This window comes from Lytechinus variegatus, chromosome 3 (assembly GCF_018143015.1).
Source record: "Lytechinus variegatus isolate NC3 chromosome 3, Lvar_3.0, whole genome shotgun sequence".
NCBI lineage: Eukaryota > Metazoa > Echinodermata > Echinoidea > Temnopleuroida > Toxopneustidae > Lytechinus > Lytechinus variegatus.
The window spans coordinates 51,121,225-51,193,313 of record NC_054742.1 but is presented as its reverse complement, the minus strand read 5'-3'; the positions used below and the strand labels follow the sequence as shown (position 1 = coordinate 51,193,313).

The following is a 72,089-nucleotide window of genomic DNA, read 5'->3' as shown; positions in this document are numbered from 1 at the left end:
TGTCCCCTCATTCGACCTTGTCATGATTAGTGTCCAATCACTTAGAGTTCCTTGGTTGACTGAGGCAATGAACCCCAGAGACTGTGATGGTTCTAATTCTTAATCTTAGAGGTGATTTCATTGAACTTCAATTACTTATGGAAAAATGAATTATTATTCATTATTATGAAAAATAATTTGCTAATTTAACTTAATATGGAATCAAAGAAATCAATAACTTTTGCAAATCTATATTTATGGTGCTTTAAACAAAAGAAAGTTCGGAACAAACTTTCAATAAAGTTTGCTTAAGTTTGCCAACAACAATCAAAATCTGATACCGGTTATTGGGAAGATGTTGGCGTATGTATACATCTGTCCGAAGTAATCAAAAGAATGTACGTGTATGTGTGTATGGGGGCCCGGGGGGGGGGGGGGTCAGTGGCTCCATTATAGAGCATTTCATCTCAAGGGCGGATCCAGGATTTTCCAAGGAACACTTGTGTTAGAACGGCAAATTTACATTACGAAATTTTATTATGCCTCTCAAAAGGGGGACACGGGCTGGATGTGCCCCCCCCCCTTGCTGGATCCGCCGGTTTCATCTGTAACACAAAAATAGTGGCGTTTGGAGTGGACATGAGGTTCAGGTGCTTAGAAGTAGGCAAAAAATAGAATGACAACCCAACTTCATTACGATATCAATAATCTCTAATCATTCATTGGCAACCAAGACGACCAAAAAACGTAGCCAAAAATAAAAGGAAATTCACCAGTTTAGAAGACAGTTCCAATATTAGCATCGTCATGACCACAGACCATCATCATGCTCATTGGCGGCATTTCAACGAATGTATCTTTGGAACATGATTCAGAATACATGATAAAAGTTGGCACTATTCATCATAATCGTGATACTTTCAATATAAAGAGTATAATCAACTGAAGAAATTGATTAAAAGCGAGCGAGTGAGAGAGAGAGAGGGGGGGGGTGAGGGGGAGAGAGAGAAAATGCATGATTAGCAAGAGAAGGAAATAAGAGCACAAATCGTATGAGAAAAACTTGCTTGAAGTCATAGGCATTTGGAAAATTGACAAATTGCCTGAAAACATATGATTAAACTTGTTAAATAATAATCACCTGGTTTTTATCATTATGTTTATTTATTATTTTACTCCGTCAATGAGATATGGGTTTTCATTCTCCAGCTGGCATTATACCAGAATCCACAGAAGTTATTCTATGAGTAGAAAACACACAAAAGACCTGAAATGTAATGTAATTTCCCGTCTTTAAATTAGACAATTTCTGTTATCAGCATGTTTATAGTCCTTTTTATACAATATAAAGCATATAATGATAATAGTCCTTAAGCAATTAGCGTACTGTGATTAAAATGAACATCTATTTTAATAGTATATCCTTGCAAGTTGTATCAAATTAAACAAATAGGGGAATGCCCTTAACCAAGGACAGCGATCGATATTTAGATTCAAGGAAACTGCTCCCTTCCGCTTATCATCAGCTTGATGATGTTCCAATTGGTATGAGTGAGTTGCAGAGTTCCATCTCCAAAAAATATGTGAAACGAAATGCTCGTTTTTTGCCGTTATTTGGTTCGTTTTCTCCTCCAAAAACATCGAAAGAAAACTCGTATCAGTTTCCAGGTATTGCATGGCCTTTTACCTTGTCACGTTTTTGTCAACAAAGAAATGGTGAAACAGTATTTGAGAAACGCCCGAGCTAAACAAATTCACTTTTCTTTTGTATTTTATTGTATGAAATATCATGAATATATATCTGAAATAATTCTCTAATTTGAAAATAAGTCTGCTTCATCTCTGAACGTATGAAATTGCTGTTGTTGTAACCTACACTGATTAATCAAGAATGTTCTTATCAATTTCAAATATTATATTAATTCATGCCATAAAATATATATGAAATAATGAAGCTGTGGCATTATTGACTGCATATCATTTTGTTTTACACATCACTGTTTGTGAAAAAAATCTTATTTCACAATGTAATTATACTTTGGGCATATTATGCTTGTTTGATTTTTTCTATTTTTTTTTTAAATCAATCCGCATTCCCCCTTAAACAAAGAAAGAAAATGATGAAGAAAGGGTCGGTGGGAAAAATAGATAGACAGTGAGACCAAGCAATGCAGAGAGAGAGAGAAACATAGGAAAATGGTAAATAAAAAAACAGAGACATGAAGGAGAGCGAGAGACAGATAGGGGGAGACACACTAGCGTACTGTGGTGGGGGCAGACTGCCCCTTGAAGAGTCACAACTGACGCAGGGGATGTGCCCCCCCTTTTGAGAAGCAAAATTAATAATTTGTAATGTAAAAAGGCAATGAAAACAGACGTGTGCCCCTCTTGAAGACTTTTTTTTTGCTTGCTTGTAAATTTTTTCTGGTAAAAAATCTCCTTTATTTGCCGTTGAAAACTTTTTTTGTCAAATTTTTCGCGGACGAAATATCCTTCAAAAAATTTGCCCCCCTTTTGTAAAATCATGTGTGGGGAGACATGCCATGAGAGGGAAAGAGGGGATTGATACAGATGTGAAAAAGGTGATTCAGGTCTTAGTAGGAGTAAAGTGTAAAAGATGTAAGTGGTGTATATTCTAATCACCCACATCCTTAACATGATGTCCTGTTCTCTCTATCTTCAGGCAGGCAGGGTGGATCCCACATGGATCGCAAGCTTCCGTCTCTGTCTGAGACGTTCTAGGGTCCGTGCCAAGAGAAAAACAAAATCAGATGCTTGTAAAGCAAGAAAGGCATTAACTCAGTCTCAACATGTGGGAACTATGTACAGTCCTTCTGGCTCTTAGCAAAGATTATGTCCCTGTAGTCATGGTGATAGATCTTCTCAAATAGACCAATGATGTCAGATATCCTGAAGAATATCCATATTTAATTTGTCAAGAAAATAATACAAATCTCTGTCCATGATCATCTAGGTGACCCTTAACAATAACGATGGCTTCATTGAAAAAGTTGGAACAATGCCACATATAATTATGCACGAACAAATCTTACGTCATCCAGTTTACCCCTCAATCATAGCTCTATGCCTCAATCATCGCTGTGTGAATATTCTTTAATTTCGAATAGGCCTATATTAACCTCCCCTACCCATCTCTTTAATGTGCACATCTTTCTGATCAAATTTGTTGAAAGCAATGTGGGTTTAGTTGAATCTACTTATAGAGATAAAACTAATTTTTCAATTCCTTTAATACTTAGTGTGTAATTAGTTCATTATGCCGTTTCAGAATTTACAGGGTTTTTTCCTTCAAAAATATATAAAAAAATGAACTACAGTTGGAACAGGGGAAATGAGATGGATATTCATATTTTGGCCGAATGACCATAGCAACCGTTTAGATAGGCCTACATTCTCTAAGATTTCAAGTTGTTTATTTCAAAGATCATTTGGCATATAGGCCCTAATTAGGCCTATAACAATTTTTTATTGATATCCCGGGCTTGATAAATATCAACCTGTAATTTATTTGAATTGATTTGTGAAGCTTTTTAGAGAATTATTGCTAGAACTCGAAAAACTATCTTTTTTTAATTGTATCATCCCAGACCCTTCATAATTTACGTTTAGAATTGGTGATAAATAAGTACCAATAGTCATGATCTAATACTATAAAGTCCTTTAAATTTCAATGGAACGTGGACATGGACGTTTTTAGTTGAAAGGGGAAACTCGCATGGGACAATTTGTTAGTAAGGCTATTTCTCTTTTGTTTTTGGTGATATTCTATTTTGAAAATAGAAAAGGATTTTAAAACATATTTTCAGGGGTTTTTATCCTTTCCGTAATAAGATGGTTACTAAAAGTCATGATTGTATTTTCTTGAAATTTCCATGCTGCCCTCTCTCAGTGACTTGTGAATATAGTGTAATCGGGACGATTTTCAAAATGAAGTTGTTACGGGACTAGTTACTAACTCAAGTTCAAGTTTGTTTATTTAAAACCAAAAAACATCACATCATAATCAAAATAGATACAATGTAAATGAGTACATAAACATACATCAATTAGACTATAGCATATACAAATTGGTTTTAGGACCCTTTTAAAAGCAAAACTTGTAAGTAGGGCCCTGGAATACTTATGATTATTAAAATCATTTTGGCATAATTTACACAATATGAAAGCCACAGGCAGTGGTGTACAGATGAAAGAAAAAAAATAGAGAAAGGTGAAATATGAGGGCATTTTCTGAATATTATGTCATAATCTATCACAAAACTGGATTTTTGTAATAAAAATGTTACAGTTTTTGCTTCCTGGCTTTGCTCAATCGCTCACAACTTTTTATAAATTTTGGTTTTGACATTAAAATTTCAACCTCATCTTGCTCATTAATAACAAAGTTTCCATTGTAGACTAAAACAAAGCAAAAGCGATTTTGTGTCTCGCCCACTTATGAAAATAACCAGAAATATCGTGATCTGCGAGGGCATGCAACAGAATTGTATCAAAACTTCATTGTGAAATGACTGGGATGGAATAACACTTGTCATAAAAGTCTTGCACGTAAACTTTAATGTTGACCTGAAGATGACCTTCGACCTTACCATGTGACCTCTGACTGCAGCATATCATGCAGGTCGCCTAAGTACATCTGCCATCCAAGTTTGGTTGAAAAGTGACTTACGGTTGCCGAGTTAGGTGTCATGAGAGAGTCTTGCATGTAAACTTTAACGTTGACCTGAAAATGACCTTTGACCTTACCATGTGACCTCCGACTGCAGCATAACATGCATGTTCCCCAAGTCCATCTACCATCCAAGTTTGGTTGAAAAGTGACTTATGGTTGCGGAGTTAGGTGTCAAATGAGAGTCTTGCATGTAAACTTTAATGTTGACCTGAAAATGACCTTTGACCTTACCATGTGACCTCCAACTGCAGCATAACATGCAGGTCCCCCAAGTCCATCTACCATCCAAGTTTGGTTGAAAAGTGGCTTACGGTTGCGGAGTTATGTGTCATAAGAGAGTCTTGCATGTAAACTTTAATGTTGACCTGAAATGACCTTTGACCTTACCATGTGACCTCTGACTGCAGCATAACATGCACATTCCCAAAGTCTATCTAACATCCAAGTTTGGTTGAAAAGTGACTTACGGTTGCGGAGTTAGGTGTCATAAGAGAGTCTTGCATGTAAATTTTAACGTTGACATGAAAATGACCTTTGACCTTACCATGTGACCTCAGACTGCAGCATAACATGCAGGTCTCCCAAGTCCATCCACCATCCAAGTTTGGTTGAAAAGTGACTTATGGTTGTGGAGTTATGTGTCATTACAGGTTTGTGACGGACGGACGACAGAGGGACGACGGACGGACGGACGACATTTGGATCCCTAAGTCTCGCCTTCACCTCTGGTGGGCAAGACAAAAATGATTCAATTCTTTCAAAGTTTTAACATGATGACCTAATTTCAAAGGGGTACTCTGGGCTGAAAACAATTCTGAATATTACAATAGAATATAATTCACAGAGCAAAGCACTAAAAATGTCATCAAAATCTGATAACAAATATCTAAACAAAGTTAAAAAACTTTAAAGTTTAGCAACATTTTGTGAAAATAGTTATATGTGCACTGTCATGAATATTCATTAGGTGGGCTGATGATGTCATGTCCCACTTTCCTTTTTCTTGTGTCGTTACATGAAATCATAATTATTTCATATTTTCATATTTGTGTGTATCATGTCTCCCTTCATAACAGAATAATATACAGCAATGATTATCTCACATGTTAAATTAGTTTTTCATATATGAAAATATAAATATAATTTCATAAAATAACCCCCCCAAAATTAATGTGACATCACCAGCTTGCTCATTGCATATTCATGAAGACAGGCATAGAACTGTTCACTGCATTAATGCAAAGTTTAAAATGCCTTCACTTTGTTGTTCCTTTCCCAATTTTGATTAAATTTTCAATATTTGTTTTGTTTATTTGATTTTACTTTATCTGTTCAAATCATATCGTTTGCAGACTGAAGTACCCATTTAAAGAGATTCATTCATTTCTGGAATATATATAGCTTTCTCTATCATGTTGTCACAGTACAGGGTTTTCTTTCATCCAATTAACAAGGCATGAATGTTCATTACTATTGTCTCTCTCTCTCCATCTCAATCTCTCTCACACACAATTTTCAACATGTTTTTCACAAAAATTTTATTTTTTGCTGTATACATCTTCTCCGTCTGAGCATTTCTATCCCACTGACTCGGTAAATCTTTTAATACACAGGTTTTACAAGTCATTAAAAATCAGATATAATCCTTTAGACTTTTGATATATAAATACTTTCAATTTTATTTAAACAATTTATTCCCGGTACATCTCTCTTCAAATATGAGTTTTCATCTTTATATGCATGCTTTACAATTGACAATAATATGAGAGTAATGTGCAATCTTTGAAAGAGTCAACACTTGAAAAACAGATTACATATCTTTGCTTATAAACAATAAAAAACAATCACAATTTGAAGAGATTGTCTTCAATATTGTAAAGATTATTACTCCAGAATAAAATATCACAAAATGAAAAAAAACTTAAATGAAAATCCCGTCATTTTATTTTCATTCAGATGGGATGATTGAATATAATTATACTTGATGGGTCCTCTTTCCAAATCCAAAACCAGCTGATACAGATGCACCATCATTTGTATTAAAGTTCCAAAACCCATAACAGATTTTGAGGGTACATTAGTAATCTTATTTTTCTTCTTAGTCTCATTCTCACTTAATGATTATTTATCCTGTTTACAACAATGATCATAATCTTAAGCAAGGTTTCCACTTTGGCGAGTCAACATCGCGAGTTATAGCGAGTTGCCAAAATGAGGCACTCGCGATAACTCGCATAAAGCTCACCATGAAACTCGGGATAACTTGCGACAACTCGGCATGGCTCGGCGGAGCTCGTACAAGCTCGGGACAACTCTCCTTGAAGTCGTGAGCAGTTTCAAAATTTTTGAACATGTTCAAAAATTTTGCTAACTCGCTGTAACTCGTGCTGAACTCACCTAAACTCGTTATATACTCGCAGTACTCGCAATAACTCGTAAGAAGCTCGAGATAAACTTGCAATAACTTGCCACATCTGAGTATACACGAGTGCGTTCCGAGTTTTCAAGAGCGAGATACGAGCATTGCGATCGTTTTACGAGTCAAGTGGAGGTGCCCACGAGATTAGCGCGACTTTAGATCGAGCACCCCGAGTTACAGCGAGTTTCGTATGAGTTTATTCCGAGTGCGTTGCAAGTGCTCAGAGGCATGCCAGCTGAATGATAAATGTCCAGTGATCTATATTTTCCCCACATATAAACCCCTCAAAAAAAGTTTGGAAATCTGAGTTTGGCCATTAATTTCTCCCAACTCCCAAATTTACACATTGCATATTTGACATTATTTAAAAGGTCATTCAATTCTCTTTACAGTGATACCATGCTTGTTATGATCATGCCATCATGAAAAGAGCAGGATTCAAAAGTGTTGGATGAAGTCTGAAGTGAAAAGCTGCAAAACGAGCAAAAGTTTGGAAATCTGAGTTTGGCCATTAATTTCTCCCGACTCCAAATTTTACACAATGCATATTTGATATCTTTCAAAAGATCATTTGATTCTCTTTAAAATGATCCCATGCTTGTTATGATCATGCCATCAAAAAAGAGCAAAATTGAAAAGTGTTGGATGAGGTCTGAAGTGAAATAGTCATGAAGGGTCAATACAGAACATGATTATTTTGTCTGTGACAATAAAGATGAAAATCCATTCAAATCAAACCCCTGCTTCTTCATTTTATAATGTTTTGTTGTGGTTTATGTTTGTTGTGTGTTTGCTTGTGCAGAGGTGTGTTTGATTCCATTTGAATGTTGATGTTAAGGTGCATGAAAACAATTAAAAGAAACTGCTGAGAATCTCAATCATCAACATAGAAGAAAAGAACAGTGACTTTCAATATTGTGTCATTTTGCAACTTTTGAATTTTGACCTTGCCCCACATTTCAAGGCACTGCACCTCCATGTGAGCCAAAATAAACATTTAACGTTTAAGTTCAAATAAAATTAAACGATCTATTCATTGATATTAATAACAATTGATATTTACTGAAACCGAGGAGGGATTGATCAAAGTCAGATTTCCAAACTTTTTTGAGTTATTTTAGAGTGAGAGCACATTTTAACTGACCCAATGTACATGTTCTTATAAAAAGGCTGTTGCCACTGCATTATTACAATTTTCAACAAATAAGGAGAGAAATATGCCTCGATCCAAAAGATCCAAGAGTTGTGGCCATTCAGGTAGGGAAACAGCGAAATAAGATGTCATTCAAACAAGGGTATAAGTAGAAAAGGTGCAGGAAGAGACAACTGAATCGAAAGACAATACACCAGACAGTGGAAAGTACTGTTTCCAGAAGAAGAGGAGGTCAATGACGAGCAGAGCCAAGGTAAAAGAACTAGACATCATACTAGACAAGGTCCAAGTGGAGTGCCTCTGGCAGTCTCACCTGCATCACGCTATCCAATATAGCAGAGGTGCTGGCTTTGAAAACTACTATGAAATAATTATTCACAAAAACACAATTGATAGAATGATACAATACTAAGTTCATTGACAATAAATGACATTTGACCTTGATAATGTGACCTAAGACTTGTCAGTGATACTTGATTACCCCTATATATCTACATTTTATAAACTGTATCTAAACTTTGAAAGTTATGACAGCAACATAGTATTAATCTCCAATATGGCCAAAGTTCAATAACCTTAAATGACCTATGACTTTGGTCATGTGACCTGAAACTGGCACGAGATGTTCGGTGATACTTGACTACTCTAATATGTCCAAGTTATATGAACTAGATCCATACACTTTCAGAGTTATGATGGTTATTCAACAAATACCCCCAACATGGCCAAAGTTCATTGACCTTAAATGACCTTTGACCTTGGCCATGTGACTTGAAACTCGCACAGGATGTTCAGTGGCACTTTATTACTCTTATATCCAAGTTGATGAATCATATCCATAAGCTTTCAAAGATATGATGGTAATTCAACAAATACCCCCAACATGGCCAACGTTCATTGACCTTAAATGACCTTTGACCATGGTCATGTGACCTAGGTCATGTGACCTAAAACTCGCACAGGATGTTCAGTAATACTTGATTACTCTTATATCCAAGTTTCATGAATCAGATCTATAAACTTTCAAAGTTATGATGGTAATTCAACAGATCACCTGAACATCACTAAAGTTCATTGACCTTTGACCTTGGGACATGTGACCTGAAAATTGCACAGGATGTTTAGTGATACCTGATTGCTCTTATGTTCAAGTTTCATGAATCAGATTCATAAACTTTTAAAGTTATAATGTTAATTTAACAAATACCCCAACTGGCCAAAGTCCATTGACCCTAATTGACCTTTGACCTTAGTCATGTGACTTGAAACTCAAGCAGGATGTTTATATACTTTAATAACCTTATGTCCACGTTTCATGAACTAGGTTCATATATTTTCTAGGTTATGATGACATTTCAAAAACTTAACCTTCGGTTAAGATTTGGTGTTGACGCCGCCGCCACCGGCATCCATCTTTGAGTGCCAAAAATGTGCATATCCCGCCCCTTGGTCGTATGAAACTCTTATCACTCGTAACAAAATCTTGATAACTCGTTCATAGCTCGCTTTAAGTCGTATAAATGTCACCGCAACTCATACTAAGCTCGACCTGACTCGTTTCGCGCTCGGTTCACTCGTTCAGCGAGCGTAGTGAACTCGATGTTGAGTCTTTTGTCACTGAAGCAAATTCCAGGAAAAAATGTAAATTTCAAGCGAGCTTGTGCGAGCTAAGGCGAGTTAGAGCTCGCACAGCTCGCATATGACTCTCAACTCCAACTCGCCAAAGTGGAAACCTTGCTTTACAAACATGGCCCTGGGAAGCATATGTAATATACCATAGAAACCACCCAATTTAAATCGAGTGAAACCTTTTCTTTTTGCTTGCTTGTAATTTTTTTTCTCATCAATATCACCTTCGTTTTGGAGGCCAAGGGGGGGGAGGGGTTTGTCATTTTTTTCTGACCAAAATGTCAATTTTTTTCCAAACCAGCACCCTCACTTCAATAAACATTCCCAGGCCCCTGCTTAAATACAGTATCTACTTATCCCGAAAAATATCTCTCATCACAACTGGAACAACAGCGAACAAGTATGGACTGCACAAGGGTCAAGCCCACATCGACTCAGCAATAAAACAACTTATGATGCAAGTTAAGGGAGCAGATGGGAGGTACACTGTATGAATGGGTGACAACTCTCCCAAGAATGGGACAGGTGGGACAATTGAATTACTCTAGAGGTAGGGGAGATCGTAGATATCTTCAGTTACTGAAGAGTCATTCCACCCCATCCATTGGCACATATGGTTGTTTCATTATTAAGTGACCACACTAAACAGTGCTACTTATCATTTGAACTAAGCATCAGGTACATGTATATGTACCTATAATCCTGAAGAATGTTTAAAACTTAAAGAGAAGGTAGCATGCCAGGTTCATTTTCATCATCATCATCATCATCATCATCCAAAGAGCTAATTACTTTCCTGGTGACATTCTTGGGTCATGTAGAGTCCATTTTTTTTAATGGACATGTGGATGTTTTCTGCAGCCATTCAATGAATGCAGCCTTGTACCTCTTCTTGAGATCTCCATTGCCTTTACACAAGTATATTTTTTGTATCACATCTTGTATGTTTAGGTTAACTGTATGTATTATTTCATTTTTTTTCTAACTGTAAAACAACGTATCTAGCTCAAATTTAATGGAGATAGGGTTTGCAAGAGGACAAGCAAAGCTCTATGAAATAGGTATAGATTTCAGAGCATCCACAGCCGCTCAATCACAGAAATTAACTGACTCAATATCTGCAAGAACCAGGAAACTTAAATTTGTTTTAAGGCATCGATCGCCTATCTCCAAATAAGTATCTCCCACAGAGATGGAACATATGCCAAACACTGTAGGGTGCATCAGTTGCACCCATGCTGTTATTATAAAGACAATGAGCATTGAAATAAAAATCGGAAAGGTCAACACACACTTAACATTCAACATCATTGATCAAAGCTACATTGGACAGATGTCTTTGACAGATGGCCAGGCTCCAACCATGAAACCTTTATTTGGAGGAACAGCAAAGTCTTTGTCGATTTCAGAGAAGAACGGAAAATAAAGAAATATTGAAGAAGATTAATGGAAGGATAAGAGGAGGCAGCCACATCTATGATGAGTGCTGAGCTGGCTTTCTTACAAGAACATGCCTAGTGGAAGCCACATCAGGCACACAAAGTCCCAAATTCACAAAGGTGTTTTTTTTTCAGAATCCACAGATTTTAGAATCCAAAGATTTTTTTTTGTCCACGAATTCACCAAGTCTGTAACTCACTTTTAGGACATCATCACCACGGCAAGAGTTCTAATGACCTCTGCCGAGGAAGGACATACTCGATCTTGACAAGAAGGAGCATGAGCTCAGAATGAAACTAATGAACAAAGAACACCAAAATGAATCAAGCATATGAACAATTCGATTACAAGAGAAAATGGCTAATGAAGAACATGCCATCAAAATGGAAATTTTTGGTTTACAGAAATGAGTTATAGAGGAAAGAGAAAAGCCCTTGGCTTGACTGATACAGATTGTTACTTCGGGTCAATACATCTCAATGAAATGTCTGTGAGGAAAGCATCAATAACTAAGAGCATACAGGGACAACACCAAAAGATAATGTGAGGAAACATCAATTGAAGCTATTAAACACAAATGTGTGTGTCTATTAATTACTTTTTTTATGTGCTTGTTTTCTAGATAACAGATGAATGGACAATAGATAAAAAACAGGCGAAAATTTTAAATAAAAAAATTGAATTGTATGTATGGAATAATCTCAGAAGACTGAAAAGTAAAATAAACTCCATTAATCAAAGGGATATACATCTAATATGACAAATCAGAGCATGTGTTATGCATAAAGTGATTATTGAAAATCATTTATTTCAAATGGAGACATACTGAAAATCATATTTAATTTCAACGAACGTGTAATCCATTAGTACAACCAAGAATATACATGTATTCAAAAAGACAAAAATATTTCTTTTTAAAGTTTAACCTAATCCAAAGAAAGGCTTTCTTTCATCACTAACCAGCACGCACTCAACCCCCCCAAAAAAGTGCAGGCACCGCCCACACCCAGAAAGAAAACCATGCAATTGTAAGACAAAACCACCACACCACACAACAAACAAGAGTCACTCGACCTGATGCGCTTCCAAGGAAAGGACATGAAACCGACAATAGCAGACAACACTAAACGTATTGTTCTGCCAAGAAGCATCAAGCACTTTCGACAAACCTAAACATACATGCCAACTCCTTCATATATCTCAATTATGGTAAAATAACTTTTGCAAACCTTGCAGAAAGCCTCACTGCAACACGTGGGGTTATTTTACCAGCAAGATATCCGGACCAAAGGGTACCTGGAAGATCCACAGGTCTTTCAAGTGTGGTATAAACTAAATAAAGCATTTATTGCATAGATGTTCCAAGTGCAAAATGATTTACATCACAAAGACAAAGAGGAGGCTTGCCGAAAGAGTGACGGAACATCTGTGTTCCATCAGGATCAGGTCAGCAGGTTTGCCTTTGGCTCATTACTTTACCCAACTGGACCATATTATCGGCCATTTGAAGGTTTGCAATCTGATTCTGCAATCTGATTCTGATACGGCCAGGAAAGAGAAGGAGGAGAGTGTCATCCATTCTCTCCAATCCAGTGGGATGAATGTGCCTTTACAGTCCTTTCCCGCACATTAATATGGGAGAGTGAGGAGAAGTGGAATGCAGACAAAGTGGGACACCTCCCCTATCTGTGAAAGTAGAGAACTAATCAGTAATTGGTTTATATCCTGCAATAGGTCTTACCTACATAGCAACCATAGAATCCATGTCAAGAGCTACACCACGATCCTTCAGGTAAGGTTAATTCAAACTTACTTTTTCCCATTTTTATTTAATTTTGGGGACTGGTGGGGAGAAATGGGAGAAAAAGTTTTGTCGCACTTCTCCCCCATTCTTCTCTTCTCTCCTTTTCCCATGCTTTACGTACTGCATTTCTATGATACTTGTTGACTTAATAATTTCATAATTTCCTGATGAAGACCATTGGGCAAAAATACAATTAAAATTTGTCTCTCAAGGGTTATTTATTTCCCCTTGTATTTTACCACAACTGACACAGGACCTTTCACAACATATGTAAGATGGCCTTGCTCCTAGAATTTAAAGTTTGTTTTAATAAGTTTTTACCACTTAATCCAGTTAGACTGTCAAAGATCACGCTCTGGAAATCTCGGAGGCAATCAGTACTTCAGGCAGATTTTGCTAACTTACTCTCCTTGAGGTTGGGTCGGAGACACGATTCTCAGTCTGGTTCTTGGCGCTACTCGGGACTCGTTACTTTTGTAATCCGTCCTTCATTTATGTTAAACATTTAACTTTGAACTGGAAAGAGATCTGGGCTCCTGAATTGCATGGTATGATATTACTTCTTTTTCATAAAAAAACTTAAAATCATTTGCTGACTTTCAAACATTTTGCCATATTTTGCATCACGTTGCCAAGCAACCAACATCATTCAATCTTGCTGCTTGGGATTTATATGCGTCACCATCGCATCCACCTGTGAAATGCAATAGACATGTGCACCATATCAGTGAGCACTGCATACTCGTTACAAAACATAGATAAGACCATGTCACACTAATATATTGTTGCGTAAGAGATCACCACCTCTGGGAGATTTGCCCCTTTTGATGACGAAATTGACATGAAAAAGTCTCTGAACTTGGAAGTATCATCTGCGGTTTCATATGCAATGATTACCAAAGGATCTCCTGGCAGAACCAAAGCTGCACCAGATCTTCGTGTAGAGGATATCATTGCAAAGGTTATTCAAGCAATTCAACCTATGCTTGTTGAAGCTATAAGCACAGCAGTGACCGCGGCAATGAGAGTCATGATGGATAACATCAAGCAACCTATAGAAGTGCAGCCTCCGCCCCCAGCCTTGCAGATGGATGTGCAGCTCCACAGTTTCCAAGTGTATGAACTTGAGTAGTATACCAGGAGGGAGAACATCAAGCTCTATGGTATCCCGGAACAAGAGGAGGACACCAACCAGCTGGTACTCGACGTTGCTAAATAGATTGGGGTGCAACTCCAGCTTGAGGACATCTCAGTCAGCCAATGTGTTCCTGCCCCGAAGAAAGCTGGAAAACCTGGGCCAATCATTGCTAAGTTGGGGTGAAGGGAGAAGAAAGTGGAGGTGATGAGGGCCACTCTCCCTCTTACTGAAAAATCAAAACTTGCACAGCACTTTCAGACCATGCAAAAAATTTCAAAGGACAAAATGAGAAAGCTTTTTGACATTGCTTACACAGTTGCATATTGTGAACAACCCTTTGCCATGTACAAAAACTTTGTGCTCCTTCAAAAGAAGCATGGCGTGGACCTTGGGAGTGACATACGTAAATGATGTTGCATGGCGCACATTCATTCATCACATAGCTGCCACTATGAGAGAAGACCTTGAGAGGCTTTTTCAACAGGAGCTGTTGTACTTCTCATTACTGTTTGATGGCAGTACAGACAAATCCATCTCTGAGAAAGAAGTTGTCAGCATCAAGCTCATTGAAAATGGCATTCCGAAGATAAAACTCCTAGGGTAGGGTAAGTAACAGATAAACGATTCACTATAGTGCAAAGATCTTATAATTGAGCAAATTTATTTCAAAATCAATGTAGTGATCATCATGTTGGGGTATTAATATCATTCAAAACTCCATTTAATTAATCTGAAAATGTTCTGATATTGCTTCATTGTCAGTAACTACTATATAATTACAGTTGAGTGAAATTCCTCTATAATTGCAAAATAGCAGAACCAGAAAGGTGTGATGCTGCTAAAGTTGAGCAAGCGATACGGAAGTTGTGTGAAGACCGTCCCCTCAACCTGAAGAATGGATTTGTAGCATCCGCAGCTGATGGTCCTGCAGTAAACTTTGGAGAGAAAAGTGGGGTCCTGACCAGATTCAAGCAAGATGCTCCATGGTTGATCAAGATGCACTGCATCATTCTTAATGTGGAATACGTCATGGACATTTATGTTTCAGAACTTGATTGATATTGATGTTTTTTTGTTTATACTACGTAAATGTACTTGAAACTTATGCACTTATCAATTATATTCCCGGCCCTGGGGGTCCCGGGACATAGCCAGGAATGTACAAAAAATTGCTGCCCTGCATGCCAGGTTGTGTAGCCGGGACATGGCGGGGAATGTACAAAAGACTGTTCCCAGCCCACGGGGACAATCATTGAAGTTAGCGGGGACGTGTATGGCAAGCCGTTTGTACCATAAAGGCGATAAACCGAGTTTATCGCCGATAAACAGAGTTTATCTCGATAAACTAAGTTTTTCACCGATAAACTCAGTTTTTCAGCGATAAACTCAGTTTATCAAGTGATAAATTGAGTTTATCGCGAGAAACTCTGTTTATTGTCGAAAAACTCGGTTTACCGAGTTTTTCAGCGATAAATAGAGTTATTTCGATAAACTATGTTTATCACTCGATAAACTTAGTTTATTGCCGAAAAACTAAGTTTATTGCCGATAATATATGGAAAGTGTTGCTCAGAAAGCCAAATAATTTTGCATTTTTTTGGAAGATTACATGTAGAAACCAAAAAATTGGCTGTATGTAGTGAAAGTGTGAGAAGGGGGGGTATTCAATTTGACTGATGTCTACATTCATGTATATACACGTGCAAAAGGGCTGTAATTGTTTTTGTTTACAGATTATACTCTTTATTTTTATAACAGTGCACCAAGCCCCTCAAAGCAAGGATGCTCCCAGCGTGTACCAATGGGTAACAGAGGGCCACCATCGTATAACATTCAGCAACAGCAACTTCAAACACTCCTGAATATGCGCATGACAATATCCAAAATAGCTAGGGGTGGTATACTTGGAACTTCCAGCAGAAACACCATTTACAGAAACTGTGAACGTTTTGGTATTCAATTACCTAGACAGAGATACAGTAACATCTCTGATGAGAGCCTTCAACGTACTGTGCAGGAGGTTCATCAAGAGCAGCGCAATAGCGGATCTGAAGAGATACGAGCAACTCTTGCTGCAACCAGGGGCTTAGTTGTACAACGGCAGCGAGTCAGAAGGGCACTCTCTTTGGCAGATCCAGTAGGTTCAGCAAGCCGATGGGCCCAAACAACGCAGAGAAGGACATATAGTGTGCAATCTCCAAATTCTTTGTGGCATCTAGACAATAACCATGCTCTTCGCAGGTAAGGACAAAGGTCATTATCTTTTTTAAATAAATATACAGTAATAATATGACCACACAACCCGATCTATTAATAAAAATAACTAGACATAATTCGTCAGAGTGACAAATTCGGCGACATGCAGGATACATCATTATTTTTTTCATAAGGAATGAGAACAATGTCAATGAAATGGTCTCTATAAAATGTCAGCTACACCATATTAAAATTCAGGATGCACTACACTCACAAAGTGTAAGCTGAATCGGACCTATGGTTTATGAGATGTAAAACAAAGGTCTGGATGATTGGCCTTCATTTGCATTGTTAAGATACCATTGTAGCCTGAAATTAAAACTAATTCATATTATAGGACTTATTTTTATGTTAATATAAAAACCCATGTTTTTCGGTAGAATTTATATATATTTCTCTAGTTATGAATTTATGAATATTAAATTTTCCCGTAGACTTAATAAACAAATCTTAGAGTGGAATATCATGATAAAGAGAAAATGTCTGGGATGGAGACTAACACCCAGAAAGTGATAAACTGAGTTTATCGCTCGATAAACAGAGTTTATCGAAAAACTAAGTTTATCGAGTAATAAACTCTGTTTATCAAGTGAAAAACTTAGTTTATCGCGAAAAACTCTATCTGATGACATTCTTGAGAAATATATCTCAAATTTTGATATACTATGTTTATGCGAAACTAGGGCAAATTCCCCCAGTCGGAAAGAAAGCTCCACCTCAACCTTCCTTCAAGACTGAATAGAGAAAAAGGAAATGAAAAAAGGAAACGGCCATGAACTGTATGGACCCGCCCAGGATCTCCTGAGGCAGTGCTGTGGGAGTCATCAACACATTCACCTGCACAACTTTTCAGGTGATCTCTCCAAACTGAATGCATGGATGGCTGCTTTCAGCAACGCCTATGTCACGGTGTCAGGACTAGTACTTCAACTTCTTCTCAGTAATTCTCTTGGGGTCCAGCTGAGTATAGCGACCATCTCATTGCCTTTAGCTACTCAATCTTCAATGATGGACAACCTTCAGCATTAGCCTTGTAGGATAATTTTTTTTTACACTATCTCTGATGCTGGGTATAATTTTAAGCAAACAGGAGGATTATAAAACACAAGAAAGTAGAATAGAATGTGGATGAAGAGTGAAAACTTATAGTGGCTCATAAAGTAGCCTTTGTACAAGGCTCTACGGGCAATGTGTTTTCCACCAATATACAGTACTTCTTGTTTTGAACAAAATATTGGCGAATGCCTGTGACGTTCTAATAAATTCAATTCAATTCAGTAATAAACAAAGGGCTGACGAAGACTTCTTACTGAAGTGCAGAAAATCAGGCCCTGAAGTGCAGTCACTCCAGTCACTATAGGAGTGCCTGAAAGAGCTGAAGTAAGCACTTTCTTTTTACAATGTATGAATTCTGCCATTTTTTTACACTGTTTCTTAATATCAAGAACTAAGAATTTGGTCTTTAAAGCTAAAGTTTAGAAAGCTGAGACTAAGTTAAAAGTAACACAAGTGGAATGCCTCTGGCCGTCTCACCTGCATCACGCGGTTCAATACAGCAGCAGTGCTGACTTTGAATGCTACTCTAACTCGCACAAGATGTTCAGTGATACATGGTTACTCTTATGTCCACTTTTTATGAACGAGACCAATAAACTTACAGAGATATGATGGTTATTCAACAAAAAACCCCAACATGGCCAAAGTTCATTGACCTTACATGACCTTTGACCTTGATCATGTGACCTGAAACTCGCACAGGATGTTCAGTGATACTTGATTACTCTTATGTACAAGTTTCATGAATCAGATCCATAAACTTCAAGTTATGATGGTAATTCAACAGATACACCCAATTCGCCAAAGTTCATTGACCTTTGACCTTGGTCATGTGACCTGAAATGCACACAGGATGTTCAGTGATATTTGATTACTCATATGTCCAAGTTTAAAGGAGAATGAAACCATTGGAACAAGATAGCTTGTGTGAAAACAGAAAAATCAAAGAAACAGATCAACAAAAGTTTGAGAAAAATCGGACAAATAATGAGAAAGTTATGAGCATTTGAATATTGCGATCACTAATGCTATGGAGATATCAAATTGGCAATGCGACAAAGATGTGTGATGTCACTTGTGAACAACTCTCCCATTACTTTAGTATATATTTCACTTGAATTGCCTCTTTTATCACATCTATCCATAGATCATGTGTCCTTTCTACATGAGGGCATGTAATACATATTTTTTTAGAATACATCATGGATAGAGAGTTTGTATCATCATAAGAAAAAGCAAAAAGAGACATTTTGAGGGTATTTTATAGTCCACCAAAGGGAAAGTTGTTCATCAGTGACATCACACATCCTTGTCGCATTGCCAAAGGGAGGATCTCCATAGCATTAGTGATTGCAATATTCAAATGCTCATAACTTTCTCATTATTTGTCCGATTTTTCTCAAACTTTCTTTATTCTTATTCTTTGATTTTTCTGTTTCTACACAAGCCTATTTGTTCCAAAGGTTTCATTCCCCTTTAATGAACTAGACTAATAAACTTTCAAAGTTATGATGGTAATTCAACAGATATCCCCGATTCGGCCAAAGTTCATTGACCCTAAATGACCTTTGACCTTAATCATGAGACCTGAAACTTGCACAAAATATTCAGTGATGCTTGATTACTATTATGTCCAAGTTTCATGAATCAGATCCATAAACTTTTAAAGTTATGATGGGAATTCAACAGATATCCCCAATTCGGCCAAAGTTCATTGACCCTAAATGACCTTTGACCTTGGTCATGTGACGTGAAACTCATGCAGAATGTTCAGTGATACTTGATTAACCTTATGTCCAAGTTTCATGAACTAGGTCCATATATTTTCTAAGTTATGATGACATTTCAAAAACTTAACCTCAGGTTAAGATTTCGATGTTGATTCCTCCAACATGGTCTAAGTTCATTGACCCTAAATGACCTTTGACCTTGGTCATGTGACATGAAACTCTAATAGGATCTTCAGTAATACTTGATTAACCTTATGGCCAAGTTTCATGAACTAGGTCCATATACTTTCTAAGTTATGATGTCATTTCAAAAACTTAACCTCAGGTTAAGATTTGATGTTGACGCCGCCGCCGTCGGAAAAGCGGCGCCTATAGTCTCACTCTGTTTCGCAGGTGAGACAAAAACTAAAAAGTTAAAAAATCAAATTGTCTGGATGATCTGAAAAGTTGTTCCAACTCTAATCATTAGATAGATATGGTGAGCCACTGCTAATGGCTACTGGGTAGGCATTTCATATTCAATTTGCCTTATTGTCTTATTGGAGGAATGGGCAGGAATTTCTTGGGGAGAACATCAGTGAGTATAATCAACAGTCTACCCGACAGTCTACACATACTGTCTTCGCCACTGACCTAACAATAGATGTACTCTGGGTACCAAACATGGAGCTGTGTGATTTTCGCGAGGAGACATTATCATCTACTGTCATGATTTGTGAAGAATGTGGCTGCAGTAACTGCTTTTTTTTCAAGCTTGAAGAGGGCTGTCTTATAGATGAACAAAAGTACTCCACAGTGTATTAATAAGATTTATTCTCTTTATGCATGCATCTCGTAAAGTTATGGGCACTTTAACCAACCACTGCCGTTCCTTACGGATCTTTGAAGATCAAAGAAAAAATCTTATGTACAAGTGTCCTAATCATAATGTTAAAGGTTTATTTCATTTTCTATGTGCACCCAAGTGTTAAGTTGTGCAATTACAAACCACTTCCTTTCCTTCTAGATGTTTATAGTTCAACGAGAGAAGTTAAATGTACAAGTGTACTCTACAGTGTATATAAGAAGTTTTATTTCATTTCTGTGTGCATCTCAGTTTAAAGTTATGTGTATTTACCAACAATTGATATTCATTTTAGATTCTTCAGGTTCAAAAGTAAAGAGAAAAAGGAAATTGAGGGATCATTGCTTCTTTGGTATCCCTGGTTTTAGTGGAACTTCTTGGAGATAGCAGGCTGGTGGAGCAAGTGGCTACACATATTGACACCAAGCTTGCCAGATTACAAGAGGACATTGACCGACAGGAGGCAAGAATTTTTGATCTGGAGACTTACTGGGATGACCAGAAGAGGGAAATTTGGTCGCTCAAAGAACAAAATTTGACACCTAAAAAGGGACCTAAACATCCAAGAACAGTATAGCAGGTGGAATTCTCTGTACGTCTTTGGGGTACCAGAGCAAGCAGGAGAGTCTGCCGAGGATTCAGTTATAAATTTGGTAAAAGTAGCATTGCAAATTGACATGAACAGATGTCATTGGCTGAAGTAAAAAACACCAAGGAGACACCGGCAGGGTGGTTCTTGACCTGCAAAAAAAGATCACAGGTTCTCTACCAGCGTTGGAAGCTGGCCAATTCCAGGCAGTCTATTCAGGAGGATCTAACAGCAGCTAACGCTAAGCTCCTGAAGGATACCTGAGATCATCCACGTGTCAAGGAGGCCTGGACCTGTCTTACAGGCCAAATTACAGCCCTGATTCCAACTAGTGACCAAAACAGAGACATGAAGAAACTCATTAACATTAAGACTGACCTCAACTCTATTTGAAGTTATTATGCTTCTCCCGTTTTCTTTTTTTTTACCCATGTATCAAAGCAGAATGTGCAAGCTGCAAAGAGGAGCATGATACCATGAAATTCAGAATCTACAAGATAAAGTTGCTAAGCTCAACACTCTCCTCAGTCAGGCAGAGATTAAAATCAATGATCAGGAGAATAGATCGAGAAGCAACAACCTGGTCTTCTATGGTATCCCAGAAGGTTTTGAGGGCAATGGTCCAGACTGTGTAAGTTTGATCAAAGATCTTCTCCAACGGGCAGGAGTTGCCCATCATATAGTTTTTAAACAATTTCCTCTTTGGACTCTTTGGAATGTATTTTTCATATTCTTATAGTGTAAATCATCAGCTAAACTATAGCATGTTTTTTTCATAATCATTTGTTTCTTTGTTTTTTGTTTGCTCCACATTTTTGACACTTTGTCTTTGTACGTGGCATTTAAAAGGATGAATTTTGGTACGACTAGCTCCCGGGTACTAGTATTGTGACATGTGTTTTTACAAGTGCGTAATGTGTTTTTTGATTATGCATATGCATTAGTAGTGCACGAGCCTGCGTTTGTTCATATAAACTAATACGTGTTTGTATACATGTACAGGCTACAGGTATGTTGTAAAGGTTGTTGATATTTGTTGAAATTTCTGACTTAAGTTTATTGATGGCGAGTTCGAAGGAGGTAACATCGAACTGGAATGATGTGGAGGGCCTTGACCAGAGGCAAGCTATGTTAGGGGAGGGACAAGTGTACAAATTTGTGAGGTTAGCGGTGGTCGAGGAGGGTAGCGGTCGAGTTCTGGACATGACTTGTCCCAGGAAAGCCGAATTTGAGACCCAACTAAAAGTATTGCAGAAGCTGGCGATGGGAAACTACTTTGCAATACGTGGACATCTGGTGGTACCGGTGGCCCATCAACTTCAAGTTCTGCTTGTGGTAGTTCTGCTTATCACTTGGACTCTACAGAAACATTCTTCAGCTTGTGTCTGCTTCGTGGCACCAACAGCAGGATTGCCACCACTCCAGAAGTGATTTTAAAAGACTATTCCTGATGCCTTGATGTTTTGATCTTTTATGATGTATTTCGTTTTTCAGTGAACTTGGCATTCTTTCTTTCTTTTGCACGTTCGAAGGAGGCTGCCATCTTACTTTCTAAAATACACTGTGTAACTACTAATTGAAGGCTGGGGAAACCCCTATTTATCCCTGTGTGCACATGCTCTATAATCATTATACATCAGCGCTACAGTACACCTACTTACACGAGTGATCCCGAGCCAGCTGACTCGAGATCTCGAGCTCGCGCTGAATGCATGCTAGCTTTGGACATGACTCGGCTTCAAGATTCCCAACCGAAAACAATAAACAACGAGTCGTCAGTTCAAAATAGGCGATTTTTGTCATCGTGAACAGCGTGATCAATCAGAACAAGATTCAAGAAAAAGAAAGGCTGGGGCCAGTAATTCAAGTTCAGCCAAGACTGAGAAGAAGCAACTCTATGAAGCGGCGAGGTGAGGGCCTTCATTCCCGCTTGGAGGGAACAGTTCCCATTGATTCGCTATGATGAGGATGAAGGAACGATGTCTGCAGGGAGTATGCACAAGACAGAAATACACCATTTGTCAAAGGGACAGCAGTATTCAGGATATCAATGATTCAGTCACATAACAAAAGTAAGGAATATAATAGGGGCATGGATGCGAGGAGAGAAACTTCAGCAACCCTCCATCCTTCCACACTGCCATCTTGTATTAGAAAATGGAAGCTGCAGAATTGAAAATGATGGAGCAGCTATTCACAACCGCCCTTTTTGTGGCAAAGGAAGAATTTCTTTCGGAATTTCAGCCCCCTGGTGACCCTCCAGCAGAAAAATGGGCTGAATCTTGGGTCCTATAGATCTCTCAAGATCAAAGATACTCAGCAATGTATATATATTATATAAGAATTTTTATTTTGCTTTCTACATGCATCTATGTAAAGTTAAACACACTTTACCAACCACTGACCTTCCATCTAGATTCTCATGGTTCAAAAGTCTTATGTCCAGGTTGTATACAATGTACGAGTACAAGTGTGCTCAACAGTTTACCTATTAAAAAACTTTATTTTCTATGCAATACTTTTTTTGCACATGCACATATCTAGGAGAATAGATTGGTTTTAAAAGAGATATGTCTGATCAGACTATCTTCAAATGTGCTCAACACACAGGCTCAACAGTTACTTCATCATTAAGTGATGTTAATTATCATTGTATTTGATTTTTTTTCACCTGCAAGTATTCATGAAAGTCAGTCATGAAATCTCTTGAAGTGATTAAATTGATATTTCATCCCATCTTCATTGCATCAAATCAAATACAAAGTTAATTGCAAACTTACTCATCAGCTGTTTGTTTGCTAAATTAAGCTAAAATATGTATAAACATACCAGAAAAAGGATTGCTGGGGCTGTTAACTATCGCTGTACTTGTTTAGGAGTCAATAAGATACTACAATACCAACTACAGACTACAGTTGATGCTACAGATTCTAAAACAGAGGAGGAAGAGGAGGAAGAAAAGAGAGTAACTCTTATATTGGAGTGAAATCAAAGAGAAAGAACCTGTAGAAAGTCTGGACACCATGATGTATCCGCTAAATATTGATGACCAACAAAACATACCCTCTTTGGCACCCAGAGAGGAAAATTTAACAATTAATTCCTTACAGGCTGATATTGAGGAATTATCATTTCCAATATATTCTGTTGGTAAAAAGACCAAGTAACAAAGATAGAATAGTGGGTTGTTCTAATGACAAAGAAAAGGATGCCTCACCACAAGAAGGATTGTTCGATACTCAAGAGACAAAACAATAAGGTCCTAGTAAAACGCAAAAGCGGACACTGATCCCAAGGAAATGAGACAATGGAATGCTTTGCTGAGAAAGTTGTTCGGTTAATAAGATAAGGCTGTGTTGTTGTTTTGAGGTGTTATATATTTAAATCATATTCTAAAGGAAAATCAAAAGATATCGATAATGATACTGTTTCCTACATGTATATTCTCATTCTCTTTGAGAGCCTAAGCTGGAAGCAGAAAAAAAAGGATTGGTAGTCGCAATGATAAGGCTCACACCCAGTCTCTGAAGACTTCTTGGTGCAGGTTCTTTGATCTCCTTCACCAGTACTTGAGGCTCAATCAAGGTGTGTTTGTGGGAGATCCAGGGAGATGTACAGTTCATAATAGAAAAGAAGTGTTGCAGATAGACCAATGAAAGCAATAAAAGTGGCAGATTATTCCAAAGAATAAGGTTATACCGAAACTCATCTCTGGATTGAAAGGTCTACATAAAATGAAATCCAACCTTTATATCTTTTTATGAGACAAGTGTGGATCAATGACAATAAAATCATATCACTTGAATGCTCAATGTATTAGCATAGCAATAATGCATTTATCAGGTCACTAACACAACGAGTCATGGCGGGTTGGCACCATCAGTGGCATACAAAACCTTCTTCAGAAGTGGGGCATGCTTCCTGATGTTGTTGCTGCATTCGAAGGTATGATTATTTATTGAAATGTCATTTTGTTTTATTGGCATGTTAGATTGAATTACGTGTTTTTAGTTGTAGCTGTATCATGGTTGGCAATGTGTAGAGTGTTTTGAGAATATTGCATTTGTTGCCATTCCCTGGGCTGCTGCTCCCGGCGAGACCGCTGTTTAACATCCGGTAGTGAGCCACGCCATTTGATTTTCACCGGCAATTTTCAAAATCATGCAAGGGCGGATCTGGGGGGGGGGAGCAAGCCGGCCCTGCCCCCCCCCTATTTCTGACATTAGTCATTGGTGCTGTTTATTTCCTTTTCTAAATGGAAAAAAAAACAGGCCTACAATTTTGCCTCTCCACTCCATGGAATAATAAAAACATTAGAGGTTTTTTTTCCCCGAATACTATTTGCATTTTGTGTTTATTCTAAATTCTGTAGATTGTATGGGAAGATTTTCAAAGCTAATTATTGTGTGGCAAATGATGATCAAGAAATGTTCATCAGTTTGAAGCACATTTGCAGACAAGTACATTGCCAGATGGTTGTGGAGGTTGCTAAAAACCAGGCCATTGTAGTCATCTGCTCACCTTTAAAGCAACATGTTCATATAATGTCCAAGTTTTCTAGAGAGTTTTGTTTCATGGATGCATCAAGTAACAGATTGCACCAGTTGCAAAGATTTCTTGGTGCTCACACATTCATACGTTAATGGACTAGCTATTGGAGTTCTAATAGCAACAGAAACAGATACTTATAATTAGCCAGAAAAGACAAAAAAACTTAGCAAATGATTGAGGTTCAAAGTTTGACAACACTACTATTCATGTATATCATGTAGGTGTGAACTATGGTGTTTTTGTCTCAACGTAGGAGGTGCGCTGTTTTGAATGCGAGGAGGTTGGCCATCTTAGCTGGAATTGCAAAAAGCCAGATCAAAGTCAGAGCAAGAGTCTCAGATAAAGGCAAAGTTGGCCCAAAATGCCAACCAAAAGGCTTAAAGCCACATGTCATGAAAACTAAACCTAAAAATGCACAGAACACCCTCTCTCAAAGGCCATCCCACCATGCACAAACTGACAGTCCTCGTGAGGTTTCCGAAACGAAGTGTCAATGATACGGGCATATACGGCTGACATGCGCAAAATACCAAACATCAAAACTTCATAGAAATTTGGAATCAATGACAGTGAAATCACATCGTTTGGAAGTAGATTGTGTGTCAGGAATTTTTCAACATCAACATGGTCATGACTCATAAGAAAGCAGCAATATCATGAGGATTTTTGTTACAATCAGAATACTTATCTAAGGTGCACTGAATAGGGCAAAGTGGAGGGAGGGGTACAGGCGATTGCTGCAAGTGTGAGGTGAATCCGGTCAACCCCGTTCACTGGGACAAAACCAGATCTAAAACTTTGGATTGATGGTGGTGATGATGACATATGATAGCCTCGTGACATTTTAAAATGGTACACTTACATTGGTAGGAGTGCAGATCCATTGAGGCGCAGGCACCTTTTGAATTGTATGTATCTATCAATTTATTAAAGTACCCAAAGTGGCATGAAATGGTTGGGAAATCCCCAAACAGAGAAAATTGAGTAACTTAATACCCTATCAAAGTTCTAATTTAAAACATGTTATTGTGTAACACACAGCCTAAAAAGACTCATTAAAACACTTGATAATTCATAGACAATTTTCCTGATAAACAAATGATGCATTGCTCCACTAATTGATGGAATGTGGATTACAAAATATTTCATGTTACCTGAAGCAGCGGTTGCCATTGTTCTATTCCTTTATTTTTTTCCCATCTTCAAAAGATGTTTCCTCATGCTATAGACAATCATGGGATGAAGATTTTGTAGAGATACAAGCAGCTGCTTTGAGTAAGATGAATGATCTTGTTGAGAAAATCTCAAGGCTATTGCCACGGACCCATATTCTGAAGTCGGGATTCTAAAGTCATGGTTTAAGTATGGGAAGCCAAAAGTATCAACATTTTTATTAAGGTGTATGTTTCTTATGTTTACTGTGCTCTTTCCTGATTCATCGATGGCGAAGACAATCATCTATTTATACTTCCTACACAATTATGAATGATTTGAAAGCCAAATGAGCTGAATTATGATATCCCTACTGTTAGTGATTTGTGTAACAATTGGCTATCTATACTTTAAAACACAACTTTAAACCTGAGTTTAAGTTAAACCTGACTTCAGAATACGGGCCATGGAGAATAAGGTCAAACATGATAGAGAGATACAGCCTGATTGGGCAGAGGGTAATTTTGAAGATGGCTTTCACAATGAAAATAAGATGGACAATTATTTCATGGAGCCTTATTCATTGTCAACATCACCAAATGAGGGTGATGTCTATAGTATCAACCCACTCCATGGCAGGAAAGTTAAAGACTGTCAACCGTAAGTTATTGATAGCTGATCCACAGAGTTGTGACTTGTCAGATAGCCATCCGAATCATACTTGTCAACCAAATGACAAAATTTGCGTCTATCCACTGAGAATGAAACCGATGAATCAAATAGTGATGATAAATGACAAATACTATTCAGCTATGTTTTGAATTTTCAATTGAACAGGGTAGGTACGATTTCGGGTTTTCAGTTGGGTTTTTTTAAGAGGTTTCAATTTGCATGATTGTGAGACTGATAGTCATTCATGGAAAATAATCAAATTGAAATTCCCACTGGTAACCTCCTAGACATCTGTTTTAAAAAGGGTTCTTCCCCAGTTCAGTTATACCCTATATGATCTTCTAACATGCAAACAATGAAAACAGAATTGGGGAGAGAGATATTGTCAATCGAAATACAGCATGGCGGCATGCAAATGTAATAAAATTCAATATCATGTCCTCAATTATGACCATTACTTACAGAAGATAGAAAACTCTTGTGTTAGTAACCATTGATCTCATTCTGTCGCATTGAGCCGTACTGAAAATGGGCATTTCTAGATTGCTTTAACAAGTAATTCCTCTCACAAGGGACACAAAATAAAAACCCAGCAACTTCAGACAGTCTTCATACTTGGATATCCAACTAACACAGATTTGACTGTGTGGGTAAAGATGAAGCAGGACTCAGAAATAATCTGGTCTTTCGCATTGGTTTACACGGAAGTCGATTCCTACCGATCCCAGGGTCATCTATCTGTGACATCACGATTCCTAAAACATCTCCTTTCATCATCATCATCTCTCCTCCTACCTGATAGATAACCATTATAGAACTCCTTGGCTGTCATCCTCTTACGACCGATCGGAGAGATGGAGCGGAATCCAACCCAGCCATCCTATTACAGAGATAAATAAATACTTCATATAAATTTACCACAATTTAGGAACATTTTAAGACTGTAAAACAAACCAAGGTAAACAACCAAATTACAAGGCAAACAACTATCAATGAATTTTTTTAGAAACAAAACTAGAAAAAAAATATTACAAAAGATTTAGGATTATAACAATAGAAAGCTTTAAAAGGATGCCAGATGTGAACAGGTTCAATAACAACACAGACATACATAGTGTCATGCTAATCAGTAGCATAATGCAGCTCAGCATGTCAGTGATTAAATAATTCCTCGATTTACAATGGACAGCAAAATCTACCAACTTAACATTATTCAGGATAATTAGTAACCAACGAAACTGGAAGAATAATGACAGAGTCCAAAGATACTTTGTTTTGACAAAACCACATCTTATCACTCATTAAAACTATCTAGCTCATAAAAATAAACACAAAACTCAGATTTTATGGTTAGTTGAATATTTATTTGTCTTATTTGTTTAATCCGACTACTAAGAACATTGCTATGCTTCAATATAAGTATTATAACAACTAATGCACTGACAATACTAACATTAAATCCTGTCTTAGGGACTAATCAATGAATGATGCCTTTCCAGAGGACATTAGGACATTCACTCACCTTACAGCGTACATAGAGGATGTTGTTATTCTTGTTGAAAGAAATAAAACCTGGCTCATCCACATCAGAAAGTGACATATCTGGATGAACATGGAAAAAGATATCAAGCATGTTATCCCCATATAAAATGACCTACCCCCCTCCCTATAAAAAGGAAGAACAAATATTGAACACTGAGTTTTCTTTAGACATTTGCAATGCATATTTTCTCTAAATATATATTTTCCACAATTATTAATTGCCACAGATTTAATCTTTTAAAAGATAAAATGTGTATTTTTGGCAATTTAGTGTGTCTAAAATTATAGTTTCCTTGTATGCATATTATTGAAGCAAAAAAAAGAGTTTTGTTCTCTTAACAAGCTTATCTTATGCCAGATTGAAAGTATGAACATTGCATTGGCATAAACAGAAAATTTCTTAAAGAATTGTGAATCCAGAAAGATTAATATAAAAATGCAATCACACATTGTGCCTTTATACTATGGTGATACAAATAATTGAAGATGGAAAGAAGCACCTTCATCACACTGACTATATAAACTGTTTGAAAATCTATAATATCCATCAATATAATACAAAGTCAATCACAAGTGGATTTGGTTATTTATCAAGTCTTTTATTTTACCAAACTCACTATATCACATGCTTATGTATGATTTAATTATCAGTCTTTTCTGTATTATCTATAATGTATCTCTTCAATTGTCACATTTAAATTGTATTCATTTAGATGTTTGGTATCATGTAAACATGTTTGTAATTTATCATTGATTTATGAATAGAATGCAGAAACTCCTGCAAAAAAAAGTCTTCACCTGAGCAATAATTAGAATGTACCATTTGTTCCAATCTCATTTCTTCACTTCCAAATAAACTCTTCAGAGGCATCTGTAAGGAATTGAATGAATACAACTTGAAAGTATAATGTCAACATGCGATACAGCGGTTTCATAATGCATTCAAAGTTTAAAAACTCAACTCATTTACACATCATACATTTGACACAAAAAAATTGTCCCAAACAACCCTGTCTGATCTAATATTAGGAAACTTTTTTTTTTTAGTTTATGGACAAATGACACTTTTCTGAATTACCTTGCCACTAGGTCATCGGTGGTGTTTCACAAATATTGAAGTGAAATTAAGTCTGACTAAAAATTAAGACGTATTACGTATCACCGCCTTGATCAAATCATAGAGCTATTAACAGAAGGAGATCTGACTCTCTCAAACGCTTTGCCCCATGCGCGGCACCGCTAATCCCCTCTCAGCAGGGTCCCTCACGGCGCATTACAGAGGCCGCTCGTAAATCAGATAAGGAAAGTTGATCGACGCGATCAACAGCTCGGGTTTGCGCTTGCGCAGTAGTGTTTTCACCCATAATGCATTTCACATCGGCTTCACGAATTTTATGCAAACATGGTGGCTCACGATTTCGAACGTCGTGATTTCGAAGACGAAAATCTGGTTTTGGAACCAGCTGAATGCAGGCCTGACCAGATTTCACAAAAAGAAATACGGGACAATCGACAAAGTACGCTGCATGAGCGGATCGACCGAGCCAGGTCTTAAAAAAAGATCAACAAAGGAGGCTACACGGTGTTCGACTTGGGGAAAAATGTAAAGAACTGGAAGGTGGGGGGGGGGGGGGTGAACGAAAGAATGAAGGAGGGAATGAAAAGGCGAAAGAAAAGAGTTGAATTGAGAACGGATAGAAAGAAAAAAATGAAGGGGAAAATGAAGGAAAAAATAAAGAAAAAAAGGAATGTTAGAATAAAATGATGAAAGATAGAATAAAAGAAAAAAACGTTTCCGTCATTATTTGAAATGAATTTAGAAGGAAAGAAAAAGAAAAGAAGGGAAGATGTGTGAAAGAAAACATAAGGGAGAGAAATAAAAGAAGCAAGAAAAAAGGATGAGGAAAGAAAGAACGAATAAAAGAAAAATGCTTCCTTTATTCTTTGAAAGAAAGAAAGACGGGACAATCAACAAAAAAGATCAAAAAAGATACACAATGTTAGACATGTGAAAAATATAAAGAATTGAAAGGGAGGGTAAATGAAGGAGAGAAAGAAAAGACAAAAGAAAAGGAAAAAGGAAAGGAAAAATGAACTGAAGGGGAAAATGAAAAGAAAAACATTAAAGAAAATTAGAATAAAAGAAGGATGAAAGAAAGAATAAAAGAGAGAAAAAAGGTTTCCGTCATTCTTTGAAATGAATATAGAAAGACAAAAAAAAGAAAGGAAGGGAAGGAAGATGAATAGATGTGTGAAAGACAAAATAAAGAAGAGAAAGGAAAAAAGAAAGTGAGAAAAAGGGGAGGAAAGAAAGAATGAAGGAAAGAAATATTTTCCTTCATTCTTTGGAAGAAAGAAACAAAGAAAGAAGAAAATAGGAAGGGAGGAAGGAAGGGAAAGAAATAATAAGGGAAAAGAATTGGAGGGAAAATAAAATAAAGAATGAAAGAAAGGAGGAAAGAGAGGGAGGAAAGAATGAAGAGATGAGAGAATGACAAAAAGAGAAAATAATGGAAGGAGAGAACGAAAAAGGGGAGAGGAAGTGAGAAGGAAGCAAAGAAAAGTTTAAGGAAAGAAAGAATGAATGAATTCAGGAAATAAGGAATGGAAATTTGATAAAGAAAAGTAACAGAAAGGAAAGAAAGACAAATGAACAGAGAGAGAGAGAGAAAGGTTCAGGAAAAAAAGATCGGAAATAAAGATAGATGGAACAAAAAAAGGGCAAGCAGGAAGGATATAAGGATGAACAAAGAATGATACAAAAGAAAAAGGAAAAAAGTTCAAACTTCAAGCAAACAAAAAAATCAAGTCATCTAACAAAAATCATAATGAAGTTTGGTGTTTTTTAATATATTTTCAGAATTTTGAAAAACTAACATTATTTAGAAATGAGTAAAATTTTAAAGTGAAACATTGTCAAACTTAAAAATTAGATGAAACAGCGGCATCATACACAACAAGACTCAAAACGAAAGCTGAAACAACAAGATCTAGTTATGAAAACTAAATAATTTGTTCCACCGATTACATCTCCAAATTAGTTTCATTGTTATCTCTGCTTCGTCATCTGTTGGTTATTTGATGAAAAAAATCACCACTTTTAAATGCATTAACTACATTTTGTTCAATATTCTTAAATACGGGACAAAAAGGCGTCCCGGGAAGGGTTTGTCGGGACAAAGGAGCAAAATACGGGACGTCTGGTCACCCTGGAAGGGAGGGAGGGAAATAAAGAAAAAAGGACACAAATTAGAAGGAAAAAATATAATAAAGAATGAAAGAAAGGATGAAAGAGAGGGAGGAAAAAATTAAGGAGAGAATTTAAAAAAAAGAAAATAATGGAAGGATCGAGAAAGAATGAAAAGAAAAGGGAGAAGGAAGCAAAGAAAAGTGGAAAGAAAAAATGAAGGAAAAAAGGAAATTTAAAATAGGACGGAGAGTAAGACAAACAAGGAAAGAAAGAAAAATGAACAGAGAGAGATCAGGAAAGAAAGATAGGATGGAATAAAAAAAGGGGCAAAGAGGAAGGATAGAATGATGCCAGAAAAAGGATATGAAAGAAAGAAAGAAAAAAGTACAATCTTAAACAAACAAAAAATCTAATCTAACAAAAATCATAATGATATTCGGTGTTTCTTAATATATCTAGAACAGAAATAGAATGTTTTAGAAATGAGGGGGGGGGGTCAGGTGTCCGGACACTTTATATTTTGGAAGCCTTTTTTTCTTTAGATTAAACTAAAGATATGAATTCAATAGTTGTAATCATCTTTTATTTTGTTCTCTAAAATAATTTTAAATCATGATTATTTTTGGTCCTAAAAATTGTAAAACTTCGCTTGTAATTTTTTCCAAATGACTTTGTAACTTAAAATGAATCGTCCTGACATAGAACTGGGTATACTTCTTTGTGGTCCCAAACATGTTGTTTTTAATTTCTTTATTATGTAGAATAACAATTTTTATACTTTGTTCTCCTTTTTACTGGTTTGTAAATTAAATCTGTTCGCTCCGCGGCCCCTGCTATTTTCCAAAAACGATACAGAGACAAGAGCTGAGCGAGCACGGCTCCCGTCATTCATTACACTCACTTTCAACTTACACAAATAGGAATGCGTGAGGCACCGGAGGGTACTCCACGATGCGACAATCGCCAGAGAAATGCCCCGCAGATTCGTCGTTATACTATCGATTCTATTGTACTCTCACAAATGATCTTGGCATGAAAATTTAGCTCAAAATATGCTCTTTCATTTTATTATAATTTCTAAAACAGGTAAGGGTAGGAAAAGATTTAACCATGGAAGAAAAACAGACATACTTAAAATGACCAATCTCCAACTTCCTCTGTTTGTAATTTTGTTGAGTCAATTCAGATTGCAACGTATTTGGTATGTATGCAAAGGGGATCATCTCAGAAGTTCAACCATACATAAAAGACGTACATCAGGAATCCGTACGAAGAGATATGGATGTTAGAAGAACAGCAAGTCGTGTTTCAATTTTGAAAAAAAAACTGAGCTCAGGGGAAGTTATGTGGGAGAACGTTGTTTACGGCGGTGCCTCGCAGGGTCCTTCAAAAAATCTCTGACCTCAGATTTTACGAGGGGGCTTATCGCGTTATGTAAGCGTGCTCTAACTTTGGCCTGGCGGCTCGCCGATTGATGTTAGATATCGTTCCTTCGCCCGAAGGAAGCAATAACAAAGGATTAACAGAGGAATTGGAAGATGGTTCTCCTTCTCTGTTAGCTCCATGATCAAATCATGCTTTATAGGATGTCTGCTACTGCTTATTAATCAGTAATCAATGAAAATATGCATTGAAAATCATGTGCGCAAGTATGACTTAAGAAAGCCATATGATAGTTTTGAATATTGTCAAATTTATAATCATTCAATCCACTTTTCAGAAATCTAAGTTATTCCTTGGAATGATGACATATCTTAAAAATCAGCTTTGTTTTTGCTTGTTTGCAATATTAAGCAATAATTTCTTAGAAATGTTCGTAATAAATTGATTTCAATATTGACAAACTTGTATTTTGTACCAAGATAAGTATCTACTGAGCACACCAGCAAGTGGCATCGGCACAAGCAGCAGGGTGCTATTGTGTCTCTATTCAATTGATGACCATGGTCACAGGAGACTCAGAATGCAAAGGTAACTGAAGTGGTGTCTGCACCAGCTATACACTTATTATCATAAGGTAATGTATTTGGTGAAGTCTTTGCTTCTTGATCATCACCTACCTCTTGTCCGATGGCCCTGAACAACCTGTCTATCTCCTGGGGTGTAGCGTCCCAGTCTATCCAGGCTAACGCAGGTGGTATCTTTGGTCCTGGTAATCAATCACAATCAAGAATATTCCTATTGTAATGGATTACTTGAGACAGGAGCCCTATGTAACAAGTGGAATGCCTCTGGCAGTCTCACCTGCATCACGCGATTCAATATAGCAGCAGTGCTGACTTTGAAAACTACTATGACTTGCACAAGATGTTCAGTGATACTTGGTTACCCTATGTCCACTTTTTCTGAACTAGACCAATACACTTACAGAGATTTGATAGTAATTCGACAAATACCCCCAACATGGCCAAAGTTCATTGACTCTACATGACCTTTGACCTTGATCAAGTGACCTGAAACTCGCACAGGATGTTCTGTGATACTTGATTACTCTTATGTCCAAGTTTTATGAATCAGATCCATAAACTTTCAAAGTTATGATGGTAAATCAACAGATGCCCCCATTATGGCCAAAGTTCATTGACCTTTGACCTTGGTCATGTGACCTGAAATGCGGACAGGATGTTCAGTGACACTTGATTACTCTTATGTCCAAGTTTAATGAACTAGACCAATATACTTTCAAAGTTATGATGGTAATTCAACAAATACCCCCAATATGGCCAAAGTTCATAGACCCTAAATGACCTTCAACCTTAATCATGTGACCTGAAACTTGCACAGGATGTTCAGTGATACTTGATTGCTATTATGTCGAAGTTTCATGAATCAGATCCATAAACTTTCAAATTTATGATGGTAATTCAACCCCCAATTCGGCCAAAGTTCATTGACCCTAAATGACCTTTGACCTTGGTCATGTGATGTAAAACTCATACAGGATGTTCAGTGATACTTGATTAACCTTATGTCTGAATTTCATGAACTAGGTCCATATATTTTCTAAGTTATGATGACATTTCAAAAACTTAACCTTAGGTTAAGATTTTGATGTTGATTTCCCCAACATGGTCTACGTTCACTGACCCTAGATGACCTTTGTCCTTGGTCATGAGACATGAAACTCAGGCAGGATGTTCGGTAATACTTGATTAACCTTATGGCCAAGTTTCATGAACTAGGTCCATATACTTTCTAAGTTATGCTGTCATTTCAAAAACTTAACCTTCGGTTAAGATTTGGTGTTGACGCCGCCACCGTCAGAAAAGCGGGGCCAATAGTCTCACTCTGCTATGCAGGTGAGACAAAATGAGCTCTGATTGTTCAAATCAATTACACATATGGAATGGCATCAATTTCATTATTTTTGCTTCAAATCTAACATTTATACATGCATCCCTACCATTTTATAACATACATGTAGGAGCATGCAGATTGATAATAACAAATAACACTGCACAAGTTTTGTCATATCCCATATGATGTTGCTACTGTAGATTGGATCAATCACCACTCTAAGTAAGACACGGAACTATACACAAGTTACAATTAGTTCTTTTTTGGTACATTCTTCATACAGCACTTGTAGTCTACTATGAATTACCAACTGAATTTCCATGTATGTGCCTCCATTCTGATACTGGACATTAACATATGTTCCACATATGTATTTTCAATTCAGTTTTAAATAGTCTAATGCAGGGGTTCTCCAACTTTTTCCTTGAAGGGCCAGATGAGACTCCAAGTAAACCTGAAAGGGCCAGGGTGAAGTGGATACTGGATGCTTGAACCTTGGCATAAAAGGTGTAATTGCAAGACGAAGGCACTTGTGCAATTGTTAATTGGTCAAGCAGGGGCTGTGGAAGTGGGGGGGGGCTTCAACTCCCCCTCCCACTCTTTTAAAAACCATGTACAAAAACGTAAAAACGACCGTATAAATGTGATTTTTTTTGCATGGCCAGCCTCCCACTTTGAAAACCTTTCGGTGGCCTCTGTCAAGGTACTTCGGTATGAGTTAGTTCTTTTAAATGTTCAGTGTGAAAAATGCACTTGCGCACCTGTATGAAAATCCAAACATGGTGAGAACAGCGCTGGTATCATCTAATAAGAAAGTAGATCGAACAGACAGAAGAGACTCCACTAAACTTTGTTTAAAAGTCAAATTAGTTTGACTGCCATTACTTTTATTACGGTTATGTCTACATGGAAACACAATGTAATCACATTGAGCTACGTTTCATATTGTGACTTAAAAGTGATTAAGAAAAACCCCAGCAGAGTCTCGCGGGCCGGATCCGGCCGTAGTTTGAGAACCCCTGGTCTAATGGCTTAGAGTACAATAAGCTCTGTACTGACCGCACAAAAAGGTTGTTAGCGCTAACAACGCGCTAACAGAGGCCCTGTTACAACTGGTAATGTGGCAGTGATGCCTTATGTTACAACAATGCATTCTTACACATTGAAATGAATGTTTTAACTTCACAATCCGTAAGATGTGACTGGCTTACACTGTTAGAGCTCTGTTACGCTAACAATGTTTCTCTGCAGATGGCACAGGATGTCAAAAACTTAACTGTTTTGATAACAGATTTACTGACTATACTGGCAATATTTCATTCATCAATCATAAGATTTCCAGGTTTCCAATATACTCACCCAATGTAATTCCATCTTTCTTCTGAGGCATCTCGTTTGCAATTAACTTGGGTAAATTGTGGAGGACTTCTATCAACTGTAATCCAAAATGGGTACAACATGCAACAAAAAAATTGATAAATCATTTATATTCAATACCATAATAGAGTAAGGATGGGTAATCCTAGCCAAATTGTGAATCAGATTTTACTACCTAAAGAGTAAACAGGTCTCAGATAAATTCTCATTAAAGTGTCTCATTATTTTTTTAACTCCCAGGAGGAAAAAGGGTGCTATCAGTAGCAATCTTGGCAATTGATAACCTTTGTCTTGATGCTGTTCTTTGTTAAATTCAATCTTTCATGGTAAGGGGTATCATCATCCAAGAAGCTTAATAAGTCATTATTCGTGAAACCGGCAACAGAAATCAAAATGTCTTTTATCAAAATTCATCTTTCATGTCAAGAATCCAATTAATATAGTACAATAATGAAAAACTATTTATAAATAGTGATCACTGATATTAAAAAGATCTAATTTATCATATATTTTTTGCAAACATGATAATTTTTAAAACATACCATTTCTGAGCCCCTTTTGGCAAGAACATTTGTAAGACTCTTTGTAGTACTGTTGCATGGTACATCATATTGCCTCTGAAGTAAAATAGGTCCAACATCAAATCTGGATTAAAAGACGTGAAATAAAATATGAAGCAAAATTGTATTTAAAAAAATAGGGGAGAAAGAGGGAAAAGATTGAAAATGGTGGTGACATAGTGAGACTAAAAAAGCAGGTATTATTGAGAGAAAAAAAATTTTGATACAAATCCATAAGATTAAAAAAAAAAAAGTTTTATCCATTAACAATTATTTTAATGATGAATGAATTCTGTCACCGATTGCGCCATATCAGATAGTCTTGTAGAAAATTGATTTTCAACAGCCAACCTACTGTAAGCTATCCTTTTTTCTAATAGAAATCTTCCAATTAATCCAAGAAAAATGAACTATTTATGATCATTTCTATCACCAGAGTTAACATCAGGTAAAAAGTTATGCTTAGTGAGAAATTATACTGTCCCTTAAAATATAACAAGATTACTTTCTTATCTGCTTGGAAGGATTCTCATCATAGATACTCCAGTGACTTCATCACCATTGAATATCCCTTAGTAAGACTAGACTCATTTCTTTCCCGTTTGGGAGGATTCTCATAATAGAGACTCCAGTGACTTTGTCACCTTTGAGTATTGTATGCTGGACAGGTGCACCTCCTCTCAATTTTAGCAATAATAATATACAGTAGGACTAGACTCTTTTCTTACCTGTTTGGGAGGATTCTCATAATAGAGACTCCAGTGACTTCATCACCATTGAGTATTGTATGCTGGATAGGTGCACCTCCCCTCCATCTTGGCAAGAGACTGGGATGAACATTCAGTATACCTCTAAAAAAATATTAAAGAGGAATAAATGTTAATCTATCAAGTTATCATTTACCCATTCCTCATTTCACCAAAGAGGGATAATAACATAAAAGAAAAAATAAATCCCTCGTGCAAGTTGATGAATATAAAGTTCACTTACATCAAAATAAGATGTTACAGGCAAATTATCATTTCAGTTGTAATTCAATTGTAATAATTAGTTTTCCATTTCTTTGTGAACAGAGAATCTGTATAACTTTAATATAGGTCAGGTAGATGTTTAAAGTTACGTTATTCCATCACCTATATCCCTAAGATTTCTTTGAATCTTGAAGAATATATGTCAGAATAAATCAAACATAAGTTGAAATTCTAACATAAAACATAACTAAAGTTCCAAAGAGAACAGAGATCATTTGCTGATTTTCATTCCACCTGCATAATAATGATACATATTATTGTGCACTTAAGTGTTATCATTAAGCTGACTCATTTTTTCTCACTTTCCAAATTTGAAGAAACATTTGCACTTTTAAAATCACACTTCACTGCTCATGACATCACTTCCTCCTCTGATCAGATTCAGATAAAAAAAATAATTTATTGTATCAATTCCTTCTTCTTAACCGCACTCAATAAATTTGTATATTGTACTGCCGTCTTTATTAAAATACATTATAATAATAATGATAATATAAATTGGTACTTATATAGTGCATAATCAATTGAAATTGCTCTATGCCCTTTGTACACATTGCTCTCCAATATTAGTTATATTACAACAAAAATCAAAATGTTTTCATTTTTTTTTTAAAAGATTCAACAGAAGAACACTCTGGGTATTTATCAGGAGTCTCTATTTATACCTACATACAACAACATCGCTACCCCTAAGGAGATATCAGGTAAAGACACCCATCAAGGTAACCATAGATACTTACAAAGGGAAGCCTTTCATTAGCCCCTCCGGTAATAGATGACCAAAAGAAACAACAATGCCAACATCAAAACCAGAGACGTTACTATCCAAAGGCCATTGGCGACAGGTGAGTTGGTGTTCCTGACAAAACTCCCAGACTGGAGACGGTTTCCTAGTCCTACCTCGCCGTTTGATAAACTGAAATAGTAATAAAAATTAGGATGTTAGCTTTCCTTTCATATTTGTTTAAAAAAATCATATTTACAAAACAAAATACATTTTAAAAAATAGCTGTCTATGAAGTTAAAGCACGACTTTGAAATTTATCCTAATATGAAGTGGAAATACTGTGAGCCCTAAGTTTTCCTGCTGTTTTCAGCAATAACTGTACTTTGAACAATCTAGATAGTGACCATAAATGGTATGCTGCATACAGGGGGGAAATGCAAATCAAAGCAAGCATATATTCCATTCTCTTTTTTATATGAAACATAATTATTCATGGTTTGCTATAATTCAGGTGAAAGAAAAATAAATAACTTGTACATTTTCATGTCTACCCACTTAAGATATATAGATAGATACTCCATTTTCATGATATATCCAAAATGTACCGGTATTTTTAAAATGGATTAAAAAAAAAGATTTCTTATAGCAAGCATCCTAAAAAAAAAACTTTCAATGATTAAACAATAGTAGTACCTAAGAAAATTCATACCATCTTATCTAGAGATAGTTCTTCATGCAAATATAAACATTTCAATTTTATATACTTACTGTGCTTTGTGGAACTACAACTTCTAGCTTGTTAATCAAGAGTCCTTTCTGTCTACATTAAAACAAAGCAAAAATAAAAAATAAAAGAAATTAAGCTTTTATTTGATTCTGAAATTCAAGCAGAAATGCTGTTTTCATATGTTAAGAGGTCTGTCTTTGAGCTTATATTACTCAAGCTCAATTAAATCTTTATTTTATCAATATAACATGCCCACCAGAGACAAACACAGTTGCCTCATTTGTCTAAAGAAACCTACCCTTTTGAGATATAACATGATATACACACGCCGTGTGAAAAATAAAAAAAAGACATATGCTTCTTCAGTTTTTATATTCTCTCTCTGTTTTCTAATTCTTCCATATTAATGAGCTGATGAAGGACTACATTACAAAATAACTATACTTTCTTGAAAGCAACTTTGTAAACAGAGATATCATCTTGATATAGATAGCAAATCGTATAATCTGAAAAAGTTTTGCTGTCCGGAAATTATTCGGGTAAATAAGACAATAAATCAAGTAATAATGATGGTTGAAGTTTTGAGTATTTAATCCTTTATAATCCTATCAATGTTTAAATTTCCAAACAAAATCTAAATAAAGAAAAATATATTTCTTACCTTGATTCTTCCATCATTTGCAGATGAGGAAGTGAGAAATGATCAGTGCCAAAGAACATCACGTTCCATCTTTTCATCTGGTCTGAATGACCCTGTCCATGACACTGTCTCTCAATGATGATAACATTCTTGTTTATGTCATTATTATGTCCAAATCCTTTGTGATGGCGACATCTACGCATTAGGCTGGAGAAAGGGCCTCTTTTCAACATTAACCATAGCATCTTGATGAATAAGCTGGTGAAGTTACCGTTGTAACTCCCTTGAAAAGTCCATTCTAGTTTGGCTCCTTACTTGATCATGACAAAAGAGAAGAGAAAAATTATAATCTCAACATGCAGCCTTTCAGATAAAAATCCCTGAATCTTGTGTAAAGTGAATGCGTGCGCAGACATGGGGCACCATTTTTTTGTTCAATCTGAAAATACTGTCCCAGGTTTTTCTAGAAAATAATAGATCTAGATCTATTTCTCCCCAATATTTGTGATATTTTTGGCACACTCATAAGAATACATTACAAGGAACATTATCAACTGAAATTTTCTATGGAATAAAAAGAAATTCAGGTTTAATCTTAGAGTTAAATTTAAGGTGCACATACATGTGGCCCCTTCATATCCCATTTCGCGAGTTGTTAACACTTGTTAGCTGTTAAGTGCTACCATCCTGCCTGTGGGGAATCTAAATGTAGATCTGTGCACACATTTTAAAAATTCTTTAAAATGCCACTTTTGTATCCAATACAGTTGCGATCCATTTTTCATTAGTAATGTGGGAACATTTTGTATTCACCGGAGCGCTAAAAAAAATCAAATTTTTAGCATATTTTTGTGCAGGCTCTCTATTGGTGTAAAAGAAAAGTTCAACTTCAAGATAATTGTCAATTTAGTCTTACTAGTACTAGATTAAAATTTAAATAATTAAAAAACTTCAATTTACTTAGTCTTAAGAATCAAGTTAGATCATCACCTACGTACACCACCAATCACGGTTCTTTGACTACCTGTTAGCTGTTTCAACCAGAGAACAATAGATTCGGTCCACTGAATGTATGGTGAATAATAATGGAAACTGACAGCTCAGTCAGTCAGGGTAAAAAAATCAAGCATTTGTCCCCCAAAACATACAAAAACAAGAAAAAATAAGTCAACCATTATCAATCTTAGTTCACCGCACGTCAGGGAATATTAACAGAGAACAAGGTTTATCAAACATATTACCTTGTTCGTTGAATGAGTAGTCGTTAATAGACGCGAACGTGAAGCTTACCGGTAGTGAAAAACTATTACTAACCCCAAAACCAACACGTGGGACAACAATAACCCCGGGACACTAACAGTAACACTGTGCCTGTGGGCTAAAAGAGGTCTAAAAGTTAATGCTAAGTCTACAAAACTAACTCAAAACGGTCTGAATAACCTATCTCATGTTTCCATTCGCCACAGAGTCTTGCATTTATCATTCTGTCATGCCATAGAATACATACCGGTACCGGTGTTCCCCTTCCTATGCCGTGTTTCGAGTTCACATTTCACGACACAAGTCGACGGCGCGTGCACCACCGCCACCCCATACGATTATCCGCAAAATAGCAAAATAGACCCCACCCCTCCCCGCCGCTCCGGACGTCCCGGGTGCGTATTTTTTTATTTACACCACTGCTCCGCCAAAGTTCCCAGAAATACGAAAGAAACGGCTCGCGGGCAAGTCTAATCTGTGCGCTCAAGCAAGGCTCTCGGAATTATATGATGAAGTTGAATGATATCCAAACCTGATCCAAAACCACCTGAAGTCATCCCGTTACCACATTATTTTCTTATAGGGTAATATTGTTGATATAACGGAAAAGGGCTCTAAAACCATTTGAGTTTGTTACAGAGCTGATATGTGATTTTGTATTGAAAATGAATATGTAAAAGATATTGTCTATACGAATTGATGTTGAGCCAATTATTAAGTGCTGAGAGAATTAAAGTGTTCGGGTATTCATAGTATTTTGCCTACAGTATATTAAAGCCTTCTAGTATTGTCTTGTTCTGAGGTTTTCCCAACCTGAAATACTTTCAAAACCACAGAGTATACATTTGCAGCAATGCTTGGCAGTGCACCTTTTAGACAAAGTTGAGTAGTAGCTGTGATAAATGACCGAGAAAAATGAAAAGAGCCCGAAAACTTGGAGGGGGAGGGGAGAGTTTGAAGGAATATACAGAGAAAGGGTGAGATGAGATACAAGGAGATTGATTTGGAAACAAAAAAATATATTGTGAAGAAAAAATGAATAAAAAATGGGCCTTAAGCAAGAAGGAGAATAAAAGAATATCGAGTCTACCCAAGCAGAAAAATCAGATTAACAAAATAAAAAACATTTGAGGAAAGTTGGACAACTCAGAAAAGAAAGTTGTGAAATTTTAATCATAATAAAATTATGAAAAAATGGGGAAATCACAAGATAAATTGCCGATTTTATGAAGTCATGGATGCACCACTAACCATTTATTTTGTTTACAAATGTATTTATACTGCAAAAATTCAATATTTGATGAATCACATGATTTTTTCAGACATGACTCGAATCAAGTTTCATTGTTATGTAAACTATCGAATGAACCCAAAATATTGAGCTTTACTATATTTTTATACCTTTAATCACTCAATAATCATTATAAATATTGAATCATAAATTCATATTTTCAAGGTTGTTAAATAAGGGCTAGAACTATAAAGTCTGTAATAAAGGAAACATGAAAAATATCTATTATCTAGATATCCTAGCTGGAAAAAGTTTTGAGGAAATCAAAATTTCGGAAAAAGTTAAATTTTGTAGTATAAAATAAATGGTTAGTCACGTGCACCTATATGATGTCGGCAAGTTGGCAATTGCCTATAGTGATATTAATTTCATTAAACTAATTCATAAATTCTTATTAGTTGTCCGATTTCCCTCACAGTGAATTTTAGTTCTGTCAATCTGATTTTTCTTGTCCTGTTGAAAAAAAGTTATTTTGGGGTAAGCCTAGGCCCTATAGACTTTCCTTTTAAAAAAAATTGAGAAAGAAAAAAAGAAAGAAAGAAAAGATAGAGGGAAGATCTTATCTGCCAAATAAAAATAATGATGATAATAATAATAATGATAGTAATAGTAATAATGATGATGATGTAATGATAATAACAATAATAATAATGATAATAGTAATAGCAGGGACATTTTTTCGGCATAACCAATTTTTCCAAAGGGTAGATAGCTCTGGGGAACCTTGATTTAAGCTACGTCTACCATTGTTCTCTTCATCCATTTCTTTACAATAATAATGATATCAATAATAATAATGATAATAGTAATAATGCTATTAATAATGAATAGCTAGAGAAAAACAAAAGTATCAAGGTGTGCATATCAAATAGGCCTATACAGACAAAATTCATCGACAAAATGTGCCTAATATAATGACAACAAAATAAAGGTCTTCTGAGTTGAGCAAAAAGCAAGAGAACAATGCGGAGACCACTGTCGCCCCAAAACAGAAAGGAGAATCACCTAGAGAGAGTGAGAGAGAGAGAGAGCCAGATGAGTTATGAAGATCAGAGAAGTGAAAATTTTAGACGAAGAAAAGAAATCTAGTCTAGCTGCAGCTAAGAACCCCTAAGAACATATTATTTCATGCATCTGAATGTCTGAAAGTGCAATAACTACGAACAAAATGCTCATACGATTCCTACACAATTGTAGAATTGATATGAAATGCAAGCGGATAAGGTCATAACAAACTATTGAAATCAGAAAAGTTTTTTTTTTGAATGACTAAGTTTATTGTGAACGAAAATCAAGATGTCACAGTGCACGACGATTTGAAACGTGTGTGGTCAACGTGTTAGACTCTTGCGCGAGCCGTTTCTGTGGGGTTTTTCAATACTTTGGCGGAGCAGTGGTGTAATTAAAAAATACGCGTCCCGCGTCCGGTCCCCAAGCCAGGGGTGGTATTCTGAGATCCATTTTATCTCAGATAAAATAAAATATTTTATCTCCGTTAAAATCAGTGAGATAAAATACCCTTAAAATCTCTCCGAATTGGTATTCTGAGAACCATTTTATCTTCATTTTATCTCTGTAAGACACACCTATTTTTTTAATCAATATCCAATTAGAAACGCGCTTTTATAGCTCTCTCATATCACTCAACCAATTAAAATCCATTCCGCCAGGAGGTGTGGCAAAGGGGCCAGATTGCGTCAATTTATTGACTTCAAATACGCTTGCACTATACGCTTGCGCGTCTTTACGGAGATTTCTTTTTAACAAAAAGGACAATACTCTCATGATCATCTTTTTTCGAAGTCTATATCGCATCTTTTCAAACATCTTTTCAAAGACAATATTAGTAAAGAAAAGTCTTATGAAATACTCTCTGATTGTACAGGAACAACGTTAAGGTGTTATTCTCAATAAGTATATAATTTTTCTTCATTTTCATGTCACCATTTGGGGTTAATTCACCTAGAAATACTGGTGAAATCAACGTCGCAGAGATAAAATAGCCTCTACCCTCTTTAAAGTTTATTTTATTTTTTCTTCAAAGTAATGGGCGCAAGCACATCATCTGCGTTGCAATGGCCAGATACGCGATGGGTATGTGTACGTAGGCATTGTTCTGTTGCGTATCATTTGTAGAAACGCAAGATAAAATTTATACGCAAGATAAAATCTCATCTCAGAATACCAATTTCATTTTAAGAGATAAAATAAAATATTTTAAAGATAAAACGACCTCAGAATACCACCCCTGCTCAAAAAGAAAGAAAGAAAGAAAGAAAGAAAAAACTTTCTCTGATTATTCCCATTTTTAAGCATATAAGTTGGTTCATCTTAGGATCTAGCACGTTTATCTGTGTCCATAGGCGGATCCAGGGGGGGCCCGGGCCCCCCCTATTGGCGGAGCAAAAAAAAAGAAAAAAAAGGGGAAAAGGAAGGAAAAAAGAAAAAGGGAAAAGAGAGGAGAAAAGAAGGAAGGCAAGCATAAGAGGAGGAAGATGAGTGAATAAAATAAGATAAGGGGAAGACTTGGAAATTATTTTGTTTTAAATCTTTCATGTCGGCCCAAAATTTTCGCTCGCGCTTTGCGCTCGCATTGCCTTTTAGGTGATATCTTGCTCAATATGGACCTTAAAATATCAAATTCTGAAGTCAATATACAAAACATAATTCAGCTGGGAAATTGAACTTTCATTATTTTGTTTTATTTACAAATTGATTTTTTAAAAGTGTAAAAATTTCTGTTTTATGGTCTGAATATTAATAATTTCTGCTTGCGCTGCGCGCTCGCAAAATTTGATTTGTCAGGTACCTATTATTTTCCTGTATTCCAAGAAGTTCTCAAAATATCCCTATTTAGGTCAGATTGTCAAAACGTATCAGCTAGCGCTGCACGCTTGCATTTTGATTAGTGAGTTATGTATATCTCAATATTAATTCTAAAACAAACTACTTAAAATCACCATTTGATGACAATTAATCATAAATTTCTGCTCGCGATTTGCGCTCGCATTGATAGATTTTAAACTCATGCATCTTATGCATAATTACAAAAGTGCTTTAAATGTCCAATTTTCAGGCCATAATATTAATAGATTTTGCGCTCTCATGCTTAGGAAGAAAAATAGGAAGATAGTCATCATTTTCTTATGATGACATAATGTCCTTATAGAATATCCCGGTCCTATGTCAAAACTCAAAGTAACAATAATTGAAAATATCAGCTCTGTTTTAACTGTGATCCTTCTTCACCTCACAATTTTTCCACAAAGTGCTTAAAGTGACCCCTTTTCAGATCTGAATATCATATATTTTTAGCTCGCGCTTTGCGCTCGCTTTATTGATTTTCATGGTAAAAAAAAGGTATTTAGAATACCCAAATTCTAGGTCGATATCTCAAACACACGTTTATTCAGATACGCAGCTTGTTCTCCATTTAAATAATTATCCAGTTTCAGATAACAATATAAAAAAATTGTCTGCTTGCGCTTTGTGCTCGCATTATTAATGTATGAAAATTTCCAATAGCTTTACCTTTTCATGATTTACAAAACATGAATAGAGTGTCCAGAATATTTCCGCTCGCGCTTCGCGCTCGCATCAATAATGTTCAGTTTTTGTCTTATCCTGTCCACGATTACAAAAAGTGCTTAAAATTTCCATTATTCAGGTAGAAATGTCAAAATTTTCAGCTCGCGCTTCGCGCTCGCAATATTTGAATGTTGAAATATGTATCGTCTTCATGGCTAACTTCAAGCAGTCCATAACAAATACGTTTTCGATCAGCTCAAAACGTATATAAAAATTTTCCGCTCGCGCTCTGCATTATTAATGTAAGGAAGATCCCCACCTCCTCATCCTTTTCATGATTTACAAAACTTGAATAGAGTGTCTCATTCAGTAGGTCTAAATCACGAATTTTTTTGCTCACGCTTCGCGCTCGCACCAATCGTTTAGTTATATACCTATTCTGTTAAGTTACAAATGTGCTTAGAATTTCCATTCCTTAGGTAAAAATGTCAAAAAATTTCAGCTCGCGCTCCGCGCTCGCATTATTTGATTTTTTAAAATATGTAACGTCTTCATGGCTAACTGCAAGCAAGTCCTTAACAGTACCTTTTCCATCGGTTCATTTCTGCTCGCGCTTCACGTTCGTAATAATTATTCTCTTGCATACACATCTTTTTTCAGGATTGCCCAGAATGTTCAAAACTTTTAGAAAAAAGTACGAAAGATTCCCCCCAAAAAATTGCTCGCGCTTCGCACTCGCATTATACAGTGCGTATCAAAAAAAAGTTTACACTTTGAAAAAGCTATGGGAATCAAAAAAAATAAAACATGTGGGTAATTTTTTGACATATAATCTTGGGTTAGGGTCTCATCTATCACATGAAAGTAAAATTTTTGACAGAATGTTACACTGGAGTGAGCACTGTCCATTTTTGTAAAGCTGGCAGAAATGCTCGTTTTCACGCCGTGTCAAGGGGAAAGGGCGAAATCAAACTTACCTTGCGGAATATTTCTCATACAATTCCCTTGCACTTTCAGTCAATTGAAATAAAACGGATACAGTCAACCATTTTCTAACAATTTTCCACCCAAATTGAAATTTCAACACTTAGTAAGCACAACCTTTACCATTTTTGTGCCAGCTGGATCTGAGGACATAACTGAATCTGAAGAAAAGTTAAAATCAGACATCTCTACCATTTTTTACTAAGTTTTTATTATTTAAAGTGGGTTTACATTTCATTTTTCATTTAATACTTGTTTCTCCACACTTTTCCCAATCTTTAAAATCATGAAAATCAAGCCTAAGTTATTTCATGTAATTCACAGCTCAGTGTAAAGCAAATATCGTCACGATGTCCTCGGTGTGTGGAGAGTGGGGTGGGGCGCAATGCACTCTTCGGAGGGTTTTGGGAAAGGACACAAGTTTAAAAAGGTTAAAGAGATCTTCAAATCAATTTTACTAGCTAAATTCCACGTGTTCTTCATGATTAAGGTCTACTTTTATTTGCATAACTATTTCAAAGTTCTGCGCAAATCATTTTTCACCAGCTTTTCAAAAGTAAGTGGTGCTCAGTCAAGCGGAAATATTTTTCGACAGTTATATCGTCATTTGATTAAATGGATCTGTACTAATGTTAAAATGTGGAAAATTCTTCAGGATATTCCAAATGTATAATTTTACAGGATTTTTTCTAAGTGTAAACTTTTTTTTGATACGCACTGTATAAATAATGACTATGGTATTATAGATTTATGTTTATTCATAAGAATAAAGCTAAGAAGTGACTAATAGGACTACCCCTTTAAAGAAACCCAAAATCCCGGCAAATATCATATTCGAGTGGCCGATCGGGGAAAATGTCTGAAAAAAAAATCCGGGCCCCCCCTATTGGCGAAGGCTGGATCCGCCCCTGTGTGTCTGTAGTGCAGTTACCAAACCGGGTTCCCAAACTTGAATATTTCAAACAAAATAAACGGGAAGAAACTTTCGTAACTGAGACAAAATCATAGGCGGCGGAAGCGGGGGGGGGGGGGGTAACGTATCCCCCTCCCCCACTGATCTCTCCACTAAGTGGAGAGATCAGTAGCCCCCCCCTAAATTATTAGTTTTTAATAATTTTTGGGGGCTTGCTTGCTTGTCAGAAATTTTGGCGGTCCCCCTAAAATGTCTTCCGCCGCCAATGTGCAAAATACACATTTAGTATAAAATGACAGTTTAACATCAAAAGAATTAAGAGCCTCATGATTTCCTACCCCACCTCGTAGTGCGCCATCCTAGCGCCATTAAATCCTATGACTGCCTGTGATTCAATTACCCCTTTTGTCGTTTGCCGTTTTCTAAACCAACTTTCTGATATTAAAAAAGCAGGGTGCATGAATAGATCTTGAAAGAAAGAAAGAAAGATAGATAGGGAGATAGATAGGTAAAAAGAAAAAAAAGAAACAACGAAAATTAGGGAAGAAAGAAACATACAAAGGACGAAATCATTCTTCAAAACTCGACTTCTATATCCAACATTCTCTGCACGCGAGAAAGGCGGGGAAAGTCCCTGCGTTCATAATTCACCTGTCCCTTTCGTGACTGCGTTCTAGTATCTACAGAATGAAACTACTGAATTTTCGTTTGCACTCATTGGCCCGAATATAAAATACCAAAGATGTGGACAACTAAATCTTTAGGAATAATTTGGATTATCATTTTGGCTTTCACTTCTTGGACAGGTAAGTTACTTCAAGTATTTATCCTTTCAATAGCAGAAAGCGCTATTTTTCACAATCTAATTAAGACAGACTTTAAGAGTTAACACATATATCTTCCAACTTTACGTTATTATGCACTAGTTTGTGTGAATTGAGGGCAAGATACTGAATACGATCACATAGGTATTCCATACGTGAGCCTTCATTTTATTCTGGTCTTCTAATTTTTAGTTTAAACCTCACCATAATAACAAAAATAGTATCGTAATAAATTAAACTTAAATATGATTCATGTTACCAAGACATACGTGTGTATTTGGTCATAACGAGTATAATAAATCACAGTCTTCATAATCTTACAAAAATCATTATTCAGTTTTCATGAGAATAGCGAGGGAGCAATTTGAAATAATCACAAATGTACTCACATTCATTTTGATTTCATTTAAGCGATTTAATTTAAGGCACGTTCAATTTCTAAATTTATAGACTATTTTGCGAATTTGCCCCCATTAATCAATTAAAGATTTCTTATCTTTATCGGACTCATTTTACTGAAGATTATTATGAACTAATTGTGATACAAAATATGTGAATATGTGACAAAATGTTGTGCGATATCAGTAAAATCATTAGTTTTAATGATGTTTCTGCATTCATGGCAATTTTGGCAAAGATATACCTCCAATGATAATGATAAAATTCTACTAAGAAAATGACGAATCAGCTTTGCTTCCTGTCAACCATGCAGTCGTCTTGATGATGGCCATAGGTAATCGGGGGTGTATGTAGGCCTTCATGAATCATAGAGGTTAAATGAAGGTGAAACGTCAATAGAAGGATCAACAGCAATGAAATGGTTGTAAATAGAAGAAAATTTTATAATCTGTTGATAAAAAAGAATAAGAATGAGAGTCAGAATGAACAAAAAAAAATCATTTCAAGTAAGTTCTCTGAAACTGTATAGTTTTTATGCTTTATCATGGATATACATACCTGTCAATAGGAACATAATACTGATTGATTGATTTAATTGTACTGAATCATATAAATGTATTTATTTATACCAGATTACGTGGATAAATGAATGAAAATGTAGATCGAGTGTAAAGATCTTTTCTTTTTTTACTTAGTTGCTCAGACTGCTTTCCAACCAGAATGTGCAGCATGGGACCGGATGATTCGATCTATCACCAAGAATGTTAGAAAGATCCCAACTGCAAGGGCTCAATGTTCAAGATCTAAAGACTGTACAAGGTTTGCATGCAAGTTCCTCATGCTGGTAGGTGAATGTCTTTTATTATAAATGAATTAAGATGAAATATGGATCTAGTTTTTAGATGAATAGGCCAATGCCCTTACACCCCAACGTTTATTTTTTATTTTTGTTTGTTTGTTTTTACTTTTTTAGGAATACTACAATGTCTCTGTTATATAAGCACATGGAAACTCATAAACGTATATTTACAGAAATCATTATTATTTCCTAAAATTGATCATGGGCGACGCCAGGATATTTTGGTATAGTCGAGAAAAAAAATCTGAACAAAAACTGGCTCTTAAAGTTGCTCTATTATAGGGAGGGGTAAGAGTCAATAAGCCCACAACTAAGTGGCCACTTTCTGACTGGATAATTCAAGACAAGAAAATCTATAATGACTTAAGATTACCGCATAAAAATAATTAAAATTTAATGCTAAATATAATTTGGAATTAAACTCAAAGTCATCGTAAACTAAAGTTATGCTATTGCTATCTAATCATTTTAAATCTTAAAGTCATTAATTCCATAATTTGTGTTGAATCGTTAAAGTTCCTATTCCGGCTGTGAAGGGAAGAGTTGAGATCTATTTTTTAAACACTGAAAGTTGCAATCAAACAAAATAAGTACCATCTTCGTGTACCCGCTATAAACTATCATCAATGAAGCCCTGCATCAACTATTGCACGTACCAAATAACATTATCTTCCGGATTGAATAGTATAACTTGAATTCCCTGTCTTCATGGAGTAACCTATATCAAGAACTTCAAATATGAAATAAAATTTACATATTTATATACCGTCTCCCCCCTCTCCCAATGAAGTTACTTCAACTATGGCTCTAAGGCACGGATATGCAATCTCTCCTTTTTCATTTTTTTCTTCCAGCGAAAGGATATCATATTTGACATCAAGCTCTTCCCGTGTACAACACCTGCACAAATGAGATTATTGGTACTCAGCAATACTGATAATGTTTACTTTGAACAGACAGTCATGAATGGAAATACATATCCTATACCAGGCGAGTACCTAACTCCACATAAAAAATGAATAAATGAAATGCTTGTAATTTACCTTCTACTTCAGTCCTACACTCTAAGAGATATCGGGTAAAAAGCTCCATGAGGGCAATTATGTGTCCAACCACCATTGGGCATTTTTATTTATTCAGTGTGATTAAAATTTTGCCCATTCTAAAGTAATTGCTGTTTTTTTTAAATCTTACTGGACAATATGCTTCCCGCATTGTGTGAAATACTTCCCCAAATTGGTTGGTCACAATGTAATTACCCCGTGCTGCATATTACCCAATATTTTTTTTAACAATGTAGGTATCAACATGCCTTTGATTTCTATCCAAAAGCTACAGCTCTAACCGTTTTGTTTCGTAGGTTATATAGGTTTTGTAAAGAAGTAATAGTTTATTGAATATTTTTTATGGAAATGAAGACAATCATGGGAAATCATTAACATTTTGATAAGGATGAAAGGGATATGTGGATGAATTGATACTGTAAGAAATTTTAAGTACAGCTAGTCATGTTGTATATTAGTGTTATGTCAGTACATGGTGGCCTGGTGGACACCAGCGCTATACAAATCTTGTGAATATTACTATGATTTTTTTAATGGTTCCAATCATAGCAAGCGTGGTTCTTTTGGTGAATCTCTTTAGTCAATGTTAATTTAAGTGTTTGAACATACATTATGTCAAGCAAATATTTTATCTTACTTTGATCATTTAGAGAAAAAAAGTCTTGAATGTTATTTTACGATAATTCTGTTTAAAAAGGAAATCATGATATTTAATGTCTCCTTTTAATTTTGATATAAAACCGAACTTGTTCTTGAACTCAGTAAAAGTTCGTTTGTTGTAATACCTAAAATCAACAGAGATATACCTTTCAATATGTTTGTATAAGCATTTAATGTATACCAGAGTTTTCTATATTCAACACGATATTTTTAGGTCTTACATACAACATTTTTCCTGGGATGAGATTACAAATATCAGTTCAGGTTCACTTCAGAAAATTAGCAGCTGGACTAAAAATAGGGGTAAGTTTGTTCATTTTTAAAAATTAAATTCCTTTGCTACCAAAAGAGAAAACGTTTTCACATTTTAAATGCAACGAATTTACTGATTTCTTGTTATATAGGACAGTCTAGAAATTGGATTGAATAATTGATATGCATTTTGATCGTATATCAACACAGTTTTTATGTCAAATAATTTCATTAACGGATAGCCATAAAAACAACTGTCTTTTATTGTTTCTTGATGGGACGAAATGTACTTGCAAGAATACATTTGAAGTGTGTTGTTATCATGAATAATTATTTATCGGCAAAACAGCTGCATGCTATATATGAGTTTATTTTTCATTATTATAAAGGAAGTCTTTCACTGATGACCATGAATGTGGTAGAGATATTCTTCTTGACAGAGGGCACGTGTGAAATTAATATTCAAAGAGTCACAAAGTAAGATAGCAAAAAAGATAAAACCACATGAACAAATATAGGAGAAACATACACACGCAATTGTTACGTATTCACAAGGATTATGTTAGGATGTCATAACGTCTGATGGTAGTGTCATATTCGGGACAAAGCTGTTACTTTTAGCAGACATAATGAGCTCCAGGGTGGAATCGTGCCAAAATGTCTCGAACAAAGGATTTTTCTTTATTTGGATTTACTTATTTGTATTTCCTGTTTTCGCTACCTGGGAAGGTGACTATGTTGTCTTTTGACGTAATATTAAAGGGAGTATAGCGCCACAGATCAAACCAATTATCAGGGAGTAGCGCCGCAGATCAAACCAATTATCAGAATTAAATATGTTATCCATAAGTTGCATACTTTGATTATGACATTAACTTTGATGACTAGATTATGCACATCTTTGCCTAATGAAAGAATATATTGTTGCATACGATTTATAACGTCATTCCATAACCTTTCATTTTTAGCTGCGATTGAAGTTCTCAGGACCTACTCCTCTCATCACCTTTCAATATCCTATTTTCCCTGATTTCATAATCCCTGTCAGAGAATGTACAACAACAGGTAAATCGAAACTGTAAATGGATCGATGTATCTAACTAGACTCATACTAAACGCATTATGTTAGGTTCGGAACTGTTTATAAGAACAATATAACTTGATCAATGATTTAGCAGCAGCTTGTTAAAATGTGTCTTTATTCTTTTAAACTTTGAAAGCTCTTTTTCTGAATAGGAATTAAAAATCCTATTACTGATGTATTTCTAAGAATAACACTGTTAAAAGAAACACGGGAAGAAGATAGTAAGACGATGCATTACAAGGGAATAGCATGCATACATTTTCTTGTCACTGATAAGAAAGATGATGTCGATTTCGGAATCTTATCCAATCAGGCAATTAATCACTTTATTAAGCGCCAAATGAAATTGAAGAGATCTTCTAATGAAACATTTTACCGTCGGATATATTAGGAATTTTCATGAGCTTTACTTGACACAACTTTTCATTTGAAAAAGTTATTTAGTTCCTGGTTTAAATCAAGTTTGTTTATTTGGTTTTTGGTAGAGACACCAGCCCTCATCCACTGTGGGAAAATGAACAATACAGTGACATCATTGACCCTTCCTCGAGCACATACCTGTACCATGGCAACGGGATGTGGTGGATTGGCGTGCTCTGGAGCTGTTGTCTCGGCACCTTCAGTCCAAGTAAGTCTGGTCTATATCTTCTTTCACTTGATATCAATGTTCAGTCACATTTTCTTTGAGCATCTTTATAATTCAGACTGATTAATATAAATTCTCCTTCGTAAATTGAGTCCTCTCTCTCTCTCCCTCTCATATCTATATTAGTTTGTTGACATTTTTCAGTTTTCTACATTGTCTTACTCTTATATTCCATTTTCTACTGTTTTTTTAATAGTTTTGGATGCTACACTTATCGATTTGAATGCTCTATATATAATAACTCCATGGATGGTCATCATTTAGTCGACTGGTTAAATATTGCATTATAATTTCATGACTGTATATTGAAAAGTGGATTCATCACATGTTAAATATGATTTTGATAAAATATTTCTTGTGATGACTTTTCTATGAATTTTAATTCACATCCGAGTCCAATTCCCACTGGCGTATGGGCACGGGGGGGGGGGGGGTGGTAGATGAGACGTTAACGTTTCCCTGTTAATCGGTGAGCAAGTACAAATAATCAAATTCATGTTTTATCACTGTGCTTACTATTTACCCTGAAAAATACACGCTATTAATGTGTTTGAGTTTCAAGTGCTTTATAATATCCGACTTAAATTGCTCCTTTTTCACCCTGTCAATAAAATATTTTGCATAATATTGCTCCCCGCAGCTATACCCCATTTTATATACCGTGTGTATGTATTTTTAAAATCAAAGTTTGAGCATATTTTCTTGCTCGTTCCTTACACTATATCGCATACAAACCCCAGAAACTTTTTTTTTCCTTTGGAGCTGTTCCCTACACTTACCTCTATAAATTGCTTCGTTTTCTCGCCTCACCCTGAAACGGTTAATTAAAAAAATATATCTCTGTTACGAATACGTTTATTGAAAACCATTGTTTTGAGTACCACAAAGAATAATTAGCGTATCAAATGAAAGAACTTCAAGGATGGGCTAAACTAAACCCTGATGGCATCTTAAAGCCCATAATCACATTAACCCTTAAGTACATGGACATTAAGTCAATTACGACGTTAAACATATAGATGGGCAGGAAATGTTGTAACGAAGGAACAATATTTAATCAGCCTTAACCGAGGGCAGGAAGTTTGATGGAAATAATCTTCAAAATGGTTCATTATCAGATTCTTTTAAGCTTCTTGACCTGAGTCGAAGAGATCGAACTGGAATATAGGGTTTTCCGGGGCCCTGACTTCGTACTAATAAAAGCTGGTTAGAGACACACTAGGATGGATATTAGACAAAGTGGGTGTAGACCAAGTGGCAATTGACCGTCATGCTACTCTGTCATGTTTCCAATTATAGACAGGCGGTACCAAGTGTCTATTAGGATTAAAAATAAACAGCAATAAGCAAGCTCTTATAACCATCAGTGACATGTCATTGTGGTCTTTGTGGAAAACTTATAGGATTATGACCCAGTTCATCAAGCCATTCGTTACTTGACTGCTTAACTAATATCTATCAATGGATTATCCATATGTTCAATTGTCATGATTATGAGAATTTAATTTTAATTTTATATGAAATATAATACGTTTATGCTTAAACACAAAATAATATTTTACCATTCATTTATTTGTAAATTTGGTCATTAACGTATGTAATCTCTCTTAATAATTATATTGCGGTTTGATTCATCAGTTTTTAATGAAACATGTATAACGACAGGCCTCTGGTGTAGATATTTCTTAACTTACATTATTTTTTTTTATTAAATCTGCTATTTCTATACAGCAAAAATCATTTTCTAATGAAAGACTAGAATGAACCAGAACACATTCTCTTGACAGTGGAATTGTCAGTTGTTAAAGGTATACATCAGATTAGCCTCTTCCATTGGCAAAGATGGCTAGAATATAGTGAGTCAGACAAAGTACTGTTCAACCCACTCACTCCAAATACATGCCCTCTCCAGCACCTTAACTATGGTATCCATACAGTGCAAAAACGTTCCAAGTCTCATATACAGGAAGGTGTTTGTTCCTCCCTGGCTATGATTCATTTAAACTACGTGGTTGGTACCTCTGTGTTACCATGGCAACAATGAGTGTATGCACTGTCATATTGATCATGTTATATATTGTCAACTTACAGCACAACCATAATAGTTGGGACAAACTAAGAAGAAAAGAAGACAAAAGATATTATTTTTACTTTGTGTCTTTCCCATTTATGAATGACTCTTTGTCCCCACTTTGGGTGAATCAGGAGTTAAGATAGGCCTACGCAACAGTTATAGAAGTTACTTCTACTCTCACTTTAAAGGTCAATGATTATTGTGGCGAAGTGATTGAGTGTTCTATTTATATACAATGCGTCATGTCATCTCACTAATAGGAAGGAGGTTACCTCATGATTTCATGTACTTTTAGATTACATCCCCCACCAAAAAAAAAAATAAGGTACTCAAATACATATTTTATTCAAATTTCAAGTCTATAAAACAAGGAGATGTACATGTATATGCCCTTGTGATGTAGGAAGAACCCCAAATAATGTTTACGTGACCTTTTACATTCATTATTACCTCAGTACATTTCGTTGATTTAGAACACAATCTGACTTGTAATTAATTCATGTGTAATTTTGCCAGGGTAAAGCCCCGTTTTTGACATTTAAGTAATTCTTCGATAGTTTATCTCCCACCATGGCCCAAGTTTTGCTCTAGTTTAGAACCACTTCTTCGAATTTTTAGATTAATTACACAGCTTCAACTTGAACTTTACATGATTCTAACATTTTGTTATAATAACATATAATTTTCAACTTGGGAAAATCCCGTCTGCTATTTCTAAAATTCTAAAATTAGTCCACGGATTGAAGCCATATAAAGACTATTCATCTCAATTATATTATATTAGTGTTAAAGATTATCTCTGTCTGATATCTAGAATATACGTTGCTAGTGTTAGAGCGAAAAGTGAAAATGATTTAAAAAATGTACATTTTAAATAACTAACAAAACATAAAAACAAACTTAAATTGAGATCATCTGAAGTTTTGTTGAGCATATCAAGCAAATGTCGTTGGTGAGAGTGCGTGTAGAAGATACAGAAACGGTCATGTATGGACTTGATGGAGGGGGTACAAAGACAGGTAAACCTGAAAGGCAAGGAAGCCTGGGAGTTAGCATGAGATAGAGAGAGAGAGACAGACAGACAAACAGATAAACAGAGTTAGTCAGATAGAAAGAGAGACAGACAGAAGAGATTTTTCACTCATCTACATGGTTTCAGCATTAAACTTAATTCATTTCCTGCTATTTGTATTCCTTAATTTCCTGTAGATATTTCTTTAAATAATGCATTGTATGTGTCATTCGCCTCACAAATTTAAGATGGGGAAAAAGAGGCCTTGAAAAAACATAAGAGCAGGTTGAGCTCTCAGCCCCACTTAGAACATTTCTTCTGATTTAGTTAACAAAAACAGTATTACTTATTTATCAATTTTTACTTGTTTGGTCACAAGAAAGATGAGGCTGCATAGTTCGTTAACGGAAGGAACAGGGAAGCGCCGTATATACATTTATTGAATTTATTGAGGTAAACGTCGGAAAGTTTAATAACATGTGCATATGTAGGAAGTTGGCTCCTGCTAAAAAAGGGGGCACTTTCTAAACAGGAATTGCTTGATTTAGCCACCAAGCTTGCTTCTTTCCGTCATGTCTCCATGGATACATTAATTTGGGCAGTCATCAGGAGATATCCAAGCATGACTCCTCCTTAAGTCACAGCTTACCGAGAATAAACTCCCCCTGTCTTCATGGAGTGACTTGCCTGGAAGATAATCAATATGAAATGGAGACGAAAGATGAAGGGTAGTTTTATGGACGATTTCCTTGAGCAGTTTGCAGGATATTGCTCGGATCATTTTCTCCAAAGATTTATTCTGGCATACATACTGTAAGCCCGTTCTTAAAGGATATGAAAACGTGCTGCAGGTTTATTGCTTTAAGTTATTTAGCTCGAATGATGATTGACTTCCCTAGCTGAAAATGAAAATAGCTTCCAATCTAGCTAATTTGCGCAAAACCTTATGTTTTTAAAAAGTAAGGTAAATTCGTATGAACATTACAATGTGGCAGACTAAAATATCATGTCATTGAGTCAATTGATTATTGCTTGTGACCCCCACCCCTTATATATTCGAAGATATAAGCGAACTATAAGTCTGAATGTTTTCAGTGTAGTATTGTACTGAAAAAAAAGACATTTCAAAGTATGTGATATCTATTCAAAATCTTTGATGTTGACAATGAGAAAGATTTTTCATACATAATACTACATACTCAAAACGTTGGGCAACATACTGTCCACTGTGTTGGGTAACGTATTTGGTTTGGTTTTATTTACCGTGTGTTGGAATATAGTATACACATACACACACATATATTCTGGGCAATTATTATGCAATTGAGCAAATTTATTACCCAACTATTCGTTTTTATTACCCAATTTGGACAGATTTTAACCGGTAGTTGTGTGGACAATATGTTGCCCAGTGTTGGTTAAAAGTTGGGATTTTTTGCTCAACTATTTTAAGAGTGTAATATAGATTGATATTGATATTCCCAGTGATTTTACAACTATCTGGTTAATTCATTTGCATTAACTTTTATTCAAATTATAAATAAAATACAAAAGAAAACATTCAAATCATTTTTTCAGTTTCCGTTTACAGGCTTTCATTTCCCTCCAATTTGTTTCCTTATTCTCTTTCTTTCATAAAATTAATATTTTTGTAGTTTTTGATAACCTGCATATGAATACAACATTATGTATTGTATCTCCATAGAACATCCCTTACAATATAAGTGTAGAGATGGATGGCTGTGATAGCCCGCTATCATACACGGTTGCCATATCAACTGCCCTGGGAAGCTGGCAGTATAAGTTTTTCCGCTCCAAGGATATCATAGTGGGTAAGTTCAACTTCTATTTGAAGAACGGAACACCCCGAAGGATTATTGATACGGTCTTAAATAAGGGGGTGTTGCAAGAAATTTATTTGCAATTATTAATAGCAAATTTCAGTAGCAAATTTCATTACAAATTTTCAATTGATTGATGAACTTTAACGACAGTAGATGAACTGTATTTTATGTCGCAAGAAGCTAGCAAGCATTCAATTTCTCATCTGTGATAAACATTAAGCCGTGTTATATATCCTATGACCTGTAAAGGACTTGCAGTAGATAGCAAGTTTACCACAAGTATAATTATCATTTACTGTGTCTTGAATTATTACACTATGGAGGAATAGGCTCAAATTCTGGCTTTACAGGTGGATTATTTTGGTGCCATTCCAGGTGCCTTGCCAGATGCCATGCTAGGCAAAAAACATTATTTTATTATTTCAGTATTTTCGATCCTGTACTTTAAAAAAATCTGTATTCATTGTTATTTTTGTAAAGATATGATATTTCCTCAACGAACTGCCTTTGTCAAATTGTCAATGAAGCCAGATCTCAACCTAGAGACAATGACTACTTCGGTAAGTACTTCTTGATTTCATGATTTCTCTCCAGAAGTAATGATCATGATATCAAGTCATTACATATTGAATATGTTTGAGACAGAATGATTTCATATGACATATTTCATTGAATGCGACACGCTTATGTAGTAAGAATGGGGTAAATCGAAAAAGAAAATTTGCATTATCAGGCAAGCAGTACGAGTGTACGATATCCTGTCGTATTTGTGATTTTCAAAAAAAAAATATTGGCTTATAGGTTATTTTTTATGATAACGACTTTTAAATCTATTGCAACACATATATATATGAAAAATAAATGTAAAGACAAATGAAATGGAAGAATATTCCATTTACACATAAAATAATCGCTTGAAGGATGTGAGTTTTAATCGTATCTTGAAGGTTCGTGTATAGGTAGTTTTGGTTTCTTTGTATCACAAATCAATATGAGTTGGCCTCGTGAACGATTAAGAAAGTGTTTCATCATCTCCAGAAAGATGGAAGAGAAGCATATCTATGGATTGAGAATAGATACATTTTTGATAGTGGATTATTTCGGAACTAATGGAATGAAGAGAAAGAGCAGTGCAAATGTACATAGAAGCATTTTGCTGCTTAATATTAATTTGCTAGCTTGTTTAAATACACTGTCACTACAAACATAAAAAGAGTGACAGGAAGTGCAGTGCAATTAACCAATTAAATATTAATGTAAAATGACTTTTTTGCTGATTGCATTTACATATACAATTTATATTTTCAATCCATTATTAATCATCCTAAAGTAAAATCGCAATGGCCATTGAAGAAGCCATGCATGATGTATGACAGTGTGAAGTTCATTCAGACTGATTTTATTTTGATATAGTTATTGTATTTCAAGAGTTAGGAATTATCGTATTTTTATTTATTGAAGTGTCATAGTGGTGACCTAATGGTGATTTTTGGTTTCTCAATTCGTCACTTCTTTATACTTTGATATAATCATTAATATGAAACTTTCCAATCAATAAGACTGTGTATAGACATCAATATTCTCATGTATTCATTTTCTTTTTTCCCCTCTAGCTGATATTGAGAAGCTGTGTGGATAGACTGTCGTGTTTTGATACTGGTTTATTAAACCAAGTTGCAATTCCTATTCCACCTTGCAGTGAGTATGAATATTAACTTAGAATTATATCATCACTACCATAACTCATTCATATTACAATTGTTAAGATAAAGAACAATGAATTATGAGATATGTCTATTGCCAATGAATAGCTATAAATAATATTGTATAATGTACATGGTACTCTCTGGAAGAAATAATGTGATGTTAATGTTTAGCTCGTAGTTTAAAATGACACAAGTGTCGCCAAGATACTACATTCTATGTCCCATGTTGGGACCAGTCATTTCCTATCTAACGGAGTCATCTTAAAGCGATCTTAATTATCTTTAAAGCTTTAACAGTGGTAATGATGATAAAGTGAATGAATAATACTCCTGATCAGTCAGGGTAAATTAGTTTTGACAAATGAAAGAAAGTACGATGACAAATTAGACTTCATAATTTATAAGAGAAATATAGCATGCACGTCAAATTAAGTTCTGTCCTTGTTATACAATAAAGATTGAGGGAAGTGGTTAGTGACAAGTTAAGATAACATGACAATAAAAATATTAGAAGTACGTACCACCTAAAAAAAGTTGAATTCATATAGGGTCCGATGAAACATTTTTTTGTAGAAGTTGTGAATCGTTTGACAAATAGCATCCGTTTTTTTTAATTAAACCGAGTTAATTCCAAGAGCAATGTGTAAAGATTATTATATATTAGAGTATGATGTCTAGTGTAACTTTGCTTGATACGATTGAAGCATGATTCAAAAGGAATATAAATCAGCACTCCAGCATCTTAACTAAATATAATGGATTATTTACCCTTTTTCTCAGATTCAGTGGCCCCCACTGGTTCGTCCCCCACCATGGGGTCGACGCCCCCACAGGATGAGTGTCTCATCTGGAGAAACGTAGAGACGGAGTTGATTCAATCAGCTGGACCTGGTTATGGTATTACATCATGTACTACAATAGAGAACTGCAGTGGGTACAACTGCACTGGGGAATTTGAGGTTAGAGTGCTTCATAAGCCCTGTTACAGAGTAGTTTTGCTCTTCTTGGTGAATAAGAATGAAAGTGGAAATATTATTTTTGGAATAGTTTCCTTCCTCAGAATCATACAGTGCTGATTCATTTTTACTATTTATCATTACATTGGCAAAAATCGTGCACCACCCATTACCTTAAATCATCCTTCTGACTTTTTAATGTTGCTTAAAGAAACAATCAGGCCTATCACGTATTTTCTTATACATTAATTTTTCATGTTAATGTTAATTCTCTTATATCATTGTGTGAAAAATATAATTTCATCATTCCCATCTACCTGACACTTAAATTCCTTATAACTGCATTAGTCTCACTAATATTTCCAGATTCTTGACAGTTTATATCATGCCGATGTCTTAATGTATAAGCGAATTCACATAATGTAGTTAATTGTATTATTTGTTTTCAAAGATTGTAACAGGCTAGCAATAATAACCTATTTTATCTGTTTTCTATAGGGTCATAACTACACAATCGTGACGGTACTAAAGCATTGCAGAGACCCAGCAGTACTCCATATGATTGTTTCTAGTGTCACTGATCGTTTCTTCTGGCAAAAGAGTATCACCCACAATGAGAATATAACGGTTGCTGGTAAGAACCAAGGTGTGCATTATTCTCTTACAATTTAATTCAATTCATTCATATTATGAACATATTATTTTTGGCAAGACTCACCCAAAAATATGTTTGTCATGATTTAAAATGAATGTAACAAGATTGATTTAGAGAAGGCGCGAGTCCCTAAAAACAAAAGCTTGTGGCAAGATATGCCTGTAACACATGTGCATTTACAATACAATATTTACTACAAAAAGTGAGGAAGACGGGCTAAAAGGAATTCAATGCAATAGGAAATAGCACATGTAAAGAAAGAAGACTTAAAAATAAATACCCAATATGAAATTTCCAGAATGAGAAGAAAGATTAGATGCATGGGATAGTGAAATGCCAAAAAAAAAACCGCAAATTGATAAAATTATTATGGTTAATTTTTTTTAGAAAATGAGCATAATAATTTGAAGTGAATAAGATATGGAATTCATCTGAAGATTAGGGTTACATTTTAATTTTGACATACAGTGTACACTGCAAAAACTCCGGTGTTGATTTAACACCAGTCTGGAATCTATATATGTCCACACCAGAGAAGTGTTAAACAACACCAGTTTGGTTTTGGTCTAACACCAGATAGGTGTTTACATAACAACAATTAGTATTAAAACAGCATCGGTTTGATTCCAAACTGGTGTTGTTTCAATATTTCTCTGGTGTGGACATATATAGATTCCGGTCTGGTGTTAAATCAACACCGGAGTCTTCGCAGTGTAAGGAAATGATATAGGCATTGAGAAAAATAAGATATCACTGGAGTTTAGATGAAAATGAAGGAAAACTGGATTTAATTACATTAAATTTGACAATAGCATATCAATAATTAATTTTTGTTAACCTTTGGAAAACTAGGCCAAACATAATGAACACATAGCTCCATGCATACACATAAGACTAGTTCAACTAGCATCTAGAACGTGAAGATTAGAAAAGGATGGGAGATCTGACGATGAATAAACAAAGAAAGAAGATGAATATATGGATTTAATAGTTCAGACAGAATAAAAAAGCAGAAACAGATTCACAGAGAGTAAAGAATGCCTGAAGATAACAAAAGAATATTGTCAAACAAATTATAAAAAAAATAGAAACCAGGATCATAATGAAGGCTATCTCAGTGAACAAATTATCAAATGAAGAAAAGTAAAAACGTGAGTGGAATATTGAACAAATGTAACATTGTAATTTGGTTAAAATATTTCATGTCAGGATCATCAGGAATGCTTGGATTCCATATTCACCTGCTGAAGCTAACACCTAAACAGGTTTTAGTAGGAGTGTTTGCTCAAGTAGGTCTACCGGGTCTCTCACCTCTCAGTGTGCCACTCATTCAAGATCAGATCATGCCTGTCAAACAATGCCCAAGTAAGTCGGATGTTATCCTGATTTTTTTGTGTCAAACAATAAGTTGATAGCGAACTTGAACATAATTTGAATTCATTTGTCTTTCGACTATATGGTACCTCTAATATAGGCCACATACAGACATCTGAATTCTTGAGATTCCAATAACCATACCGCTCATTGTCTAGTGTCCCCTATTCTTACAACAGTCCTAAGAATACCGAGTTGATAAAATGTGTAAATACTGATATCTTACAAATATTCAATCTTATTCTGTCATGTTTTTGTTCATTCTTACATCTAATATAATTTATTATGCCTAAAAATATATAGTGTTTGAGTATACTGTAACATAGAGATAATATTAAGTATAAATCTTAAACTCCTCAAAATGGCCAATAAGTTGGGGACTGTATATCACATCTTTTTTTGACAAAAAAAATAGGTTAGCCAGCAAGCAAATGAGTAAGTATAAAAAGTATTTTATAAGTAAGTAAATAAGTAAAATTATTAGTGACTAAGTAATCACAGAAATATGTAGGTACACAAATAAAATAATGAAATTAATTAACTCTGCTTCCAGAAATCACATCTTCTGGGTCAATATTTTAAATTTGATGTAATTTCAGGTGTCACCAATGGAATCCCTGGTCAAGGTACTAATGGAAGAGGAACCCATGGGAGGGGTCATGGAGGGGGTAGAGCAAGGAGACCTGGAGGACGCCCTACTAAGAGTCCTGTACAGAACATGAGAATGAGAGCAGGAGGTAATTCATCAAAAATATATTGACAAATTGTATTCATTTAAAATGTGTGATTGTGAATTGGGATTAATATTCTGGTTTAAGTCACCTGTTATTTTGATTGGTTGTATGCTTTATATCCAATCCAGTCCTTGGATTTATATCGTGTCAATGTTAAGTTTAATACTCGGTCCATTAAAGTTGTAAGGATATAGGTTTCACAGGGTAAATTATAATTGAGTACTCCAGGTTGATTATCCAATACATTGACAGAATTGTGAACTTTAATCCCCTGGATGACTTTTGGTGATATAATAGATAAGGAAAAAAAGAACTGATGAAGAAATTACTAGATAAGAGGCAATGCTTGTAACATGATTTATTAATTGTATTTTTATTAGGAATTCAGTTAGTTGGATTAGCTGATGAGGCTCGAAATGGAAGGAATTGGTAGAAACATAACAAAATTCCTGAAAATGTGTCAAGTGTGAGAAAATGCTGCTATTTTTCACCCTCTTCTGACCCCCCCCCCCCTGTTCACAGCGAGTGTAGGTATTGGGCTCTCGATTGGTGTAGGAATAGCAGCACTGATGGCTACGGTCATGATCTATATCTACTACAAACAATTCCCAAGCCAGGATCGGATAATCTTGGTCCATAGAGCAGCGCCACCGACCACAGCAAGGACTTTATGATGATCATCAAGAAGACGTGCCACCCTTTGACATGGTTAAAGTATCGTAAATTGGATGATTCCAGAGAAAAAAAAGAAGGCTAATGACAAATTCTTAGCACTTGTGAAACCAAACTAAAACATGATTAGAATCACGAACGCTAATCACAATTACAAATTCAAATTCTACTTCGGAGGTGAATTCCAGTTCCATTCCATTCAAATCACAGCTTTGGAGTGAGTGTATGTAAGTTCCAATGATTCTAAAGATGAATTGCAATCATCATTACAATGATTGAAGATTCACGTGTGAAAAGGTCCTTGGTTACCAAGAGATTGTAATATCCTGAACAAAGAATGATTTGTCACATAAATGATGAATTGTCACTTGGTAGACACATATCCACTTTGTCTATTTTACGTCTCTGTCTCATCCCACATGACCTAATCCTAGTTTGTCAACAATGGGTTCTTTTACAAACCATTTTTCAAATTTGTAATTTAGCTCATTTATCTGTCTAATTTCTAGGTTAGAGGTTGGCTATACATGTTTTATCTAATGTCCTTTGGGTCCAACATCACCAAGTCTATATGCTTAGATAAACTGTTTATGAACCAAATTTTCATTTGAAGAAGTACAAGATAATAGGAAGATGTAGTGTCATTCGGACCATCTGGACATAAGACTAAATGACAATTAGACTAAATATGTACAAGATTAAATGAAGATAGGACCAAATGGGAAATTACACCAAATAATTAGTAGACTATTAAAGTGGGTATATAAAGCACACATCCCATCTCTGTGTATGTTATGTCCCTGTGAAACTTCTGGGGAAAACAAGAGTGTGTTATCACAGGAAATTGAAATTCACCGTGTACTCTTGCCAAGAAGTTTGACTTTGTGCAGGGGTATACCCTTTTTAATGGCCAAAAGTATTAGTAATAAGCATAGAACTACAATAAGAGAGTAACTAATCAATGCTTGAGTAAGGCTCACATTTGCAGCCAAAATGTCAATTTTAATTTGTTTAATTCATGTCATGCTTGATTATCTACATTCTTTGGATTTATTCAGTCTGATAAGCCTTTTCCATATTGCAGAATATACCCCTGTTACATATAGATTACTGTATTCTGTAATTTCCATGTAGATTTTATGTCACAATCACTGGCGGATCGGGGGGGGGGGGGCATAGCTGGCCCGTGTCCCCCTTTCGAGAGGCACAATAAAAATTTGTAATGTAAAAATGCTGTTATAACAGAAGTGTGCCCCCCTCCTTGAAAATGCAGACTTTTTTGCTTCTCAATTTTTTTCGTGGAAGAAATACCCTAAATTTTTGGTTAAAACCCTTTATTTTTGCTCATCAAAATATACCTTGGGAAAATGTGCCCCCCCCCTTTACAAAAAATACTGGATCCGCCCCTGGTCACAATAAAAGCAGACATGTATACTGTTTTTTAATTCAAGCTGCCTAGTCTAGTGGGCAGTAGAAGTTTGATTCAGTGTATTATTAGTAATAAAAAGTATAAATCAATGTGAAAATAAGAAGAGATTGAAATAGACATTGAAATATACATTCAAGTGTAATAATATTGGACCAATAAAGTTCATCAAATCTGTAAATATATTTTTCCAAAATGTAATTACATATTAGAATCTTTTATGTCAAGATGAATGTATAATAAAGTAAATATCTTTGTTATGTGCAAAAATGTGCAATGATATCTGTACATAAGCTTTTGAATGTATTCTATCATGCTTTGAAATACCTAAAATATATACTTATTTGCACAGAAATGAATTTAATATTTTGTAGAATATCACACATAATGATGCTTGCTTTTAAGCTTGAGAGATGTCATGAATATGGGTGCTGAAATTGTTTGCAACATACTTGTAATTGATATTAGAAGAATAGTAATGGGAGTTTGAGCTTGGTAAAATCACCTTAGTCTAAAAAAAACCCCAAAGTAAAATGGGTACAGCAGTACAGTCAAATAAAAATGTTTTCATGCAAAGAATTTACACAAATCCTCACAACTAAATATGGTTACTTCTCTTATACATAGAATGTACTGCCATTTTGTATGTTTATATTCACATGTGCTGTATCCAGTTGTACATATATGTGGTATGCATGGTCATGTTCACATTAATGCTGCTAGATTGAATATATTTTGCTTCTCAAACCCTGTGCAATATATCTCATAAGAAATGGTGCAACATTAACAAAAAATTGTTTACCAGACAATGATTTTCTTAAAAATCGTTTGTTAATCACCAGCAATCACCAATTATCAACTTGTTGGACAACCAAATAAAATAAAACAAAATAAAATTTTATGTTCAGAATCTATAAGATATTTTGGGGGATATTGATAGTGCTTCTGAGTGCAATATGATAATAGATTCATCTTGACTTTTGTACTTGTGTGTATAGATTATATGAGTTGGAATATACATAATAAATATATTTTGCCCACCTAGGTTACTTTCCTAGTCATTAATCGTCTCATAAATAAAATCAATCTATACAGCAACAGAGTACTGAAGTGCGACATCATTAAATATTTCAGTAATATTCATGATGAAAAATCTCCACAAGTCAAATGTGACAAAAATAGTTTCATGGTGGTTCAAGGTATGGCAACATGAATACCTGGGGGGCATTTCATGAAAGGACCTGTCGGACATTTTATCCGACAAGTACCAGTTTATCCCACAGTTACCATAGGAACAGTGCTTCTCAGCCAATCAGAATCAAGGAAAGATGTCAGATCTGACAACTTGTCGGATGAACATATTGATGAAACGCTCCCCTGATAAGCAGAGTTATTTGACATGGTTTGTGTTTCAAACCAGACCAATTTACACTGATTTAACTGGGGATTGGTAAGTATTCCACGAGGCCTCATCACTGGTTCCGAAATCCAATTCTACTAATTTTGAGTTGTATGTTGTTGTTTTTTCAATCAGATTCTGCAGATGTATCATATCCAAAATGCTAAAAATACAGATAAAAATGGGACATGTTGGCCTCAGTAGTCTACAAGGCACAAAGTCAAAGCCATATTTGGCAACATTTTGTCACATGAAAATTGTTTAGCTTCTTGGTCCATTCCAATTCACCTCTTTCTACATCTACTAACCCCTTCATAATTCTTAAACTCACTATTACACTATAAAAGCACACAACAGATATGGTTCACTGAACCTACTGTTTTTGGCTTTCAATACGGTGTAATTGTATATTAAAGAATTGTGAATGGAGATGTCAAAGCATTGATTAATGGAAAAGACTTTCTAAAGCTATGTACCTAATAAGAAGTTTTCTTCTGCAACATCCATATCACAATGACAGTCATTTGGATGTTAAAAAGTATTTTTTTTTGGAAATTATGCTCCAAGAAAAAATAACCCACAAGACAAGCCTTTCAAAGTACCATTTTAATTTTTCGTATTTATTTAACATGATGTGAGACATAAGTCATTCATATATATATATATATATATCCTGCATCTTAATATTTTTTCTTTTTTTTTCTTCCACTTTCATAACTTAATGTACTTTGCACATACTTGCATGCTATGTCACTCCTACAAAACAAGCTTACAGCGTGTTTGTTTGCAAAATAAAATTACACCACTTATAATTCTTAAGAATATGTTCCACCTACTAATGCAAAACTTTTGAATGACTACTTGCAAATTTTAGAAAATTGCTCACATTCAAAGTTATTACATACATACATGTCACAATTACATATCACCTGCCTGTACAAAAGGCATGTATATGCATAATCTTGTTAAAAACATGGAAAATTAGAAAAGAATCATGATCAGCACACCATATAAACAATATTTGTGAAGTCATCACTTTGTTTTCCATGGATGTTTGAATTAAAGTGTAGAATGTGTCACATACTGATTGACACTATTGAGTAAGGACAGGGAAGGATAGCAATCAAAGGAGAAAAGAAAAAATATATATTCAGCTTTTAAAAAGGGAAAGTACAAATAATCATGATTTTATTTCTATGGCACTCTAGTATAGACAACATAGTTGGAACTACAGTTTCATGATCTCATGAAGATTTCAAATTGTCATATATTTTCATCTTGCTCCCTCTATTGTATTCCATAAATTATGAAAGAGTGCTAAATTTTAATGGAAACAAAAATCAAGTACAAACTAAAATTTTGAATAGTATTAAACATAAATAGTATCTTTGCATTCATTTGGATACTAAAATTTCATAAAAAATGAAGCTTTAAAAAAATATTTAGTGAAATGTATTTTCTTTGTTTTAAACAAATAACATTGATTAGTTTTACTCTTCACTCGTATTGGCCAATTCATCCTCATTCAATTGATAGAAATGATGTAGCCATGGTCATAGGATATAACAATGATTGCAGTCTTACAGTCTTGAACAAAGATTGGTCCATAAAATCAAGAAATAAAAATGGCTACAATTTCTGTACCTTGAGGGATTTGAAAATGTAATCAAAGATACTACAAGGTTAAGATCGGACACTTCGGCGATTTTTTTAAACGCTCAATTTCGCTCATGGGGAAGGGCGCCCAACAGCGTTGAGTAAGTAAACCTTCGCACATTGGCATGCTGCTATGTATAAAACATATGGGGAAAATGAGGTGATTTGGAAGAGGGCACAAGGGCGGCAACCAAGTCCAAAAATTGAAGAAAAATTCCTCCACCCCTCCACCATATGTTTTGTACAAAACCAAAAATGGCGATACGTGAAGGCTGGTGAATATTTACTTACTCAACAATGTGGGGCGCTCTTGCCGAGCATTTCATTGCGCACTCTATTGACTGTCCAGTCTTCCCCTTGTAGTATCTTTGATGTAATCAATTCATTCATACTAACAAAGTATTAAGCAATTAAAAAATATTCACAATTAAGGCAATACTATCTGTTCAGTAGAAAGCTACTTTTCAACAATGATTACCAGTAGCAGTCCTGGGACGCTAAAAAATACTTTGTAAGCAAGCTCCAAATATAAGCAAATGTCCCCTTATTTAGTATATTATCAAGTAATCTTGAAGCCTCATAACTACAATTGAAACACGTGTACTACAAAACTCATCAATCGATTGGAAGTGATAAAGACCACAGGAAGAAAGCAGAACATATATATGAATACTAGTTGATGGATTCAAACTCTGGACAAATGTACTAAGAGGAAAGAAATGCAACAGAAACAAACAAAAATCTCTTTCCAATTCATTCACTCAAAGTAAATAGGCAAGACTCATGCATAAACATGTACATTGCAATCTCTGAAATAATATTTATAATAATAAAAAGAAAATAAAAAGTAATAAATCCATGGCCCACACTATACTCTCAAACATTCAAGCACTATACCGCATCTTCCCTTCATCATCTTGTTTCACATACATGTAGTACAGTAATGTATTTCTTTATCATGGAAAGAACAAACAATTTCCTGGTATTTTTCAGGTTCTCATGTAAAGAAATATCCATTACATTTCATAACACAAATCATTCTTACTGGTAAAACTAACATCTTTAGCCTAATACATTAAAGTTTTGTTTTGTATCTCTAATAATGAATACAGATTTAGCTAAATACATTCTAGGTAAATCTTTGAAACAATCTTATGATTTCTGATGTATGAAAAAACTATTCTTTATTCCATATACATTGATGAAAGTCTACAGCACTGTGCAAAACTTCCCCTCAGTATCAAATGTTAATGTTAATTTTTTTTCCTCAGGCAGAAAACGTCAATAATTTGTATCATTTACCTGCAATGCTCTTAGCCAAACCTCAAGGCCAAAAATGTGAAGCTGTTTCTTTCACAATAACATTTATGATCTTTCTTTTCATAAGTCAAACACACTCGCAAAAATTACTAACTGATTAAAGTTTAAGTGTTAAGCGTTAACTTATACATTTCTTTTGATATATATGTTATTGAAAAGTGTAGGACTTTCTCATTAATGCATGATTTGTAACTATTATCATTATGAACACTCAAATACTAAGAAAAAAATATTGGAATATATTTCCTGTGTTTGAAATGCAATCACTCTCTAATCAAACTGAGAATTTGGTGTTGGAAAGAACAATATATGCATTGTTTTATCACTGATATAGCCATGCTTTGGGGTACACAATGCACATTCTGTAACCATTACAGACAAGATAAAACACATTTTTCAATAGTACCCAATTCTATATGTTTCCAATGAAACACACTGACCACTAGCATTCCATGATACAGTTGATTTGACCATGTTTCATCCAATATAATGTAGAAGCAAATGCAAATTTGATAGCGTATATAAGGCACCAAGACATGGTATGCATGGTACATATGATATATATATACATGTGCTTGTCAATGATCATGCCTGCAGTTTATGAAGAGAAACCTACAAACAATAACTTCTACCTTGGTGTTGTTTATCCATACCTCCTAATATCAGCAACCAGAAAATATGGTCATTATACATCCTGAAATCCATGCATTTTAAGAAATCACGTCCCCATTATTTTTTACTTCAGATGAGGTGTCAATTACACGGTCAAGGCCGACACTTGGCACTAGGTAATATACACGGTCCATTGTTCTCAAATACCATTAGCACACTAAAGCCTGTCATTAGCTTTGGTAAAGGGCCAGTCATGTGAACTATATTAGGGTATCATTGAACATTACAATATTACAAAGGCGTAGTAGTCACTACATGCATTTTTACCTATTAATTAGAATTTAACTCTGGCAGTTTTTTCAGTTAGGATTTCAATATTAATCTAGCACTCTCTCTCATCTCAGTAATGTATTCATTTTATTCCAAAATGGCTGTTTGAGCACATACACATATTTTACATATTCGGTAATTTAATAATAGAAAGCTACTGACAAAAATTATATCATAAAATGTCCAGTCTATTCCATGCTTGAGAAGGTGTTTTGTATAAACACAAAAAAAATGCAGGTGGGTGTTTCATTAAGCTGTTAGTAAGTTAAGAGCGACTTTAAGAACGACTGGTGATTCTTTCGTGGTAAATGGTATATTGAATTGGCGATGGGGTAGCGCGTATGAAGGGTTCACCTGTC

At 35.4% G+C, this 72,089-nt stretch overlaps 3 protein-coding genes across 4 annotated transcripts; 2 read left to right on the top strand and 1 right to left on the bottom strand.

Annotated features, from left to right (window-relative positions):
- Positions 1-9,989: 9,989 nt before the first annotated feature.
- On the top strand, positions 9,990-15,606 carry LOC121412062. The gene is made up of 2 exons (XM_041604974.1): positions 9,990-14,855; positions 15,047-15,606. Exons 1-2 carry the CDS (start codon positions 14,632-14,634, stop codon positions 15,312-15,314), a joined length of 492 nt encoding a protein of 163 aa, XP_041460908.1. The 5' UTR covers positions 9,990-14,631; the 3' UTR covers positions 15,315-15,606.
- An 11,226-nt stretch (positions 15,607-26,832) lies between these two features.
- On the bottom strand, positions 26,833-41,771 carry LOC121411292 (methionyl-tRNA formyltransferase, mitochondrial-like). Its single transcript, XM_041603938.1, has 11 exons — positions 41,710-41,771; positions 40,218-40,510; positions 39,598-39,649; positions 38,843-39,018; positions 37,800-37,922; positions 37,054-37,156; positions 36,494-36,569; positions 33,898-33,986; positions 29,446-29,518; positions 28,628-28,707; positions 26,833-27,985 (listed from the first exon to the last, which is right to left on the bottom strand). Exons 2-11 carry the CDS (start codon positions 40,439-40,441, stop codon positions 27,836-27,838), a joined length of 1,146 nt encoding a protein of 381 aa, XP_041459872.1. The 5' UTR covers positions 40,442-40,510; positions 41,710-41,771; the 3' UTR covers positions 26,833-27,835.
- A 6,794-nt stretch (positions 41,772-48,565) lies between these two features.
- LOC121411291 lies at positions 48,566-66,221 on the top strand. 2 transcript variants are annotated; one of them, XM_041603937.1, is made up of 14 exons: positions 48,566-48,978; positions 50,091-50,239; positions 51,109-51,244; positions 52,193-52,281; positions 53,199-53,295; positions 53,800-53,942; positions 58,752-58,878; positions 59,371-59,450; positions 60,504-60,588; positions 61,377-61,555; positions 62,051-62,186; positions 63,417-63,572; positions 64,181-64,318; positions 64,838-66,221. In XM_041603937.1, exons 1-14 carry the CDS (start codon positions 48,915-48,917, stop codon positions 64,987-64,989), a joined length of 1,731 nt encoding a protein of 576 aa, XP_041459871.1. In that variant the 5' UTR covers positions 48,566-48,914; the 3' UTR covers positions 64,990-66,221. The 2 variants fall into 2 exon arrangements, with proteins under 2 accessions (XP_041459871.1, XP_041459869.1); XM_041603935.1 differs by having other exon boundaries at positions 62,051-62,198.
- The last annotated feature ends 5,868 nt before the right edge of the window (positions 66,222-72,089 follow it).

Excerpts from the sequence above, each read along its gene's own strand:
- LOC121411291 (XM_041603935.1), top strand. The coding sequence starts at position 48,915 with ATGTGGACAACTAAATCTTTAGGAATAATTTGGATTATCATTTTGGCT. Across the intron at positions 53,296-53,799 it reads CAGAGAATGTACAACAACAG|AGACACCAGCCCTCATCCAC; the intron begins GTAAATCGAAAC and ends GGTTTTTGGTAG. Across the intron at positions 62,199-63,416 it reads GGTTGCTGGTAAGAACCAAG|GATCATCAGGAATGCTTGGA; the intron begins GTGTGCATTATT and ends ATTTCATGTCAG.
- LOC121411292 (XM_041603938.1), bottom strand. The coding sequence starts at position 40,441 with ATGCTATGGTTAATGTTGAAAAGAGGCCCTTTCTCCAGCCTAATGCGT. Across the intron at positions 39,019-39,597 it reads TTGTAGTTCCACAAAGCACA|TTTATCAAACGGCGAGGTAG; the intron begins GTAAGTATATAA and ends TTACTATTTCAG. Across the intron at positions 37,923-38,842 it reads CTAATGAAAGGCTTCCCTTT|AGGTATACTGAATGTTCATC; the intron begins GTAAGTATCTAT and ends ATATTTTTTTAG.
- LOC121412062 (XM_041604974.1), top strand. The coding sequence starts at position 14,632 with ATGGCGTGGACCTTGGGAGTGACATACGTAAATGATGTTGCATGGCGC. Across the intron at positions 14,856-15,046 it reads CCGAAGATAAAACTCCTAGG|ATTCCTCTATAATTGCAAAA; the intron begins GTAGGGTAAGTA and ends CAGTTGAGTGAA.